At 33.8% G+C, this 60,948-nt stretch overlaps 4 protein-coding genes across 7 annotated transcripts; all 4 read right to left on the bottom strand.

Annotated features, from left to right (window-relative positions):
- Positions 1-5,472: 5,472 nt before the first annotated feature.
- Positions 5,473-8,758, bottom strand: LOC144569873 (eukaryotic initiation factor 4A-11). Its single transcript, XM_078320352.1, has 5 exons — positions 8,552-8,758; positions 7,643-7,713; positions 7,419-7,525; positions 6,646-7,076; positions 5,473-6,422 (listed from the first exon to the last, which is right to left on the bottom strand). Exons 2-5 carry the CDS (start codon positions 7,708-7,710, stop codon positions 5,787-5,789), a joined length of 1,242 nt encoding a protein of 413 aa, XP_078176478.1. The 5' UTR covers positions 7,711-7,713; positions 8,552-8,758; the 3' UTR covers positions 5,473-5,786.
- Positions 8,759-14,144: 5,386 nt separating this feature from the next.
- USP (UDP-sugar pyrophosphorylase) lies at positions 14,145-20,669 on the bottom strand. Of its 2 annotated transcripts, XM_078320350.1 has the most exons (17): positions 20,464-20,669; positions 19,577-19,681; positions 19,377-19,493; positions 18,895-19,035; positions 18,364-18,463; positions 17,979-18,106; positions 17,809-17,880; positions 17,656-17,720; positions 17,501-17,561; positions 17,262-17,379; positions 16,845-16,972; positions 16,481-16,557; positions 16,292-16,397; positions 16,141-16,200; positions 15,616-15,696; positions 15,237-15,476; positions 14,145-14,537 (listed from the first exon to the last, which is right to left on the bottom strand). In XM_078320350.1, exons 1-17 carry the CDS (start codon positions 20,536-20,538, stop codon positions 14,403-14,405), a joined length of 1,809 nt encoding a protein of 602 aa, XP_078176476.1. In that variant the 5' UTR covers positions 20,539-20,669; the 3' UTR covers positions 14,145-14,402. The 2 variants fall into 2 exon arrangements, with proteins under 2 accessions (XP_078176476.1, XP_078176477.1); XM_078320351.1 differs by lacking the exons at positions 19,377-19,493; positions 19,577-19,681; positions 20,464-20,669 and adding an exon at positions 19,099-19,179.
- Positions 20,670-28,333: 7,664 nt separating this feature from the next.
- On the bottom strand, positions 28,334-35,387 carry LOC144569104 (ABC1 family protein). 3 transcript variants are annotated; one of them, XM_078319292.1, is made up of 19 exons: positions 35,026-35,387; positions 34,286-34,409; positions 33,953-34,180; positions 33,678-33,764; positions 32,781-32,870; positions 32,564-32,690; positions 32,360-32,448; positions 32,111-32,279; positions 31,708-31,829; positions 31,479-31,607; positions 31,276-31,374; positions 31,065-31,122; positions 30,891-30,966; positions 30,675-30,804; positions 30,281-30,438; positions 30,103-30,175; positions 29,806-30,000; positions 29,620-29,713; positions 28,334-29,341 (listed from the first exon to the last, which is right to left on the bottom strand). In XM_078319292.1, exons 2-19 carry the CDS (start codon positions 34,358-34,360, stop codon positions 28,536-28,538), a joined length of 2,805 nt encoding a protein of 934 aa, XP_078175418.1. In that variant the 5' UTR covers positions 34,361-34,409; positions 35,026-35,387; the 3' UTR covers positions 28,334-28,535. The 3 variants fall into 3 exon arrangements, with proteins under 3 accessions (XP_078175418.1, XP_078175420.1, XP_078175419.1); XM_078319294.1 differs by having other exon boundaries at positions 32,360-32,467; positions 35,026-35,347; XM_078319293.1 differs by lacking the exon at positions 34,286-34,409 and having other exon boundaries at positions 35,026-35,138.
- Positions 35,388-56,367: 20,980 nt separating this feature from the next.
- Positions 56,368-58,504, bottom strand: LOC144569744 (cation transporter HKT2;2-like). Its single transcript, XM_078320219.1, has 3 exons — positions 57,298-58,504; positions 56,947-57,177; positions 56,368-56,630 (listed from the first exon to the last, which is right to left on the bottom strand). The coding sequence occupies exons 1-3, from the start codon at positions 58,446-58,448 to the stop codon at positions 56,423-56,425; spliced, it is 1,590 nt and encodes a 529-aa protein (XP_078176345.1). The 5' UTR covers positions 58,449-58,504; the 3' UTR covers positions 56,368-56,422.
- Between the last annotated feature and the right edge of the window lie 2,444 nt (positions 58,505-60,948).

Genomic DNA, 60,948 nt, shown 5'->3' with positions numbered 1-60,948 from the left:
AGGCTATCTGGACCCCATCATGAGTGCACAATGCTTTCCAGAGAGCATGCAGATCGGCCTAATGGGTTAGCTTTTGAATGAATTTGTAGGCAGCAGTGAAATTCAACTCAAAATTTTGGAATCAATCTTAGAATCTAGGGATCTATCCGATTTAGAATTAGAAGGCTGGATCAATATGACTAATAGACTAGAAACAATTTATGCAGAAGAGGAATTACATTGGCAACTTAGAGCCAAACAACATTGGTTAGCTGATGGGGACCGCAATACTAAGTACTTTCACACTGTTGCAACACATAGAACTAAAAAAAATAGGATTCATAAGTTGGACATAGGAGGTCAACTTACAAATAACACAAACATCATCAAAACACATATAGTAGATTACTTCACTGAGTTGTTAGGTACGTCAGGGGTTAAATATGCAACATTAGCGACTGACTTCTGGGACCCCAATGATAAACTTACCTACAGTGAGATCACTCACTTAGAACAACCTTTCACTGAGGCTGAAATTAAAAATGCTATCTTTGACTCTGCACCAAATGGAGCCCCGGGTCTCGATGGTTTTTCTTTTAAGTTCTACCAATTCTTTTGGGATACTATCAAAGCTGATATCCTACTCCTTGCTCAATCTTTTCATAACTCCACCCTCAATTTACACAAATTAAATAAATCATGCATTTGTCTTATCCCAAAAGAAAAAGAGGCTACACAGATTAGGAAATTTAGACCAATCAGTCTAGTTAACTGTAGCTTTAAATTACTCTCTAAAGTACTTTCTAATAGATTAGAAGGTATTATGTATGATTCTAGACATAATACTTTCTAATAGATTAGAAGGTATTATGTATGATTCTAGACATAATACTTTCTAATAGATTAGAAGGTATTATGTCTAGAATCATAGATGACAGCCAAGCGGCTTTTCTCAAAAATAGGTATATTTTGGATAATGTTGTTCTTAGTCAAGAAATTATTCACTCATGTCATTTGTCAAAACAACAAGGGGTAGTCATTAAAGTTGACTTTGAAAAGGCATACGACAAGATTAATTGGGACTATCTTTTGGAAGTTTTACAAAGTAGGGGTTTTGGCCAAACTTGGATCAATTGGATTCGAGCTTGGCTTTATAGTTCACAATCTTGTGTCATAGTTAATGGAGAATTGACCAATTACTTTTATTGTAAGCGAGGAGTGAGACAAGGTGATCCATTGTCTCCCTTTCTATATATATTAGCGGCTGATACCTTGAGCAAGATTTTTCATAAGGGTAATCAAGCCAATGTCATTCAAGGATTAGGACCTCCCTGTGTGCATGGCAAAGCTATTACCAATTGCCACTATGCGGATGATACCATCCTGTTTCTACAAGCTCAAGCCGACATTGTAGAGGCAGCGTGGTGGGCCATGATGGCATTTGAGACCCTTTCGGGGATTCAAATGAATTCAGAAAAAACTGAAATGTATCCTCTCCATCTTACATCTGATAGTACTTTAGATCAAATTTTTCAATGCAAATGGGGTACCTTTCCTATTCAGTACTTAGGGTTGCCCCTCTCTGATCAAAAACTACACAATTCTGATTGGCATTTCCTCTTAGATAAACTCAATGGTAAGTTACAACATTGGAAAAGTCAGCTTCTGTCCAGTGGAGGTAGAGCTACCCTTTTAAATTCTGTTCTCTCTTTTGTGCCTCTTTATACACTATCTATATTTCAAATTCCAAAAACAGTGTTAAAGAAAATAGATTGCATTAGAAGACAGTTCTTTTGGCAAGGAGCTGGCTCTTCTAAAAAGAAATATGCTTTAGTCAACTGGTACAAATTATGTTTAGCAAAAAAGTATGGTGGTTTAGGGATTTTAGATTTACAATTGATGAACATTTCCCTTTTGCTTAAGTGGTGGTGGAAGTTAAAAGATCCTAGTTATCGTGGTAGATGGAAAACTATCATTTTGTTTAAATATTATAGTTCTCACAACATTCCTCTCTCTCCGTTTTGGGCTAGTGCCACCAGATTAGAACATATTGGTCACATGAGCATTAGGTATGAACCTGGTCTACATTCCAATGTCTTGTTTTGGACCGACCTATGGCTGGATAATTGTACATTGGCCACTAGATTCCCTGAACTGTATAGATCCTGTCTTCACCACCATATTCCCCTCACTGCAGTCATCCAATCTCAAGGCACCTGTGTTAGGTTTAAAGATGTTCTCATAGGAGTAAAACAACAAGAATGGGGTGCCATCCTTCACATCATTAGCCAAATATCTTTTACACACTTGCATGATAAACTAGCTTGGAGATGGGAATCTACAGGGAAGTATTCAGTCACCTCTTTATATCAATTGCTCAATCATCCAGGTGTCATACCTCCATATCCTTTACTATGGTGGAGTCTACCAATTCCTCCAAAGATACAAATCTTTATGTGGTTACTAAGTGCCAATAAAATACTGACTAAGACTAGATTAACTCGCAAAGGATGGACAGGGGACTCCACATGTCATTTCTGCTCTAAAAAGGAAACTCGAAACCACTTATTCCTCAAATGCTCTTTGGCTCAACAGGTTTGGTTTTGGTTAGGAAGAAACCAAAATTATATGGTATATTGGACCACTTGTACTGATATTGTTCATTTTGCTCTCACTTTAAACCTAGATGACCAAATTAAAAGGCGTTCTTGATAATCTATAGTGCTTTATGTTGGACAATTTGGAAGCATAGGAATGAGATTTGCTTTAACAACAAACCTAAAAAAACAGCTAGAAAAATTATCTTACTCACAATTTCTCTTGTTTCTTATTGGACAGAATCTACTCCCAAGAAGATCAAGGATGGTGTCGCACTGTGGCTGCCAACTGATCTTGATGCAATTCCTCTTCAGGCCATGGAACCGGATGACCTGCCAGTTGAAGACCATCCTATCTTGTATCTGACAGGCCCTGAGGGCTCCAACGGGGATTGATCGTTTGACGATGTCGCTCCAGTCTCAGATTTTTGATTCCTTTAGTGTCCTTAGCCCGCTATGCCGAGGCTTAGCTTTACATTCTGTGTTCTGTATGCTGTTGATTTCCAACCTACCTTTAGTTGTTTTGGTTATTATATGTGCCTCCACGTGTTTGGCACATATGTGTTTTGTTTTGTTGGGAGACTGCTTTTAAAATTGTTGTTTGTAATTTAACTTTTGGTTTCATTAATATGAAACGGGCTCCATGCCTTTTTTTCAAAAAAAAAAAAAAGGCAGCAGTGAAATTGGATTCGATGGTGTTAATAAATGTTTCTGGGACCTCCGTGAGCAACTTTGACCAGATATAAGAGAATCCGTTGTAGAAGAACAGGAAACAAATTGACAAGGGGTTTGAAAATACTTGATCGTTGTTATTGTTCTTGACATTTCTCCCGACTCCTGTGCATCTCAAACCTGATAATGATAGGGTGGCTTTCTATGCTCACCAGAATATCTCGAAATTAGAAAAGAGAGGGAGCATGGCAAGAGCACATGTACTTCGATTCAGGACATTAAAACTGCCTTAAAAAATTTAGCTGTACAGGATTCGTGCAATGAAAATGCAAATTACAAGTCTTTATGACCAAAACTCTAAAAACGGATAACAGAATACTCAAATAATAAGCATTGTTAACATAACTAACTAAGAAATACAATACAACTATATATAAAAAAACATCGCGGAAAGTATAGTGAAATTATTGTACACAGATCGGAAAAAATGGCTCAGCGGAGCTGACTTCGTCACAGAACAACACGTGTCGGTTACGTGCCGTGACTCTCTGTACAGGATTCGTGCAATGAAAAAGCAAATTACAAATCTTTATGACCAAAACTCTAAAAACGGATAACAGAATACTCAAATAATAAGCATTGTTAACATAACTAACTAAGAAATACAATACAACTATATATAAAAAAAAAAAATCGCGGAAAGTATAGCGAAATTATTGTACATAGATCGGGAAAAATGGCTCAGCGGAGCCAGTTTCGTCACGGAACAATACGTGTCGGTTACGTACCGTGATTCGCGTATTCTGTGCCGTAATCATTTGTGTACCGTGATCATCTTTAAAAAATTTGGCATGGCACGGCAGGACATGCGAAAAATTTAGTCACATCATATAATGTAGTCACGTGAGTCACATGTAATTAGTACTGTTAGATCTTGATCAAATGGTGAATATTGAATAAACTAATTTAAATTATGATTAAATGGTCACGGCACGTTTAGGCACGGCGTGACTCACGTGACGTGACCATTCGAGTGCCATATCACCCCTTACCATTTTAGTCACAGCATGACACATGAAAAATTAACTTGATCACGATACAAAATCAAAGTCACAACTTACTAGCCACAACACATTTTTTTTCCACTCTAATTTGTACATAGAAATTTTTTTTTTCTTTTAAAAAGTTATATTTTATATTTTTACTTAATTATCAACATTATTAATATTGGTAAATTTAGTTAATTAAGTAACAACTAATCTAAGTCTATATTTTTCTTAATCATACAAATAAGAAGAAATTTTTTTTTTATGAAGTAACATTTTTTAATAATTCATTACATAATAGACGAAGAATGATTAATTCTAAAAGTGAAAACGAAATCAGTACCTATTTGATTATTCTACATATTATAATAATTAAAATTAACTTTTATAAGTGAATATTAAACAAAGAACAAATAAAAGAAATAATTAATATCTAAATATTATCCAATATAAAAGAAGAGACTGAATCGCAAATAAGAATAGAATTACATAATTCAGTTTAACATATCTATAGCATAATTGATTATGTAGCATCACAAATAAAAAATAAAAGCTCACAAGCACATCCAAATTAAAAAAAAAAAAAACTAAACTCATATCGCATATCAGTCAACAATTGCGCGCAGCGGTCCTAACTGAACTAGCGAATTGTTAACTTTTATAATCCAAAAAAACTAAAGAATTTAAAGCTTAAACAATAACTGAAAAAAAATGATATAATAAAAGAAAGAATGACAAACCCAAATCGAAAAGCACAATCCTGACAATAACGACTGCGACTACTGCTCAAAGAATTCTTACTTGTGTACAAAAGAAATGCCTAATTCCGAGTCCCATTATGAAAACTGTAAAACCAGTTACGAATACTTCTGACGCTCTAACTCGTACGGACATTAGTTGCAACTTCTTACAATAAATTGTCCATGCACCCGATAAATATTTTCAGGCAAGACAAATTCTGAAAACGAGATATGATAAACAATTGAAAGTTAAAAGAATTAAAAAATCAACAAAAAATAAATGGGAAACTTGCGTCAAAAAACGATGGTACCCTTACCAGTTACCATAAAGGCAGCAACACCAGACGAAGATTTCCAATTAATCAGCAACCACCCCTCATAGTTCCAAAATATGAAAAGACTAAGACAGTCCACATCAACCCTGACAAACAGTAGCTAGGCAAAATTTCTCGAAATATAGCAATACAAACAAAACTGCTTCCTTTGGTTCCACCATAAGACAACATTAATTTAAACATCCCTAGTAATAAACCTTAAACAACAGACACTAAAAGACAACAATACCTTAAGCCCGTTCCAAAAAAAAGCCAAAACAAAAACACAAACCTAAACAGAAGTAGCAGCTAGGTAGGTCAACAAACAGACCGACCAATAAAGACAACAATAATCTTAACAGTAATTATAAAAGTCAACCCTTGATTCGATTTTATAAGACTTCACCAACCAATCCAAGCCAAGCCAACCCACGCCACTTACAGAAGATCTGCCACGTTAGCCGGAAGCTCCTCAATCACCACGTTATAAAACCTCTGAATATCAAAAAGCATCCTCTCATCGTCACGGGTCACAAAGTTGATGGCCACACCCTTACGTCCAAACCGACCACTACGACCGATCCTGTGCAAGTAGTTCTCAGGCTGAGTCGGCAAGTCATAGTTAATAACAAGTGATACCTGTTGCACATCAATACCACGAGCAAGGAGATCAGTGGTAATTAAAACCCTTGAAGAACCAGATCTGAACTCGCGCATGATGATGTCACGAGTGTTCTGGTCCATGTCACCATGGGTGGCAGAGACAGTGTGGTCACGACTGCGCATCTTATCTGTGAGCCAGTCGACCTTGCGTCGGGTGTTGACGAAGATGACCGACTGGGTAATGGCCAAGGTCTCGTACAGGTCACACAGTGTGTCAAGCTTCCACTCTTCTTTCTCCACATTCACGTAGAATTGCTTAATACCTTCGAGGGTGAGCTCGTCACGCTTTACAAGGATACGCACAGGTTTGTTCATAAACTTGCGGGTAATTTCAAGGGCTTCAGGAGGCATTGTGGCTGAGAAAACTCCAACTTGTATCTTTGAGGGAAGGAGTTGGAAGATATCATAGATCTGAGAACATTGAAAATAAAAACATGATAATCAATTTAATTTAAAAGATAAAATGAAGCTATGCAAGTTATTCACCTTATTTCCCAAGCTAATATGAGCTATTCAGCAAGGAATTACCCGGAACCATCAAATTATGTTTGAAATTCAATATGTTTATTATACAAGTTTTCTATAAATTATATTGAGAGAAAGTTGGTATCAGATTTATATACAAATTCAATACCTGATCCTTGAAACCACGGGAAAGCATCTCATCAGCCTCATCGAGAACAAACATCTTGATGTTATCAGGCCTAAGAGAGTTCCTCCTGAGCATGTCAAACACTCTGCCAGGGGTCCCCACCACAACATGGACTCCACTCTGCAGAATTCTCTGATCTTCCCGGACACTGGTGCCACCAACACAGGCATGCACCTTGACACCCAAGTAGTCTCCCAGGGCACGCATGACCTTCTCGATTTGTTGTGCCAGCTCACGGGTCGGGGCAAGAACCAAGGCTTGGCACTCAACCAAGCTGTAGTCAAGCTGCTGAAGAATACCAGAGCAGAAGGTCGCAGTTTTACCAGTACCAGACTGAGCCTGCTGGATCACATCAAGTCCCTTGCAAAAGGGGACTATGCCTCTCTGCTGGATTGCAGATGGCTTCTCAAATCCTGTCATAGAATGGCTAAATCACTTAATGATGATTTCAATAATCTCTAAACGATCAAACATGAAGGTCGATTATTATGATAAGCACAAATTATTTTCTTCTTTTCTGTTTCGCTGGAATCCATTGAAGTAAAAAAAATCAAGAGATAGCAAGTCAGGTAAAGACGAGCCATAAAGACATGAGGATTCACATATTTGCTAGCCCCCAAAGGCACACATAATAGTAAGATGACATTATATCACATGCATTAAAAATTTCCAAGCAAATTATAGAATATAAAAAACTGGAAGCTGCCAGACTCAGGTAAAATATAGATAAGTAGATGTCTAGATTATATTTGTACCATAAGCATATATGCCTCTGAGAAGGTTCTCTTGGAGCCCCATATCATCAAAGCTCTCATGGACTTCGTCATATGATGTGAAGAACTCCTGGCCATCACCGCCAATCCTACATTACAACCAATGTAGAAATGAAAACAAGTTTTAGATAGATGACAATCACGTTGCAAAATAATAAATACAGATTAAATTTACAATAAATAAAGATTTAAAATAGGAATCCTACAGCTCAGTCATTTTCGCATCATACTGACGCTCATCGAATTGAGATCCTTGAGGTGCAATTCCAGCCATTTTCTGCACCAACAATTACAAACAAATTCAATAGAACTTCAAGAAGTATTGCTCTCCAAAAAAATAAAGAAAAATCATCAAACGTTAGATTGGTCTGATATTTACAGATCTTTAAAAAAATAAATTGCAGAGAAATAAAGCACTACACAAGTTTAGCCATGCACAAGTTTAAATGACAAAAATCACACGCAGATGGACTCATTATCAGTGATAGAAAATATGGATCACGACAATATAAAAACAAAGGACTCAATTTTGAAAAAATCAAAGCAACTTAGGCAGAGATTATATTTGAGCCATATTGAAGCCAATCGTCGGATCAATGAAGTCCACCCCAAGTGCAGATGCAGATTACATTTGTGCCAAATTGAAGATAAACAAATACGGAGGAAACTGAAAAGAAACATCGCTTTTAAAGCACTATGATTGAGTACCAAAAATATAGACGATTTTTTTTAACAAAAGGTGACGCAGACGCAAAGAAAAAGGAATCAACTTTTACTACTAAAACCTACTTTTTGTTATCCACAGAGAGGAGAAAAAAAAGTTTGAGAACTAACCAGAGTTGTTTTTTCAAAATCAAAATTAAGGAGTCCCAAGAACAAAATATTAGAAACAGATCGCTGTATTAGTGCCTATATAGTACAACAAATTTTACAATTTAAAACGACCTTAAATTAGACTAAGCTTAGAAAAGTATACAATTTATATACATGAAGAACAAAACCCACTAAACTTAGAAAAGCAAACTGCTAAACCCTAATCCTACAGTCGCACTTAAATTAATCCCAGATCTATAAAAGAGTAGCTGATCTAACTAAAAATAGCAAGAAATTCATACCGCAAGCTAATTAGGGGTTCGAGACGGAGGAAATCGAGTAAGATCAAGCGATCGATAGCGCGAAAAATAGATCGAGCGACGAAGAGTTGAATCCGAGGCAACAAGTCTCGAATTCAACGGCGAGAGAGGAGAGAGAAAGTAAAGTAGGGTTTGGCAAGGCGGCTTATAAGGGGGTTAATGCAAAGGCGGAGGTGTGTCCGTATGCTATCTTCTTTCTCGGGTAGGGTTTCTTATTGGGCCTTTATTGGGCTTGAAGTGTTCTCTTATGTCGGCTATTTGTTCCATAATCCGACCCGTTTCTTTGATGATTATATTAACGGAATATATAGCGTGTCGTAAATTCGTAATAACGATTAGTGCATTGCAAAATATTATCTTATTTTAAAGGTACCAGTATTTACGAAAAAAAATTACCAATTTATTTTTATTACTTTGCATAAGTTTTACTTCGATTTGTTGTTTTAAAAAATAATTCGATGTATTAATGGACAACATATTTTTGCTTTTTGTTACTTTAGTCTTAGATTCTATATTTATTCGTCAAATTGAGTGCCTTTCCATCTGCCAATTTGCAAGCGCGAACAAAATGGAAGGAGAGAGACATTTGGCCGAAATATTTATTCCCTTGTTTGAAATATTACATGTTATAATTTATTAGTTATATTTCCTTATATTGACAATCAAATAAAGCAATATCCTGCGTACACAACCAATGAGGTTTCCTATCGTCCGATCTGGATTTCAATGGCTGAGATATATACAGTTAAAGAGAACTTAGATCAGGCAAAATATGACCAAACTAAATAGTTTGTCAAGTAAATTTGTCATCCGAGTCCGACTAGAACCTGCTAAACTAAAATATTCTAAACACGGTACTATTTTCAGAGAATTTCTCTCTCTTTATACTCAATTTATCATTTTATAGTATTATTTTAATTATGATAGAAAGTTAATAAAAGATTGTGTCAAATATGTAAAAGAAAACTACTAAATATTATTGAAATAAACAATAATAGTTTGACCTATTGTCTTTTTTATTTTATATTTATAATTGCAATGCTATTTTGAAAGCTGAATGCTCAACTAAAAAAATATATATATGTTTATTTCAAATTTAGTTTTTACTACTTGCACATTCTTAAGGTTTATTTTTTGTAAAAGAAAAAATAGAAACAAAAGGTTATCAACATATGAATTTTTTTTGTTGATGTCAACAATAAGGAAATGCTTTATTTTATACTAGTATTGTGTCTGTACGTTGCAAATTGGGACAAATTATAAGATAATAAAAAATATTTTATAAAAATGACATTTCTTGTACAAAAATAGACTAAATAACAAATAACATTTTTTCAATATATGACATATCAAATGACATCTATTCATAAATAACATATTATATAACATATTAAATATTTTCATAAAAAAGATACTTATAATCAGAATATTTGATCTGAGGATTGATATTCAATTTGAAATTTCATCTTTCAATCAAAGCAAAGTTTATTTGTGTAGTACGTATTCAACTCTCAAAATAACAGTAAAATAAATATATATAAAAGCAACAAGACAAGTCATTCATGTATTCTCTCTCAATAGCATTTAATAGTTTTTTTTTGATGTCTTTAATATTTTTCATTTACGGTATGTGACACAAGTTTTAAGTTCTCATAATTAGAAGAATTCTTCTGTAGGAGCGTGAATTGAGTATGAAGAGAGATCTCTATGTACTTGATCATTTGTTGCTCTCAAAATAGCACCGCTCAAATTTAAATGATTTGAACCCAAATATATTCGAAACTTGAATAAATTGCTAATAACAAGCAATGCGCGAGTATAAAATTATCCCCATAAATACATAAACAAATATAAGTCTAATATCCGAATTACAATGTTAAATAGGAAAAAGGTCGAAACAGCATAAGATAATTATTATAATACCAGAACGATCTAGTGATAGTTATTTAAATCCCAAAGGACAAAAAATTAGATATAAATTAATTCTAAGCAATCTGAACCACATGCTTTATCTGAATATGAATTATATGTAACTCACTATAATCCAAACTGAAACAATTCGAATGCGACCTGGGTGTGTTGTCCAAAGTCGATAAATCTGAATCTGAACAATAGAAATTATATATAGTTATATCTATCAAAATGGGACAGTATTGTGAGGGATACTATTGTGAGAGATACTGTTAGTATACCCTCACAGTTGTTTCCGTCACCAATAAAAAAAATATATATATATTTCTATTGGTATATCTTTGCGAATAGTCACTTTTTACTTTCACGGATATTATCTCATTCTCGTAGTATATTGAAAAATCAAAAGTACTCCAAACTAGAAATAAGATGGTTCAGTTGAACTCGAGTCTGACACCTATTTAACCATAAAATAAATTCAAACCTAACTTGAACCGACTCCAGCATACTCGATCCGTTCAATTTGCCGTGTCTAAGAGAGTTGCCACAATGCTACAGATACTGTATCTAAAAGTTGTGCCCTCTATTTATTTTTTCCATTTCGGGATATTATACTTATACGGTTATACCCGGCCCCCTCACACACACAAAAAAAAACACCCTTCAACTATTTTTCGGCCAACTTATAGAAAAAATAATAAATAATGCAAGTGTGTATTGTAGAATAAGTGTGCATATTAGCAAATATAAATAAGGAGCCTAATAATTGTACCCCAGACAAAATCCCCGAGCGTGTCCCCCAAGTAGTTTAACAGAAAAAACTTTCAATGTTATCTAACTTTCATTTCCAGTGCTAATATTCAAACATTTAAAGCTCTGTTTATAACATTTTACAATGCTACTCGCAAGCATTTAAACCTCTGTCTGCAAGCATTAAAATTCTAAATCTGTATAGTTTTAACTCCTAACTACTTTTGTTTTCAAGCAAAAAACGAAAAGATTCATTTCACCCACTTTTTTTTATTTTTTCTTTGATCATTCTCATCCATTTTCTCGACAATCCGATGAATTTTGTGAATCTAAAAATATAAATGTTTTTTATCCGATTTTATCTTTCAAATGAGATACATGAATAATAACTTTCGAGTTATATTTGTGTCGTAATTTTTTTTTACCACTTTAAATCTTTGTGACTTTCAGTTTTTTTTTAATTTTGCTTCAAAATAATTTAAACCTCTATTTACAAGCATATAACCTCATTAATAACACTTTAAATCTCTAGAATAAAACATATAAACCTCATGTACAAAGAATTAAAACCTCAACAATAACATTTCAAAGCATATAAACCTCAACAATAACACTGCATTTACAAAGCATATAAACGTTATGTACAAATAATTAAAACCTTAACAATAACATTTCAAAGCATATAAACCTCATGTACAAAGAATTAAAACCTCAACAATAACATTTCAAAGCATATAAACCTCAACAATAACACTGCATTTATAAAGCATATAAACCTAATGTACAAAGAATTAAAACTTCAACAATAACATTTCAAAGCATATAAACCTCAACAATAACACTGCATTTACAAAACATATAAACCTTGTGTACAAAGCCTTCAAAATTTTAATGGTTGAAGACTGAGATTTAAAAACTTGAAAATTTAAAGTCTCATGAGTTTTACTTTAAAATTACTCAAAAATATTTCTTCATGGATCTTATTTGAAAGATAAAATCAAATAGAAAACGTTCATATTTTTAGATTCGTAAAATTCATCATGGATCGTCAGAAAAATAAATTATAATGATCAGAGAAAAAATAAAAAAGAGTGGGTGAAATTAATCTTTCCGTTTTTGACTTGAAGACAAAAATAGTTAGGAGTTAAAACTATGCAGATTTAGAATTTTAATGCTTTCAGATAGAGGTTTACATGCTTGCGAGTAGTATTGTAAAATGTTATAAACATAGTTTTAAATGTTTTGATATTAGCACTGGAAATGAAAGTTAGACAACATTGGAAGTTTTTTCTGTTAAACTACTTGGGGGATGCGCTCGGGCATAATGGCTCGGGGTACCAGAACATTTCTCTATAAATAATGTGCATGAAAGTTAAAACTAATTAATATGTATTTCACAATAAATGGTTATGCATTATGTAATAGGTAAGTGTGTATAGGGGTGGAACTAGAAAATCTTGATAAGGGTTTGGAATTCAAAATGCACAATATGTAATAGACGAGATTTGAATTCAAGTCTTCATCATCACAAAATATAATTCTAACACCATACTACAAGTAAATATTTAATACTTTATGAGGGAGACTAAACTATCTACAAAAAAATTAAATTAAATTTCAATATACATAATTAAAACTTTAAAATCATAGGGTGGCTTAGTTATCCTTGACTAAGTTTTAGATCCGACCCCAAGTGCATCGTAGATTATTAAAACACATTAACTTGGTTAAAATATAGAGTAAAGATATTATCCCCTAACTTCTGTCCTCTAACAGTCCCCCCTAACTAACTAACTATCTTCATTCATATAAAAAAAAATAACGCGTCTCTCTCATCCCACCTTACACTATCTTCTCTAATCTTGTTCTCTCACACATCACCGCTCCTTCGCTCATCCAGTTGCAATCGCCAACCATAGGAGAGCGTGGTGCACCGTCGAGATCTGACGAGGAGATCCAGCAATGAGAGCGTGGTACACCGTCAGAGGGGGTCCATGCTAGCCTAGCGAAGGTTGTCAGAGTGCAACATATGAATACTTCATTAGTTAGATATGCATACTTCATGTTGTTAGTTATGAATACTTCATATTTACATTAATTAGTTAAAATACTTCATTAATTAGACATGAATACTTCATTAGTTAGATATAAATACTTCATTTGTTAGATATGAACACAGTATACTTACTATAAAAAAAAAACTTTTTAAGTGAAACGAAGAGGTGTCTGATTTTGAATTGTATAAATTATTTCGTACATGTATGAATACTTCGTAATCTTCAGTATGAATATTGTTAGTGTCAGGTGTGAATACTTCCTGTATTACTAGGCTGTTGGGAATATTTCCTGGTCCCCAATCTGGGCAGGTGTGAATATTATTAGTGTCAAATGTGAATATTTGTTAGTATCATGTGTGAATATTTTATTAGTTAGATATGAATACTTCATTAGTTAGATATAAATACTTCATTGTATAGATTTGCTGTAGTGGTCCTCAATCTACCCGAGATTGCTCCTGCACATCTATTCCCCGGAATACACAGTTATTCCTAGACTTTCATATCCTCAAGTTCCCCAACTAATTTTGGATCGATATTAAATTATTTTACTGGCTATATGCAAATTAACTACCAAATTATATTGTCTTAGTGATTATTTTAAAATCTGTAGATTGTATAGACATTTGATCGATCTATGTTTGTGTTGGCTGTCCTGCCAGTTTATACATTTTGTTTGTGCTTTGTACCTGTAGTGCTGTCCTATCCTGTAATAACAACAATCAAAGATACAAGCAATTGAGCAACCAATAAAAAAACTGACAAGTTTAGAGCCTGCGTGTCCTAATATTGCAAATTGCAATCCTTAATTGCGACAGAGTATGTCATGCATATTATAAATAGATAACATCAAAACATGGTTAATAATCCAAAAAATTGACCAGTGCTTATTGATTATTCACAACTAATCAGTAATGGATAGTACTCTGAATCTTATTGACCAAAAAACTATCATGGGATCATAAAATAATGGACAAATGCGTCTTATTAAACAAAAAATGCTCCTCTACACAAGAAAAGAAATACATTGGATCATACAAATGGACAAATTCTCAACTCTTAAGCCAAGATTCTTGAAAAACTCATATGTTTATACTGTATGAGTGGGGTTTGGTTTAGTTGATCTCAAGCTGCTCGACTTTCTCTATCTTAAAACCACGGATTCTGATTTTTTCAGGAATAGTGTTGTCCTTGTAGTCAACAGGCTGGAGACTCCACCCTTTGTTGAGAACAACGCCACTAAGTTTAACCTGCCACAATAACCAAAATAATGTGTAGAGTGTCAAGCTGACCCTGGGGAACTAAAAATCATCATGTATATTTATCCAAAATAGAAATTATGTGTAATCATTCAAAAAAAATATAAAATGTCCTCCAAAACTATACAGAACATGAATAAACGTTCTCTATACCATTCCCAATACACATTTTGAAAGGTACTGATTTGAACTAAAGCCTCCGTTGTTTAAATCTTAATAGACAAGGAAGAATGGGCAAGTATCCTCTCAGGTATTGGACAGTGGGCCCACAACTTTATAGCTCAGATTAACTCCTAGCTAGGCCTAACTCAATCCGGTGCCTCTTTGACAGTATATTTTCTAGTTAAGGTGGGAGGGCAATGAGTGATAATCATCATGTTTCGAGGGGCATGCAAGGTATGCTATTTTCTTATGTTTTGTGGGGGCAAGCTTGAAACGAACACAAAAGAAATAAAAGCAATAACAATAATGATTATGATATATGATAATGATGGTGATGATGACAATAGCCATAATGATAGATCGATAGTAGGCATTTTGCTTACTAGTTCAAAAACAACAAAAAACAATAAAAAAAATAATAATTAGAACAACAATAATGAACAGCAACAAGAGCAGTATTAATAAAATTGACCATAGTAAACACGAAATAGTATAAATGAAAGGAGGGATTAAATTGAACAAAACTACCTCAGCACCATCAGTTACATTAATTATGAGAGTGCCATCCAAATTGAGGCCATCAAGGGATACTTTTTGTCCGTTGACAACCAAGGTTGATCTCTGGGTGATGGAGCATTTATTGTTAACCTTCTCCTTGACATCCTTGAAAATCAGGGCCCACTTAGGGCTCCAAGTTACACGTGGCCAAACCTCTACCTCTTGCCCGTTGAACACATCTTTCAGTGGCTCAGATATTGTCAGACCAGCCTGCCATTCATAAATAAAATTCTTCTCAAATCACAGGCATTAACAAACGAGCAAGAAAAGTCAGCAAACAAAAAAGTTTATAATAAACAGACCAACATGAATATTCAACAAAAAGAACAGAGCATAACAAACACAAAACCTTTCTAAGAATAAGGCTATTAGCTCTGTAAATTGCCATCTCTCCTGAGGTTGCACTGTGGTATGGATTTCCTTTTGGTACCTAGATGAAGAAAATTTGTGTAGTTTCTATTATTTTTCATGGTCCTTCAAGTGAACTTTCTCAACATTTGAAGTTTTAAACATACCGTCCTACTGTAATAACCTAAAAATGATCAGTCTGCATTTTGGGTTATTTCAAAGTAAATTTCTCTGACTTCTCCATTGGCTTATTATTCTAACAATTAGAAGGCCCACTCCTAAATCCTGTCATACCGCTTATTTTTTTTTATATACAGGATATAGTATTAGGTCTAAGACTTTTTAGCCGTTGCTTTCAAAAACACTAGGTTGAAAGTGATTTCTATTAAGACCAATACAAGTTTGTTCCAAGAAGGATTAGATGACTACTGGTATCAGAGTATTATCTATTATAAAAGAAGTTCCATGGATGCTATTATGCAAAGATTATAACATAGAAGTTTAGTATTTCCAGTGCATAACATACCTTAGCAGCATCTTCTGGATTGTTTTTCACGGGTGCATATGCAAGCCATGTATCCATCACCTGCATCCAAGGGAAAAAAAATATGTATTTCAATGTCCAAGTCTAAAAAGACTAAATTAAAATAAAAATTCATTCAGGAGATTGAACTTACAGTGAAACCAACTTTGGCTGAAGGAGGTAGTGTTTTTGGGTAGTCTTGCATCATACACTCCAACCGTGTAGATGACTTAAATGCTGTCTTTGTAGAATCTGTGTATCTTGTTCAAGATACTAATTATGTAACCACTAGCTAAATGACATAATTAAACTTTGGTTATTTTACAAAGATAAGGGAACATACTTGGGGTTGACAAATTCAGCAATGGCACCTTGTGTTTTCTTGAGTTCTTCAATGTATGATCCGAGCTCTAAAATTAACTGAAAATCCCATCAATAAAATTTATTATCACAAAGAAATAAAAAAACCACACTACAGAATTAAAGGGTGTACCCAGTGATGAAAGCTCCCACATGTTGTGGGGTCTGGGGAAGGGAATTTATAGTCTGCCTTCCCTTTGCATTTTTGCAAGGAGGCTGATTCGAACACACTACAGAATTTACCAAAGAATTTTCTTTTCTTGCATTACCCAAGATAGATAAAACATCTAAATACCTTATTAATTAGAGTAATGAGAAAGAAATAATTAAAATGAAAGAAATAATACCTGGTTAATGTTACCAGGATATGGAGAAAAACCGGTTTCAGGATCATTAACATCTCCATCAGAATGGCCCGTTGCTCTTAGTAGTGGATCCAGCTGATTATACTCCACATTTATTACCATTGTTCTTCCTGCATAGAATTTTCATGGAAAATCAACTCAAATCCAAAAATTACCCGTTTTAGCAACAAGTACTGATGCAGCACTGCTCAAGAAAGGGAGTCCGGACATACCATACTTAACACCTAACATATAAAATGTTACATTTTATTTTCCTACGTAAGCGTGTCTATGATTTCTAATTAGGCCCCTATTGTTTAAGCTACTTTTACCAAACTAAACAAAATGGAGTAAGAAAAAATGCAGTGTGAAATGTTATGCAATGGCCAACTGATTAACAAAAATGAGAGGGGGGGCTACCATCAGCATGAGTAAGTTTTGTGATGCCTCCAATGGCTTCCTTTGCTTTTCGAGGAACCGCAAGAGAATTTACATTGTATCCCTTTGTTGCACTCACACCTAATGATGCTGGTATTGCCTATAATAAAGTGAAATTAAAGCCAGGTACAACAAACGTAGTAAAATTAAAAGTCCATACAAATTGAAGTGATGCAATTGTCTACATTTGGGCAACTTTAAAGGAAATAAAAGTAAGAAACCTTAAAAAGCAGTCCATTTGTGTCCTGAAAGAAAAGCACCCACCTCCGACCAGTCTCCTTCCTGTAAAAACAAAATGGATATTAAGAATAAATAAATATCTGGAGAAAAAAAAAAGAAGCAATTTGCCAACTTATGAGAAAGATGGGAAATGTACCATTGTTCAAGCAAACCACTAGTATAAAGGAGTGAATGCACATCGCCATGCCCATGAGGCTTTGTCTGCCAATAGATTCATGTTAGGAAATAAAAGAGAGAAAAAAAATCTAGATATGGTTTGGTACTAACAATACATTAACCAATAACATACCTGAATCTTGTACTTGTCATTTGGGTCAAGTGCAAGCCTGGCATCATTGTCTGCTAGACAAGCCACTTTTTCCTGTAAAATTTGTTAGTATCACATATAGAAAATACGAGAAACAAATAGATGAATCTTTTTATGAAAAATAAATTGAAAGTCAACAAAAGAAATAACACCTGCTTTAGAAGCTTGACTTGTGAGAGCTCCATCCCAAAATAAGAGTTTGATTCTAAAAGCTCAACAGTACGTGCATGGGTGTCGTCAGATGTCATTATTACCAAAGGAATCTTAGCCAGAAGTTCAGCTGACAACATGATAACCATAATTCTAGCTCATAAGATTCAACTTCATCAATTGTTCAAACAAATTGCAATTCATAGGCAAGTAAAATCCTGATGCCAAAAGGTAAGTTTACAAACAATAAGAAGAAAAAAAAATTGCACAAGCCAATAGCAGAACCATGATTCAAATGCACAGAGGATGTCCTGGAGACTCGTAGGATGTACAAAAAAGAGGTCTCCAGAAATAAAAACAGAGATTTTGTGGGATTGAAGGGAATACCCTGTGCAAACTCAGCACTAGCCTCCTGTAAAGCAAGAATAGACTCGATGTAGTGCTGAAGGAAGCATTTTCCTGTGGTTGTCTCTACCGGAAGTGCCAACTGCCATACAAATCAATCAGATTGGTTAACAATTTACTATATACAAATTTATCAGGTGATGAAGATTATGTACACATGATTATAAGACCTGAAAAGTACCATAAGTATCAGACACATCCTTCTCTCTTAACAACCTTAAAATACCCAAACTACCCTCTTACTGATATTTAGTTTGGGGCACAGAAAAACTATGAAGACGATAGAATACTCAGGTTATCTTTCAACTTTAAATGGGAGGAAATATTGCAGGGACCCTTTTTGTTCCTCCTTTTGTGATTGTGTGTCTGTGTATAGTAAACACATACATAAAATTTCCTCTCTTCAAAGGGGGATCACAATCTTTTTTATAGACGTACAAGAACACAATTTACCCATTATAAAATTAACATCTTTATACATTGGTCCAAATAGATAAAATAAATTCATTTTACCTTTATGCCCTTGTAACCAAGACGTTCACCAAGGCCACCAGCGACAAGAACAAAAATGGCATTACGAGCTTCTTTAACACCAGCCTCTTCCAACTTCATGAAGTTTTCATCCCCAAATGTCAACACCTCCCCTGCCGGCACCTACATTCATGTTTTCCCAGATAACAACTCTTGTCAGTAGTACTTTTCTTGGACAAATTTTACCTAACAATATCCTCAATGTGAAGTATTCCTCAACTTTTAGCCTCAGCACAAGATCAATTTCCAGTTCCTTGAACTATTCATCTTACACAGAAAGCATGCCAACAAAGGGGGCTCAATTTTAGTCTAAAGGCTTACTCTAACTGGTACAGAACTGTACCTTACCTCAATCAGAAAATCACAAGTTATATTTATGGTAATCCTCAGTGCCCCTTTTGCGAGATTTTTAGGTCAGGTGAAAGGCATAGACTATATTTTAATTAAAATTGATACAGACTTACAGATGGTGTAAAGCCATCGTAAGGATTTTTACCAGCCTTCGAATCAGCCAATAGCTGTCTTGCATTTTCAATATAGGATGATAAACCACCAGGATAGCTTGAATCAAGCAGAGCCACCTGCATTAGTTATGAATTTTAGTACCTCAAAAGTATAAAAAATTATGAGATTAAAATTGTCATTTGCAAGTAAAATCCCAAACTTGATCGAAGAAAGCCTTCTTTTTTTCGACATCAAGATCAGCATCAGACCATTCATCAAAAATATGTTTTTGCCCCTCTTTCAGGAGCATCTTTGCAAGCTCAATCTGGTAAAGAAAACAACCATTTCAAATGTTCAATAAACAACTTCAGAGCACGAGAAACGTAATTAGTAATTTTGTTCCAGCCAATTTATCTAATACTCTACCTTATCCACCATAAAAAAGGCTATATACAAGCATTAGATGATCAATAATGAATGCATGCAGTTTATAAAATTATATCGAGTACTGTTCATCCAAAACTAATATCTAATCTAGACAAATGTTGGGTAAACAAAAATTTCATGATGAAAACCAGAACTAAATCTCAATGCCTTACCAATTAGGACTAAGGCATTATGCATAAGTACTACTGCTGGTACCGAATGGTACATAACTTGCTTTTGTTTGACAACGAGGTAATTTCTACCTTTGGCTTATATAAGCCCTATATTGTACTTCCTTTTTTTATGGTCTATATTGTACTTCCTTGGATTAAATTGAGCTATATAATTGCTTAACTGATGGACTCCTACTGTAGCAGTCAAACCCAAACAAAAGTCTTAATGTTACATGTGCTAGATTAAATATGGCAGGACAAATTGTATTGAATGTTAATATTATACAGTGAATTATTGTAAATGCAACGAATCACTCATGAATTTACAATTTGATTTGACACTGCTATGTTAAGCAGATAAGGGTGCGGTGCTTCCAACTAAGATATGATACTCCAGAAAGGATGCAGTAGAAAAGTTACCACTAGGCGTTTGTATTTTGTAATCAATTTCTTACAATTGGTTTCAAGGAGAGAGACAGAGAGAAAGTGAGAGATAAAATAACGTTACCTGTTGAGGAGATAGAAGAGAAAGGTTTTTGAGGAGAGCGGGGCAAGAGGAGGCCCATCCTTCATCCGCCGCCATATCCTCTGCACCGGAATCAGTTAAGTTCGCCGGAGGAAGAAGAAGAGAGAAGCAGATTAAGGATACGAGGAGTAGAGATCTAAAATTCCGACAAAGTTCACGGAAGAACGGGAGAAGAAACGCGGAGGGGAAGAGAAACGACTCTCTGTTGAAAAGCTTTTTCGAAGGTTTGAGAAAAAAGCGCTAATTATAGAGTTTTGCTAAGAGTCCCCCCGCCCTTGACATTTATTTCATTAGCGTGGATATAATTTAGAGAATAAATTGCCTTTTACACAGAATTATACAAAGTTATGAATTTTAGAAAATATATATGGATATAACTATTAATCTTAACAAATATTCATAATTTAACAGTGATGTTGTTTAACATATTCCATATAGCAAAACATTACAATATAATGATATCCAAAAATAATAATAAAGATAGAGTGAGTCTATGGTACTATGCATATCACGGGTTGTTACTGTGTTACGACTCTATATTCGAGTTTTCAAATCCTAACAGTCAATCCAAACCATTCATCTTGTTCTCCATATTACTATGTGTTTGGAGACCAAATTTTACATTTTTTAAAAAAAAATTACAATTTTTTTAGATATTTAGAAAATCACTTGATCTGAAAATTCTGGACCATCCAAAAACAGTGATTTTCAATAAATCTAAAAAAATAGTAAAAAAATTTCAAAAAATGTAAAATTTGGTCTCCAAACACATATTAATATTGAGAACAAGATGAACGGTTCGGATCGACCGTTAGGATTTGAAAACTCGAATATAGAGCCGTAACACAATAACAAATCGTAATATGCATAGTACCATAGACTCACTCATAAAGATATATAATACTTTGCAAAATCGTCCCTACTTACTAAAAGTATCAATATAATTTGGTTATAATATTACTATACAATGTCAATAGTGTCAATAGTAATTATTTAGATACTACTAAAGTGGGAGGAACAACTAAATAATAATTTTATTTTTACGATGATGATAAATGCAGTTAATAAATAAAAATACAGTTTGAAATATTAAAAACATACTAACAAAATTTTGTGCAATTTGAATATTGTTTAGCGATGCATTTAAAATTGTTGATTTTATATAGTTGAAAATTAACATTGTTTGATGAACAATAAAATATACATCAAATCTCATTATCTTTTACGAACATGAATAAGTAGACAACAAATTAATTTTAAAATATAAAGTTTCAAACTTAAATTTCATTTAATCTATAGTTAAATTAAATAGTTGCCATGTGATATCTCTCAATAATAATACAATTAGATCGAATAAGCATTTAAGTGTGCAACTCATGTTAACATATGAAACAATTTCTATGACTCACGGATAGTTGGCGCGTAGCGGCGCTATGAGCCCATGACAAAGCGTGTATGCAGTGGTGGTGGGAAAAGATAGTGGGTCCGACTCCGAGAGGCGTTGTAAAGCTTTGTCTTTATTCCATGGGAAATTGGATGTACATCAAATCCAATAATGCTCTAAGCACAATTATTATCACCTTCTTTTTTTTTCTTTTTTTCTTTTTTTAAAGAAACAACCTGTAGGTAAATTAGTATCACCTGTTGCTCATCCGTCTGGCTCGTATGCATTTTAAAATACTTTTATAATAGTCCTGCAAAACTATAAAATAGAGTTTTAACTAGACTACAGTTAAATATATGTCAAATATTTAAAAGTAGCTAGACTATATAAAAAATAAAAAAAAGATAAAATTTAATTAAAATTTTATACGTATAATTAAAATTTTAAAATAATAGGGATACTTAGCCACCTTTGATTGAGTCTTAGATCTGTTCCTGGAACTCGGTCTGAACTCGAAATAAATCATCCCTAATATAATGATCTGATCCGAGCCGTCCATTGAGTTGAATCGCGCACCGTCTCCTTCCTCTTCGTTTCCATTTTAGAGCAACAATAATATGTAGTTCCAAAAAATATTCGGTTAAATTATGAGTGCAGTTACGCAAATGATACTTTTATGTCATGTTTAAAGCCTATCTAGATCCGATTCAATTAACAGGTAAATTATAGTTTTAGACTTTTAGTCCACCTATCATTAATGTATTAAGTTTACAATTATAACATTCGTAAAAAATAACTTATAATTTTAAAATCCAACATTGGTCGTTGCAATTTAAAATCTGCAATGATTTAAATTTAACAAGCTTTCATGCAATATTAAAAAAAAAACACTAAAATTACATAACAACTTGATACAAAATTCTATTATTTGTCCACTTTGTATCTATTATTTGGATCGAATGAAAAAAAAATATAGTTTATGAATCCTACAAGGCCCGTAGTATAACAGCTGAGGCTGTAAATATAAGAAATATTTATTCATTTTGTACCCACATTATCCGTAAATATACTATTCATATTTATATCCGTTACGTATATATAAAAATGATACGGATATGAATATAAATTTGAATTTAAATTGTCAAACTAAAAGCGAATGCTATAACTTCAACGGTGTTAAATTGTCAAAATGTTCTATGTATGCTTATCAATTTCTTAATTTTCCCTCTTTCATTTTTGTCGAAATCCGAATCCAAAATAAAAGAGAATGCTATAACTTTCAACGGTGTTAAATTGTCAAAATTTCTATTTACGCTTCTCAATTCCTCATTATCATAAACATCAACAAATATATACATTATATATGTGCATATTTGTTAATAATATCTCGTAATTATCCATTTCATATTAATATACAAATCCATTGTCATTTATCCGCAACTTATCCTAACCCGTTTAAGATAAATTTAGTTTTGAATTTTGACATCCATTATACTTATACATTTTCGCTTAATGAAATATTAATTAGAATGTAATTTTAGCAGTATCCACTTTCAAATCTATTTCATTTACGTCCCTAATAAGTAATAACAGTTGTGGATGTAGTTGAAACTCTCATTTCTGCTTGACTTGTCAGATGCAGCAAGCTCCCATGCAGCAAAACCACAAGCGCTTCCCAAATTTGTAACGAATTCAGATCCAGTGAAGTAACTCAATTTTTAGATTTTAGATCGGGATAGTCTGATTCAAATATGTGACAATTCATCTTGAAATGGAACGTACATATCCTGAGCGACGGATTTGAATCAAACGTTCCCGATCCAAAAACCCAAAACCCAAAAATTGGGTTACTTTAGGGGGATCCAGACCCATTTATAACTAGGAATCAAGAAAATAACCGAGTAGATGTACTGGACATGAACCTCCTCTAAAACTACTTGTACTGCATCGATCAACTGCATATATACAGGGTTAGATGTGGGATTTTCATCAGGATAAGGCAAACAAATATCGAATCAGATTTAAATGGCTAATTGAATTCAAATCCATTAGAGAGAGAGCGCACATCGTAGTGTTTTATTTTTGTTTTTGAATCAACAAATTGGATTTGGATTGTTGGAGTGTGCTTTATATCTATTTAATTTGTTGGGATATGCTTTAGATTAAATTGGACTCCGCTTATAAAATCTATCTAAAATATGTTGGATTGTTATTGTCACATCACAGGCCAGGCCACTAGAGTAGGGCAAAGGTCTAAAATCCAATCACTCTAAATTGATTTTGAATTTCCAGCATAGCACTTCCCTATATTGAACTCCATCCCTACAGGATTCAATTCCTCTCGAAAACTGCAGAGGATGAGCCTCGCTTTGCGGTTTGAGATTCGTGCCAGTTAAAAAGAACGGTCCAGATCTATTAATTGTAAAAGATTTCCTTGTACAATATTGGAGAGGATGTGAATTCGTCCATGCGTGCATATAGATTCCTAACATCCTCGCCACATTATGCTACCCTTTGGCTTATGGGGGTCTAGGTATTCCGAATTTGAATCTCAGGAACACGGTATTGCTTTTAAGGTGGTAGTGGAAGTTACATAATGACAAGGATTGTCTTTGGTCTGATGTTGTAAGGAAATTGAAGGGTTTGAATACAAGCAGTTTAGACCCCTCGGTTTGAATGTGTAATGGCTCATTCTTTTGGAACCAACTGGTAAGAATCAACTCATTATTTCAATGGAATGTTCTTTGGTCAGTGGGTGATGGCCGGTCGGTTTCATAGTGGTACGATTCCTAGGGAGGGCTCCCGATTAGACAGATGAAAACTTCGGGTCTAAGGCCTAGGCAACAAATTATCTCTTTAAGGGACATGATTGCAAAATGGCCAGTGGTAATACCAGTACTGGTACACCAAATATCGGAGTTTACTGAACTACAAGATATCCTAGTTTGGAGATGGAGCACCGATGGAATATACTCTGCTGCTTCGTTCTATAAATTGCAGTCGGTAGCTGGTAAGGTGCGATGGCAGTACAGTGAATTGTGGTGTACTTTTGCTCCTCTAAAGGTCAAGTTTTTTGTCTTCCTTTTACTACATAACCGATTGCTAACACATGACAATATGCTCACAAGAGGTATGCATGTTGAAGCTGAGTGTGCTATGTGTTCTGAGTGCTCAGTGGAGACAATATTCCATGTTTTTATCCGCTGTCAGTATGCGAGTCAAGTTTGGGATTGTATGGGGCATCTCATTTACAAATCTGATTCGATGCTGGAAACTTGGGATAGGTCCTGGTTACAATACAGGCTCTACTCGCAAGAAAATAAGAGGATATGGGGAACTCGGTTCATGAGTGTGCTATGGGGAATTTGGAAGCAGCAAAATGATCATATCTTTCGAGGGAAAAGAATGCCACCACAGCTACTAGCAAGGAAAATCAAAGAAGAAACAGAGCTTTGGCTTCAATGCTGCAATGAGAGTAGAGTTGTAAGTGGAGAAGTGATGAGAAGAAATTCAATTTCTATTGTAATGTGAGTTTGGTTGATTTGTAGAAGTTGTAAACTATTTTAATGTTTCTGTTTAGCTTGGTAGCAGTACCAGGTTTTTTAAAAAAAAAAGACATAATATTCACCTGATTAATGCTGGGAAACAAGGTTCTTGCGATTCAAAATTTTATTAAAAAAAAGATTGGTAATTGCCATATGTTATCTCTGCCGTCGGGTGCTGATTCAGTGCAACACCTCTTTTATTAATAAACTTTTTAACAGACAAGTTCGAAATTATTGGTGCAAAAAGGACAGAGACATCCCTTAATTCCCTAAGTGGCCTGGCCTGTGACATCCCTTAGTTCGAAACTTATCTTCAAATAGGACCGCTCCAGTCTGCTGACTGGCACACTTACACACACCTAGTGCACATCTCCCGTATTCTGGCATCTAATGCACGCTATAAATGCATCTCCATTTCAAGAGACGAGAACATACTGGCCCATAACCTGGATAATTTGGCACGGACCGCGTAATTTTCATATACTGGTTTCGCATATCCACTTTGCTCGTTTGTTTAAACCTCAGCTTGCTTTTGTTGTCACAGTTAGAGGTGGCAAAAGAATTCGTAGTTCGTGATTCAATTTTAGTTTGATTCGAAATTAGTTCGTTTTGAAACAAATTAAATTCAATTCGGTTTGAATCTTATTCAAATCAAACTCAAACTGGATATAATTCGTTCGAAATTGATTCGTTAACTATTTAAGTTCGAATCTCAAATAATACAACTAATGGATTCAACCATTAATTTTAATAATGCAGAACCAAACTTATATCACAGCTCAAAATTGTTAATATAATGATAACTTATAATAGGAAAATATTTCAGCAGAGTAACAAATTAACAATGGAATAAGTTTCATTTGATTAGGTTTATGCCATGATTTTAATCAATCTAACAGCGTAAAAGGTAATGAAATCTTGAACTAGCTCATAATCCATTAATGTGAATTTGTGAAAGGTAAAAGGAAACTGTATAAATTTTTGTCCTGCGAGAAGAAATCTCAGGCTTCTAAATAGCTAGCTATAGCGGCGCTATAGCTAGCTATAGCGGCGCTATAGCTTTTCCGGACCATAAACGCTAAGCTATGAGATAAAATTGTGCTAACTCAGCTACGACCGCTATAGCTATAATAGCTGACCGCTATTACCGCTATATGAGACCCGCTATAGCTACCGCTATGCTACATGGTTTTTTTTTTGCAATTTATATGAACTTCTGTACTTCTATTCTTATTTCTAATGCTACATGGTCTTCTACGATAAGTATACTAAACCAAACTATATGCTTCTATTTTTATTTGTGATTTATTCTATCATTCTATATCGAGAAATATTCAAATACTAATTATTCATTTTGATTACTCTTTTTATAGTATTCGTTTGTAAAATTATTATCGTTCGTTTCAATTGAAAGCTGATTTTGATTATTATTATAATTATAAAATGTTTAAATATATATATTGACTTCATTTACCTTATAAAATTAATTGCTCTTTGTCTATTATAATATGTAATACCATGAAGTATAAACTATTAAATAATGTTACTTTTTAGATTTTTTTTTCATTCTTATTTGCGTAATTGATAAAAAATATAGACATAAATTAGTTGTCATTTAGTTGTTACATCAATTCTCTAATATTGATTATGTTGATAATTAGTAGAAATATAGAATATAAAGTTTGAAAAGGAAAAATCGCTATGTGTGATAGCTTCCGCTATAGCTACGCTATTCGCAATAGCTTTTTTTTTTTGTCTCCCCGCTATGCCGCTATAATCGCTATTTAGAACCTTGAGAAATCTAATGCATAATCTACTAGTATAACTAGGATTGCCAAAAAAATTTGTAGTTCGTAATTCGATTGACTTCGATTCGAAAAATGTGTAGTTCGCAATTAATTCGATTCGAAACAAATCAAACCCAGTTCGGTTTGAATCTTATTCAAACTCAAAGTCAAACTAGAATAAATTCGATTCGGTTTGATTGGTTGCCACCCCTAGTCACAGTGCTGAGTTTTCTCTCAATTCTTCTTGCTTGTATTAATTAGATGTCTACACTTGCTTGTATTATATTTTATGATGAAATGAATATGCCTACTAGGGCTGCACAAAAAATTCGTAGTTCATGATTCGATTTGAGTTTGATTCGAAAAAGTTCGTAAAAATTTCGATTCAAAATAGTTCGAAATTAATTCAAACCAAATTCAAACTGGACCTGGTTCGTTCGAAATAGGTTCGTGAACAATTCTAGTTCGAAATTCAAAGTAACGTGAACCGCTGATTTTTGCTGATGACTTATGTTCGCTGATGACTTAAAAGTTAAAACATAAGGTTGCCCAGCAATAAGTCATAACTCATAAGTCGTAACTCTCGCTCTCAGTTCTAAAACCCTAGACGACTTTCACCTCTCGTTTTTGACGACTACAATCACTCTTTCTTGTTGTAAAAAAGTCCGTAAAAGATTCGAAATTGGATTTGTAAAAAAATCCAATTCAAAATTAATTCAAACCAAACTCAAACTAACTTAAGTTCGATTCGATTGGTTTGCAGCCCTAATGCCTCCGGACTTCAAATAAAATAAAATAACATATCTCAAGAATTTGGCAACCAGAGTTTCAGGGAGAGTCATTAGGAATCAATACTTTTTTGGAAAGATTGGTAATTGCCAAACATATGTTGTCACTGTCATCGGATACTGAGTCAGTGCAACACCTCTTTTATCAATAATTTTTTAATAGACAAGTTCGAAATTTATTGGTGCAAAGAGGACAGAGTCCATAGCACAATAGTTACTTCCCTTAATTCCCAAAGCATTTTAATGAAAGCGATGCCTCAAATTAAGAGGTACAACCAAATGGAACCACAGTCCGCGCTAATTTAGTTGTATGCAATCACCTACTATTGGCAAAAGAGATTAAATACCGGGGAAATTTGTAATAAATTCTATTATCTATGTATAATATATAAGTATATACCAATGTAAATGCTATCTAGCAAACAGTGCAAGCTTATGAATTTTATCATCATCATATATTGGAGCGCAACAAACTACCACCTACTATCAAACCAATTACAAAGGGGCAAAAAGAGCAATAGCTAAATCAAGGATTCAGATATCTTGCCATTCAACTTGGTCCAAGGGTGAGCTGCATATCGGGCCCCTTCTCGCCAGAGCTAGAGAACTCGTCAGGCAATGGGATTCCGAGATCAGCACAAACCATTTGAACCACACTTCTAGTGACTCCACCGAGTGACATTTTATTAACTGTCACTGCCATAGAAAAATTGTTCTCCACATCACAAAAGCCAGTTGATCCGCCCAGACCTGAGTGCCCAAAGCTCGTCAGCTTTCCATCTGGATTTCTGTACCTCCTAAACCCTAACCCAAATTTCCCATCTGGGTATGTCAGTACTGAAAAATCACCCATGCCCATAATGGCATCATGGATTTTTTGGTTTTCAAAAATTCTAGTCACTTTTTGCTGAATAGCATCATCACTGTCATCATGCTCATGCTGGTTAGAATGGGTGCTAACAAGAGTATACCCTTTACTTTTAGATTTTGGATCACTGGCGGTACTCTTTGTGCCTTTTTTCTTCTTTGGAACTGCAATAGAGGGAGGTTTTGGGATATGTTTGTGGCTACCAAGGGGAGGCTTGGAATAGGAGGAGTGAGGTGGAGGGATCTGACCCGCTGCAGCCAGGGCCGCATAGTACCTTGCCAGTGCACGAGCTGAGCAGTGGCCGTTTGCAGCTGGGATGATGGCACGACGAACGTTTAGTGTATTAAACATGACGGGCAAACCCGCGACAATCTGAGCTAGGTCACTTCTCGTCAGATTGGCAGGCATGTCAGCATTTTGCCTTTGCTGCATGACCTTCTCTATGTCATCCATGTCAACTGTGAGTGTAGCCAATCGGGATTCAATACCTAGTTAAAAAAAAATAAGATAAAAGGTACAAAAAATTAGGGAGCATATACAGTTATCTACTAGGACCAAAACTACCTAGTACACCATGAGGATCTGAGAATCTGCAAACACGGATCTAAATAAGCAAAACTACTATGAATATGAAATAAAGCCAAAATATCCAGTACTTGAATGGTAATACCTACCATGTGATACTTACCTATTCGTGCAGATATCTCAGATTTCTTTTTCGTATTTATTTTAAAAAGCAGCATAACTCATTATACAATGTATATACCTGGGGGAATGCCGACATACATCTCTCCTTCTATATTAAGAGGATGAATTATGGCTTCTTCTAACACTTGCTGAAATTTTTTCCCTGATGCATGCTGTCATCGACAAATTTTCATGAATAGGATTAATCAATCTAACTACAGCAATGATTAGTATCAAATAAGATAATAGGGTCAGTAAAACTTACCTCTATAATACCCCCACAGAGCCAACCAAAAGACAAATAATGGTAAAACTGGAGGGATCCAGGCTCAGTATCAGGGGTAGATTTGGAAATCCTATTTAAAGACTCTTCCCAATCGCACATTAACAAAGGATCATCCTTCATCACATCTCCCATTGCATTCTGCAACCCTGCTGTGTGATTAAGCACGTGATTCACCTCCATAAAAAAATAGTCCAAAGGAGAAGAATTTTAGTTGTAATGCAATTAGATAAATTTTGACATGAACATGAAAACCTGATATGAGATAGTCCATAGTACCTGTATTGAGTCTTTCTTATTGTTACCAAAATTTGGCCATATATTAGCAATTGTCTCATCAAACCTTAGTTTCCTAAAGGCAAAGAGGAAATTTCTTTTATAGTTGTCTACAGTTTTTACTTTTTCACATCACAAAAATAGGAAAGATGAAAAATCATAACAACAGTAGATAACTTACCCCTTGTCAACGAGCCAATGTACAAGACCAGCAGTAATACCTTTGGTCACAGAGAAAACAGGAAAAACGCTATCGGGTTCAACAGCTCTAGGATCATATTTCCCTAGCACACCTGCCGCCGTATCTATAATCACCTTTCCATCCTTATACACACAAACCTGAAGAATGTTGCCAAATAAGAATCAACAAAGTTTAAGGTTCTTTACCATTCTTTTTTATTTTGCAGAAACTTCAACCAATAATTTGCACAGGGACAATATTTTTCAAAATGTTAAAAGTTGGGAACCAAAAAGTATAAATTTACAAAAGGATGACGTACTAATTTTTAGAAGGGTTTTATTGGAGTATTTGTACTGTGAATGCATGTGATGGTGCTAATATAATATTAACATACCTGAATTCCAAGTATTTTGTCAGTACCAATGTCAAGTAGAAGTTTACGTAATTTAGCCTCCACATTTGAGTTTACTGGTGAACTGTAAATCCACTGTGAGCTGGTCGCAGGCCCATGCAACATCATGGTACTGATACATTCATTTAACAACTAATTATAAAAGGACTAACAGGTCAAATTATTCCAATGTAGAATATTTAATGTAAAATGCAATACCCCTGCAGAGCAGACTCAGCAAATGGTCTCATTATCTCAAGATACACTATCCGAACATTTAGCGTAGATGAAAGACCTATTAAAGAGGCAGAAAAAAGAAGTAAATCATTATCTTTCTTACAAAGACAAATTTTCATTTCCATTCTATTTGAGAAATTTGGTTAAGAAAAAAACCTCGAAGAAGATTTAGCACTCTTGTGAATATAATTGCATCTCCAGGAAAAGCATCAATCTGAAGAAAATATAATCTATGTTATTTTACATAAGTTAATTACTTAACTAAATTAAAGTTCAACCACATTTAAGATAGACTTCCAATAATCATTTCTACACTCAATTAATGCCTTCTTAATTTGGACAAAGAAGACATTGAATTCAAACTTACAGGGTTGAAACGCTGGGCTTCCTTTTCATTTAACTTGGTCTTTTCTCTTAGAGCCTTCATATTTCTCTCCCTTTGATTTTGCAGTGTTTTTATGTTCTCCTGAAGAAGAGGAACAATTTTAATTAGAACCTCAAGACTTCACTAGCGTTTAAAAGTACTATAGCATAATTGAAATGCTGTCTTGTTTTCTTAAATCTACTTACAGCTGCTTCATTTGCTGGGGTAGAATTGCGAAAGAAGATCTTGGCAACTTCTAGAGCTTGTTGAGGCATATCTACACGTAGTATAAGCCCCATTTGTGAGAAAGCTGCCAGAAGTGCCACATGGTCCCCCTTGAAGGACAAAATTATCCAAGTTCAATGTTAATATTTTAAATTGCTGACATTTTTAAAATAAAAGACGTGTATAGACAGTAGAAGGAAAGTAACTAACCTCCGCACAAGACAAAAACATCTTAGCCAAAGCCTGCTTCATGGAACTAGATATTGATTTTGTCAGCCCAAAATCAAGCAAAATGGGGTAATGTGGTGGGACCTTGCTCACCAAGAAATTTCCTAAGATAAAATCACTTATTAATAGATATCATACCATAAACAACCTCTAAGAAATAGTTAAATGAAAGAAACGAAACACGATCCAGCATCATTTTCTTTATTCTTTCTCTGCACTAGATATAAATTTTATACATACTACTGTCTTCTGCTGATATGGTAACTCACAGGCACAAAGACCAGCTGTGATAGGGCAGTGCCTTAGCCACTTGCATTAGCAGTGGTGGCGAATATAAACAATTACAATTACTAAAAATACTAATAATAAGTCAGTAAGGAAGTACCAGGATGTGGGTCCCCATTGAAGAAGCCATCAATATAGATTTGATGTGCATATGCACGAGTAATTTCTTCAACAAGCTTTTGCTTATCGACTCCATATGCTTCTAGTGAATCTTTATCATTTAGCCGAATGCCATCCATGTATTCCATTATTAGCACTTTCTCTGTTGACTGCTTGTTATTTAATATGTCAAGAGAAATTAAAACATTTAAGGAAAACAAATTGATAAGTAGACTTGTGAAATTTGTACCTGAATAACTTCTGGAATAAGTACATGAACAGAGTTAGGGTCAGAACTGTTGCTATGGCTTAGGTTTCTTGCTACTGTTCTAGTATTCTCTGAAAAAAAAAAAGATAACTTTACCAGCCAAAGAATAAAAAATCATAAATACGAGCCTTCAAACTATTAGGCAGTACACACAAACCAACAGTTTACATAAAAATATATAACTACCTGCTTCATGATTGAAATCAAGCTCGTTAGGGGCCTCTTTGCACCACTCATCTATCATTTGATTAAAATCATATTGGGGCTCAGCCCATGCTATCCAATCAACTATTGACTTGGCATTCTTCAAGTCCTGTTAAGAAAAAAGAGCAAAAAATGTAAATACACAAAACATAATATTGCTTAACAAAATTCACAAAAAACTACCAAGGAGAAGTGAAACCTCAAGAATGATTTCTTTGATCCCATCATGCTGGACTTTAACAACCACCTCTCTACCGTCTAGCATTGTTGCCTGATGTACTTGTGCTATCTATTTTATTTTCATTCAACAATCAGAGATATTTAGTACTATTTGTAAAGGGTTAAGATCCATCAAAATTATTTAACTTGACAATTTTAAAAATAATAAAATATAAAGTTTAAGTATGAAATCCAACATTTTGGGCATAATACACATGGTGTGCAGGTGCACGCACATGTCCATGTGTTTATCATGCCTATAAAAATGAGACAACTTGATGCATATTTTTCCATAATTAAAATAAGAGTGATGCTTCTATGGATATAAGGATCTATTTGTAAAATGAACATATTTTTATTTTCAAAGTTCAAACAGTCGATCCGAACCATTCATCTTGTTCTCCATATTAATATGTGCTTGGAGACCAAAGCTTACATTTTTCTGAATTTTTTTTTACTATTTATTAAGATGGGTACAAAATTCAATGGTCTGAATTTGATATTTTTTGTACCCATCTTAATAAATAGTAAAAAAATTCAGAAAAATGTAAAATTTGGTCTCCAAGCACATATTAATATGGAGAACAAGATGAACGGTTCGGATCGACTGTTTGAACTTTGAAAATAAAAATATGTTCATTTTACAAATAGGTCATTATGTCCATAGAAGCCTTTGCCTTAAAATAATATCAATTTCTCTTTTTTTTTTAAAAAAAAAAATTATAGTCTGAATTTTAAAAAGTCCAATATTTTTTATATTTTTTAATTAATATAAAAGTATTGTCAAGATTGTCAAATAATTCCTTTTTCAAATGATCTCATCCAATGAATAAATATAAATTTGTTTATTTTTATATCAAGTTCAGACTGAGCTTACAGATGCAGTTGCAAGTGGTGTGTTAACAAAGCCGGAGAAGAGATATTTCATGGACTTTCCAAGCTCTCTCTCTATTGTTCTGCGTACCTATTCATTAAAAAAGGGTCCAATAAAGAAAAAAAAAACTGAGAACAATATTGGCCATAACAAGGAGGGCTACTAAAAATACTCAGATGCAAACTAGAGAAATGTTGGATACTTTGTGAACTAAATACAACAATGGGTGTGAATGTAATTAACAAAATATTCTTGGAGGAGAGAAAGGAAAGTGGTACCTCTTTCAGGGAGCGGGGAGGTAAGGAGTCCTGCAACTGCTTTAGCACAGAAATATAGGCCTCAGGAAGCACATCCGCCCGTGTAGACAGATATTGTCCCAACTTGACCCACAAGCCCTCCAGTTCCATCATTAAATTGAGAACACGCCTTGCGTTTCTCTCGTGCGTTTTCTCCCATATTGTGTTCTTTTTGCTCCCATTGGCCCACTGCACTCTCTTTTGCATTGCCTATATAAAATTAGATGTCCAAATAGTTAAGCAAAAATCACATCATTCTGATTTCAAAAAACATGTTTATTTTTAAGAGGGAACATGGGGAGAAGTATGTTCCACCTTATAGTCAACATAGACAATGATAGCAATGGCGAACACCTTCAGACGGCGGGCGATGATATTTCCCCATCCCATCACAAGTCAGATATTCGAGTTGAGATGTATATAAACTAGACCAATTTATCTGGACAACAGAAACAAAAAAAGAATAAACATCCACACCATGACTTATCTTAGATTATCCACAATATGATCAAAAAGGAATACTTTGTTTGCTTTTCCAACAAGTGTTCTACCCACACAGAACCCAGCAAAACCTTATCCACCTTTTGTTTGAATACTGATAAGAAGAATTTTAACGGTTCCAAATACTGACAAGTCTTTGCCGAGCACTATAATAACCCAATGGGTATCAGAATAACAAATAGCTAATCCAATATAGTGAACTAAGCTCCTTGAGAAATCCAATTCCAATCAGAATACCAGTAAAATTAGTTTTACAAATTTCTCAGTCATTCAGTCCTGACCAATGTAATCATATTTTTAGTTTACTTTTTCACTGCCAGTATAACTCTCCCCAATTTATTTTGATGATTTCCCCAATGAAATTGATTTCCTTTTGGGGCCACACTTAGGATAGACAATTGCAGTATTGCACCTGATCACATAACCTACTTTGCGAAAACAATTGGGGTTAAAAAGCCAAGCGATATCCAGCAGAGAGCTCGATTCTTGAACAAACCAAAATATTGAACAACAAAAACCCCCCAAAAAATAGTTCACAAGAGAAGAGTACTGACCTCAATTACGAAGCCACTGAACGATTTCGACCACGGTGATAGTTCAGATTTCCACGAAGCTACCGTGAATAGAATAATTCATAAAAAGTTAGCGCCTCAAAATATGGAAACGAAGAAAAAATGCGAATAGGGGGCAATTTAAAGCTGCCAAGTGCCGCACGATGGATTCAAGAAACGGGCAAGACTTTAGTTCGAATAATCCACTTGACAATTACCTTCAAACTTAAAAGTAAAATAAAATGAACTTGGTGTAGACCAGACATAAAATATCTCAAGCAAACTCGTAATTAAATAGGAGCAAGTGACATTAGCTACGTTTCGTACGGAATAATCCGTATGTAAACAAAAGAACAAGTGAATCTAGGCTTACCTTCTTATCGGATCGTTGAACTGATGCGGAGACTGTTTGATCTTTCCATCTACAGGTCAAAGATACCCCATGGTCGATGTCATTTTTCTTCAGGCTCACGCGCTGTTTCAATTAATTTTATTTAACTTTTTGTTTTTGTGGTCGGTTCGGATTGGGTTTGTCACTGTTGTGCACGCAAGCGTCTCTTTCTTGTTGTCGGGTTTGGACCGGAAACATGTAGGAACAAAAATCTTCATTTTTTACTAGTCCAAATTCATTTTTTTCTTTCGAAATTCCAACAGTATTTATTAAGCATTTATATTTATATCATTAGAATAGGAGGGTTTTACTGTCTCTATTTTTTTTTTCTCCATCATACTTCTATTTTTTAATTTTCAATTTATATTATTTTCTTTACATGATCACTTTTTAGTTTATTTTTATATGAATCAATAAGTTAAAAAATTAACATCCATAATTTTTCTATACTAATATATTTTTGCAAGTTCTTGATATAAATTAAAACAAAATAAAAATGTCATAATCTTTTATATTTATATAAAGAAAATAATATTAACAAATCTAACAATTTTATTTTAATATTTAAATTGTAAATTTTAAGTTATTAATTTTTAAAAATTAGAGACATGTGAATCCTCATCTTTTTATAAATACCGGGAACATGTGAACCTTATTCTTTTTTGTTTTGTATTAAGAGTGTAAACCTAGGAGGAAATGGAATTTTTTTTTAGCAAATAAAAAATTATATATCAACAAAAGGGATTGATTGTTTTTCTTTTCTTACAAATTTAGCAAGTACCGGATCGGGTGAACCAAAAAATTTGATTCAGTACACCTCAGTTTTTGTTTTCACAGCATATAGGCCACGGAAAATCCTAAAAAAAAGGATGATCGAATCAATTTTCAGTCCACCATTCTGGATTGAAAATTCGACTCCGTCACGCTTTTTTCTTTTGGGTTTAATATATATAATAAAAAATAGGGGGAATTTCATGTATCCCCCTCAAAAACTTCAATATTACGTATTTCCTTTCAAAATTTTATAATATCATATTTACCCTTCAAAAGTTTAGAAACTCACATATTTACTCAATTCATTAATATTTTCATTAATTTTAAATTATTCAACCTTTTAAATTCATAATTCCCATTATACCCTTATAAGAACTAAAAGAAATTGATGTGCTCCCTAATATCAAAGTCTCTATGGTCGGTCTAGTAAAAACACAAGTGAGAGACCAACTAAGAAATTAGCGTACTCCTTTCATCCTTCAATCCGTACCAATAAAAACATTTGAGAAACCATTCCTATCCAAACTGAGAAATAGAACTGAAGTTTAACATCTATGGTTATTGGAGTTCCAAATACATGGTAATTCTGGAGAAAGCTGGACTCCCAACTTATGTTTTCTCATAAAGCAATTTAGAGGTTTGGAGATAAATTGGAAGAGTCAAAAATTGAAAGATAAGGTCCAATTGCTTTTCAAAATTGGATCATTTTTAAAAAATAAAATATTTTAGGAAGCTAGAATCAACTTAAATTTATAACTGGACTGGCTAGTTTATAAATTTTTTTATAAAATATATATATGACAAAGAAGAAATTAGTAAAATTAATTGGCCACAAGTGTTAGACCATTCTTATCCCAATCCATTCCTATCCCAATCGTACCAGTAAAGGCATTTAAGAATCCTTCAAACCGTACAAGTGAAGTACCAGTGAAGACTTACGTCTCAGGGATGCCATCGGATACGATTGGATTGAACTTTATTATGTTGTTTTGAGTCCTAGTAATTTATCAGTTTCAAATATATGAAACGGGCTCTTGCCTTTTTAAAAAAAAAAAGTACTAGTGAAGTCATATGAGAACTTATTCAAATCGTACAAGTAAACAATATACAAAATATACAAATAACAGTTTCTATTCAATATATACAAGTTGAAACAACCAATTTCACATATACTATATTTTAATAGATTTTATATAACCAGCAAATTACCATAAGCTACTTCATTTTTTCACTGACAGAAACTGTCAGTTTGATTATAGAAAATTACATCTTTAAACAGAAAGACAGAAAAATTAAATTAAATAACTTGAAAATAAATATAATATCTCCTAGCAATATGTACTCCACAGAAACTCCATCCTCTTATATACATGATTTGAACACTCAAATGAAACTTCATCCTTGTCCAAACTTGTTTTGGCAAAGGACACAAGAAGAAGGTATGCTGGCCGATTCTATTACCTCCGGATTACAAGTTTTACAATATAGATCACAATCAAAACCTCTTCGTTGCATTACCTCATGCGTTATCTACCATAAGCTATTTCAAAGTAGCAAAAAGTAAAATAGCATAAAAATATCTACTACTATGTTCCAAGATCGCCATTGTAGTACCGATTAAGTCCACAGAATCACACTGTGCGGAGCAAACAAAGAGGGACGATTCAAGTTCGATGCCATATCGGAGAGGCACCAAACAAACAAATATAGGGACGACTATGCCATGTGCGAGATAAGTGAGGTGCCATAATTTCTTTGGAGAAGAAATTTTCGCAAGAGAGGAGAAAAAATTTATAGAGAGCAGTACTCAAGCGATTTGGTGCCAAGTTTTGAGCGATATTCTTTTTAGCGCCAACGAATTTTTTGGAGCGGGCACACAGAGAGAAAGGAGGAGAGAAGGGAGGAAGGGGTATAATGGTCATTCTTTAATAATTAGTATTGTTTAGTAAATTTAGAGTGTTAAATATTATTATTTTTTTGATATTGGGTAAATATGTGAGTTTCTAAACTTTTGAAGGGTAAATATGATATTATAAATTTTTGAGGAGGAAATACGTAATATTGAAGTTTTTGAGGGGGATACATGAAATTCCCCCTAAAAAATAATATTAATAAAAATGATTAATTTTATTTTTATTTCTGTTTTAGTATTAGTATTGTTAATAATTTGAATATTATTTGTATATGTATATATGTGTATTAGTATTATTAATAATTCAAATAAACTTGTACTCAATTTTTGAGGCATCAGATAATGTATTTTTTTTAACTCTTTGAACTGAGGTCGAACGTTGAAATCAGAGTTTTCTATTAAAAGTTATGGCCGTTTAAAGTTAGAATTTTCATTTATATTTTTGTTGGATTTCTTTGCAAATTAATTTATATTGATAAATTACATATAATAATTGCCAATAAATTAGGTAATTGTTACAAATTAATCAAATAACAAAGAGATGGGCTATGGTGCATTGCAATGCATAGACCATGGTGTGCATTGGACCATAAATCACCGATTCAAAGTCCAAATGACCGATCCAAATCGTTCATCTTGTTCTCCATATTAATATGTGCTTGGAGACCAAATTTTATATTTTTTGGAATTTTTTTACTATTTATTAAGCCACTTTGAAAATCGCTGATCCAACGGTGACTGTTTGGAACAGTAAAATCAGAAGCCACTGTTGGATCAGCGATTTTCAAAGTGGCTTAATAAATAGTAAAAAAATTTCAAAAAATATAAAATTTGGTCTCCAAGCACATATTAATATGGAGAACAAGATGAACGGTTTGGATCGGTCATTTGGACTTTGAATCGGTGATTTATGGTCCAATGCACACCATGGCCTATGCATTGCAATGCACCATAGCCCATCTCAATAACAAAAACATATATGAAGTAATTAATCATATAACAAACAATTATAAGAATTATTAAAACAATAAGAAGAATTGGGTGTACCGAATCAAATGGGTGATCGAAAATTTGATTCGGTTGTTATACTAAATGCATCGTTAATCACTCAAAAGCTGAAAATAAATGCAATTGAAAGTAAAATATATGAGTTTAGAGAAATTTGACACGCGGGATGTTAACGGAGTTCAGCAAAACAAAGGCCTACGTTTCGGGGCTTCACAACCTCTTCTAGGTGCGCTTTTATATTACCCAATACGAAATGATTACAACTTGTGAACCGTTGAACCCTTACAATCCAAGCGGAAAGTCAACCGGCCAACTAGAGATGAGAACAATGTCTCAAAGTTTTAAGCTACTCAAGAGAAACACTAAAAAAATCACTCTAACCTAATCTAACTCAAGATTAGTGAAGTGGGTTTGAGGTTGTTTGAGAGATTTTGAGAGATTTTGAAGTTTTAAGCTCTTACAACAACGGAGTAAGCTAAGCTCTCAGAAAATTGCGTTTTAGAAGTTTAGGGTCGGCTAACATTTCTTTGGGAAGAAAGCCCAAAGCCCTATTTATAGAGACAGCTCAAAAATGAGTTGTTTGACTTAAAACGTTATCAACGTTTTATAAAATGTTACAACGTTTTAGTTCAAAATGCAATTTAGGGTTTCAATTTTCTGACAGCTCAGTAAAACGTTACAATGATTGTAAAACGTTATGTAACATTTTATACTGTAAAATCTTGATAAAATAGGAATTTCTAAAGCTCAAATTTAATTAAAACGTTACAACTTCTGTCAAACGTTACAACGCTGATTTAATTAAATCGTTGTAACGATTAACAAACGTTACCAACATTTGTAATTCAATTTTGAATTTGATTTAGCTGTACTTCAGCATTTCTGACATTCTCAAATTGTTATAACGTTTTATAAATGTTACAACGTTTTCAATTACTTCTGAGTTTGATCAAGCTGTTACTTCAGAATTTCTGACAGGCTGAAAACGTTACAACATTTTACAAACGTTACCAACGTTTGTTCCCTGTTTAAACAACCTCGAAGTTACTTTACCAAATTTATGATTTTACAATTTGTATTCTTGATAAGTGTCTTCATGATTTCTTCAGTTCAAATATTTCATATTGTCATTTCATTTGACTTGAACTTGCATATCTTAAAAAAAAAAAAAAAGAAATCGTAAAATTCAATAATTATATGTTTTAGCAAATTAGTCAAATAGGCAAAAAAGATTATTACTAGAACAATATCGGTACGTTCCCGTACCGTGTAGTCTCTTGAGTAGATCCAGTCGTCGGAGTGCGACGGCGGTTGGAAGAGCGAATCCAGTCGTGGAGCGAGATGAAGATTAAGGTATTAGGGTGATTATGAGTGTAAATAAGTAGGATTAGAAGAGTAGATCTAAGAATTTAGAAGGTGATTAAGGGCGATTGGAGTAATTTAGAGAATTTTTTGAGAATAAAGGAGTAGATTTAGGAATTAGAGTCGTTTGACTTATTGTAAATATGTTTTTTATCAATGGAATTATTAGTAGGTATTTAAAGCCGCTAATATTAAAAGAAGAACTAATTGTTAGTACACCCTCAGTAATTGTTATTTTTGGAAGGAAAAAATCTCTTTTTATTAAAATATAATTTTTTATTTGCTAAAAAGGAAAAAATCGAGGAAATGAGAACTATATGATACTTCAGCATATGAGAGTATGTTTGATTGGATTGAGAATAAGTTATTTTTGAAGTTAGACTATTCGAAATAGCATATTCAGTATTTAATTGGATTATAATAGCTAGAATAGAAAATTCAAATTTTTTATCTATTCTACTTTTTTTTTATTGTTGCGCAATCTACTACGAACAGATAGCCCACTTGAAAAAGTGAGTTGATTTATCTGGAGATAATACTCGCATATTTGTTCCATTCAGGAATTATTCTTCAGCCACTTTAAAAGAAACATATGCTCCTGGATTGTTTCTCTGGTATTACGATATATACCATCCCTGCAATTCAGGAATATATACTCCTGGATTGTTTCTCTGGGATTAGGATATATACCATCCCTGCAATTCTTCTTCTGTTCACTAAATTGACACAGCTCAGATTGTAAATTTTGAATTTGTTGTTGACTAATCTGGTGCTTAAGTTTCAGAATTGAAAAGTCGATTAGTTGTATCAATGAAACACCCCCAAGTCAGCAAACCCCAACGACTGGGTTGAGCACGTAATACAAGCATATATTTCTTTCTTTGGTTTCTGTCATATGTAACCAGACACGAGTAGAAAAGACTATGATTCGGCCAAGACAGTCGAAGAATATAAGCAATCATTTTTTTTATTTTTTATTCTGTGATAGAAAAGACTATGATTCGGCCAAGAGAGTCGAAGAATATAAGCTTCCAGAGACTTAACAATTAACACTGAAATTCACTGTTTACTCGATAACATATATCATTAAAATGTTTATATTTTTTCTCTTATCTTTTTGTTTTAGTTTAGTTTATATTTTTTTTGTATATATGTTCAATACAGTATTGAATGTCTAGTTGTTCAACACAATATTAAATTTATGTTCCTATGGATTCATGACAGAGGTTTCAAATCAAAGTTCAAAATTAGATTCAAACACTGGCCTAGTCTTTGTCCACTTAAATTTGCATCAATATATTTAGACTGCAATACTTGTACCAATTGATTGTGTTATATTCCAAAATTTTAAAACATGATTTAAATTTCTAAATCAATCATTTCACTTAAATAAATTTTTAATTAACTTAACGATCGTTCAGAAAATTTTTTGACCGATTAAAAACAAATCTAAAATTTTGAAAAATAAATGAAGTATGAAATTATGTATATTAAAAATTTAGAGATTTAAAAATAAAATAAAATAAAATACAACACTAGGAATAAAATTATAATCATTCGATAAATTAGCAACTTAGAAAATCCGTTACAATTCCTTTGAATTTTTAGGAAAGAAGAAATTGATTTAATTAGATTCGTGGGAATAAATAAGTAATTGAAGTCCAAATAAGAGTATAATTATACGAAATTACTCATACAAATAAGTTATATAAATTATAAAACTCGTTCATTTAGAATTTTTAGAGAACTAATTGAATATATATAATTATATAAAAGGAGATCGAATTATTCGAATCTTAAATTGAGAAATAAATATACAAATTATATGTACAAATATAATTACAAAAATTTATGAACTTTCGATTTGAATTTATGAAAGAAATGGAATTTAAACCAATTAAATGAGACCATATTGAAATTTTGAATTGTTTGAACCCTTGGATTAAAATCTGAGCAGAGAACACAGCCAAGCACAGGTCAGATCAGAAAGCACGGCAACATAGCCTCGTGCATTAGCTTACCGGGAAAATCAACAACCCGAGCAAGCCGTAAAATTCAATATTTCGCAGCACCATCAAAGAAAAAGGTAAGGGCTAAACTTACCCGATTAGAGCAAGCACAGAATGGAGAGAGCAAAAAGGAGACCAACACCAGACTAGCAACAACAAATCACCAGCACAGCACCAGCCAGTCTCAACCCTAATTTCTAGGGTTTCTGAATTTTCATTCAAAACAGAAATCAAAGGCAACGAGAGAGAGAGCAGAGATTTTCTCAACACATGAGAGAAAGGAAGGGAGAAAAACCACAAACAAGAGAGATAAACAAAAGGGGTCTTATAATACCGGAATCACACAAGGCAGCAAGGCGGGGAGGGGGTAACTCCCTGACAGCCGTACTGTCAGTGGCTTCACCCTCGCAGGCAAAACGACGGGAGATATCGGCTCTAAAAAATTGCCCGAACTGCTGAATATTTCATTCTGAGTCCAACTTTGCACATCTAGTTAACATAGAAAAACACCTTCAAAAATCGTGAAAATTGACCGACATGCATTCTTGACATAGTAGAACAGGACTGTGAAGTTTCATACAAAATTTCCTAACAGGTCGTGAGATATCGGCTCTAAAAAATTGCCCGAACTGCTGAATATTTCATTCTGAGCCCAACTTTGCACATCTAGTTAACATAGCAAAACACCTTCAAAAATCATAAAATTTGACTGATATGCAGTTTTGACATCGTACAACAGGACTGTGAAGTTTCACACAAAATCTCCGAACAAGTCGTATGATATCCGCTCTCAAAAATTTTCCGAACTGCTGAATATTTTATTATGAGCCCAACTTTGCACATCTGGTTAACATAGCAAAACACCTTCAAAAATCGTGAAAATCAACCGACATGCAGTCTTGACATCATACAACAGGATTTTTGAATGTGTTTTGCTATGTTAACTAGATGTGCAAAGTTGGGCTCATAATAAAATATTCAGCAGTTCGGAAAATTTTTGAGAGCGGATATCATACTACTTGTTCGGAGATTTTGTGTGAAACTTCACAGTCCTGTTGTACGATGTCAAAACTGCGTGTCAGTCAAATTTTATGATTTTTGAAGGTGTTTTGCTATGTTAACTAGATGTGCAAAGTTGGGCTCAGAATGAAATATTCAGTAGTTCGGGCAATATTTTAGAGCCGATATCTCACGACCTGTTAGGAAATTTTGTATGAAACTTCACAGTCCTGTTCTACTATGTCAATAATACATGTCGTTCAATTTTCACGATTTTTGAAGGTGTTTTTATATGTTAACTAGATGTGCAAAGTTGGGCTCAGAATGAAATATTCAGCAGTTCGGGCAATTTTTTAAAGCCGATATCTCACGACCTGTTCGGAGATTTTGTAAGAAACTTTACAGTCTTGTTCTACGATGTCAAGAATGCATGTCGGTCAATTTTCACGATTTTTGAAGGTGTTTTGCTATGTTAACTAGATGTGCAAAGTTGGGTTCAGAATGAAATATTCAGCAGTTCGGGCAATTTTTTAGAGCCGATATCTCATGACCTGTTTGGAGATTTTCTGTGAAACTTCACAGTCTTGTTCTACGATCTCAAGACTGCATGTCGGTCAATTTTCACGATTTTTAAAGGTGTTTTTCTATGTTAACCAGATATGCAAATTTGATTTGCAAAAAAAAAAAAAAAATCTCGGACCGCCTGGGAAATAGGCAGTTCGGAATAAAAATTCCGGACCGCTCAAAAAATAGGCGGTTTGGGCATTTTTAAAAATTTGATTAGACCCTGGTTATTTTTAATAATTTTTTTTTTTTGAATATTTTTAAAAATTTCGGCTACAATCTCTATGCCACTGGAGACCTCATTTTTTCCTCAGATTCTTTCATTTATGTTTGTAATTGATGTTATGGATGTTGTCTATTATGGTAATTATTGGAGTACACAATTTTTGCATTATGTGAATAATTTGTTGACTCTGCCACTGTACGTAAACTATGCACTCGGATCAATGAGAGATTGAGAGCAGATTGTGAATTATATTATTCAGAACTTATTAGATATTATCATATACATCAGCACGCCTTAAAGACTATACAGTTAGATTAGGCTTTTCTTAAATTCGATTATACTTAGAAAGGTATAGAGAATGATATTTAATTAAAGTTTTAAACTGCAATATAATACAAGAGCTGAATTAATAATATAATTAAAAAAAAATAAAAATAGATATAATAGCCGTATTATATTCTAAATTTTTAAAAATTATTGTATTGTTGTATTCGTATTGTATTTGAACATAGGTGGCTAGAGTTTTGAGAAAAATGGTGGGGCAATCCGGTGGATCCATCTCCTCCCAGGTACCTGACTCAACACAAATGAAACGGACTCAGATTTACTCTCAGCCAGTCGGGATTCGGGATGACAGGGGGAGCATGATTATTTGTTCTTTGAGATGCGTGCCCATCCATTTTTGGACCGTCGGATTCAATTCTACTCAGTCAGGTAACCAGACACCCTGTTTGGATGGAGAGTAGAGGAAGGAAGGGGAGGTGAATAATAGAAGGGAATGGAATGGAATAAAAAGGAAGATTAACATATTTAACTTCTTCGTGTTTGGATAATTAATGAGAGAAAATAAATTTAACTTTCATTTCCGTCTGATTTCTTGTTTGGTTGATTAAAATTTAGAAGGTTAATGAGAAATTTGGTGGCTGTTGTAGATTTGTGACAAAAAAATTTGTATAAAAATTATATTAGTAAGATAAAGGATTGGATATTTGTGTTATTTTTAAAAAAAATATTTGCAACAAATTTTCTTTCCATCCGTTACACTCCAAATTGAGTGAGAAACAGATTCTATTGATTATAATGATACAAGGTTAAACCTTTCACCTCTTGTACCCTTCACCTCCGACATAATTTTATAAACCAAATGCGATTCAATGAAAAGTTTTTTTTTTCTTTCCATTCCCTCCCTTCCTCTACTCTCCATCCAAACAAGGTGAGGGTACTAATTTTTGTGCTGTGTTGGATTTATTAAACCGATGGGAAGGAAGGAGACGGCGGTTGGTGGGCCCGAATGGATAGGACAGGCCCATTTAAGAAGGAGACCAATTAACTTCGTCCTAATTGGATTATTGATTGATAACAAGGCCCATTTCGTTACTAAGGGCTTAACCCAAGATTATAGAAGCCGACACTTCTTTATGGTTAACATGTTTAATCAAAATCTAGTTCAGAAAAAAGGCTGTATTTATTTGTGTTTTACAATCCCATGGGGTGATTTGAATGAGCGATCCAATTGGGCCTCGTGTCACGGAATCAGGAAACACGTCACGACAAAACTTATCAATCTGTTATAAATGATGCTATTTTAGTGGCATAATAGTATCAGGTGTCCACCATTCAATTATTGTCCTTTTTGTCAAAGAGGGTCTGGCGTGAGATCAAGTCTGTACAATGGAATTGCTCATTAACAGATACATTGAACTTGGCATTGGATATCAATAGGAAGTCTTAGTCATATACTGATTCAAATAGAACTGCCATTTCGAATCCAAATCAATATGATGCACATTTCTTTGTAAAATTTAAATTTATTCCTACTATGTATATATATAGTCAGCGTTTTACAAAACTAGAATTATAACTCACTATACTCATATAATGCGAATTACAATTTTTATGGACCTGCTGAGAAAATGCATGCGCATACGTACTATAAATTCGCAACACCAGATTGAAAAAGTCTTGATATAATGATAAATTTCCGTTATTTTTTAATATACGCAGAAGGCCCCTATATACAGCACAATGGCCACCATTTGTCATTGCGGTCCTGACGGGTTGTTATTGCGGTCCTGGTAAATATGGAATTCCGAATATTTTGAAGTATTTTTGTTTATTTATTTTTGGCCAAGGTCATTTTTCAGATACTGACGAGACACCACTCTCCAGGCGAGATAGAGAGTTCAGGGTCAAGAAGGCGAGGAAATTATTTAGTCCATACCCGTAGGCATTTAATTTATAGTTTATTATATGTTTTATCAGTTATCGTGACTTATTTATTTTTATCGGACATTAGATATTTTTGTTTTATCTCGACAAACTCTGGTTGTTTATTTATTTAATTATTTATTTATTTGCTTTGTTATTTATTTTTTTGTTGATTATATCATTATTTTTTCGTATACAAATGACATTTCAAACGAACGATATTTTAGTAATAAACGACAGATTCAGGATTTTGATCCGACAAACAAATAATATTTTAAAAATAAATGACATATGCAATGAACAACATTTAAAACAAAATAACAATTAAACATAATAACTAAAATATATATGAAAAAAAAAAAACAAACAATTCTGTTAAAAAAAAATGGGACCGCAATGACAAATGCGGCTTCAAAGAATGAATCTGTCATTTGTCGTTGTGGTCTGGATAAATATGAAATTTTGGAGATTTTGTGGTTTTTTTTTTTTTTTTGGCAAATATTCGTAAAATATGAGCGTGAAGTAAAATAATCGCTTTATTTCGCAACTCACCGTAACCCATCTGTAGCCCATCTGTCACCTGATGCATTTCGATTATATATAACAAGAATGAAAATTATATTTCAAAGTCAATGTTACAACTTGAAATTAAAGACAATCTATGTTGCATAATGACTGCGATATGTCCTTGTGAAAAACTATCCAGGGAAGTAATTTGCATTTTTTTTTTTTTTAATAGAATCATACCTAGAAAAGTTACCGCCTCACATATAAAAAAATATGGAATTGAAATCTGATTTTGACTGAGGTATAAAATAAAATAGAGGAGGTAAGGTCGCCCTTTACTCGTAAAATTTGCAACTTCTAAAACAGGTTGTGGCTGGCATTTGTTCTAGAAAATGAAAACCCTAGCTAGCTAGCTAGGAACCTACCTCTCTTGGGTCGACATTAACAAAGCCAATAGATAGAATACAAATGGCGTTCACATCATGATATTTTAATCATGGGACCTTTTAACTTCAATGCTCCATTATTAATCTTTGTTTATTGCCAATAATTGAGAATTTTAATACTATGTTTACTTGGCAAACATATTTAGTATTCTAATAACCTTGAAGTTCACCCCTTAATTAATATTGAATGGTTCCACAAAACTGTAGTGCTTTCTGCAGACAACTTAAAAAAAATGGTTTTACAATTTGGACTATATCAATTATCAAATCACATCTAATTAACTATATTATTCACAGTAACTAGATTATTAGCAAAAGCATACACGAAATTCCATAAGTATTTATCGTCCTATGGATTGTTAATTAAGGGAAAATTTCGTGCCACTAATTTTTGTACTTTAAGGATAATGGCTTTAAATACTTACTAACGATTTTATTGATAAAAAAACGTAATTACAATGAGTCGTACCCTCAATTCTAGATCTAAACTTCTTTGTTCTCATAGATTCATCTAAACTACTCTAGTCATCTAATTCTATTTATCTACACTTTTAAACACTTTATTATCTCATTTCTCATTTCTCATTGTAGGGAATTCAGGTATAGGTTATATGTGCAACAATTCGATTCAGTTTATAATTTGTTTATTACTCGAAAATCAGAATCCATATATAAAATTAATTTCAAGACATATGTAGAGTTTATCACTAGACACGCAACTGATATTTTTGTCTAGTCGTAGGAGCAGTCACCCTCTTATGTTCCTTTTCCGTGTCACACCAGCCACAACAATTGTCCTCTTATGTTCCTTCTATGTGTTAGATATACGCACCAGCCACAATAGTTGTGTTTCTACCAGCATCCACACAAACAGGTTGACAAACACCTATCAAATATCGGTATGCTAGTACCAAATAGATAGCCCCTTCCGATTCTCTTCTTTTCTCTCTCAGTTTCTAAGTGGTGCGAACAGACAGTCAGATTTTCGGTCTAACTGAAAATCATGTTTCTCTATTTTTAGTTTTCTTTTATGCTTTGTTTGTAATTTCGAATAACAATAGAACCATCGGAATCTGAACCGTTGTACATATATTTATAATTAGTATGCACTAGTTCATTTGAGTATGTTCAATGGCACTAGTTCATTTGCACCTAATTAGAAACAATTATCCATATGATCAGATCAGATCATGTTAGAGAGAGCAGATATTTCGGGCCCATATTATGATGCAGTCCAATAAGACTTAACCCATATTTAATTATTTAAATTAACTATTAATTTAGACCCAAAATATTCTGGCTCATTAGTACATTTCTAACACTCATCTCTCTTTATGTCCGGATCCACTTTCGTCCAATAACCGCCGCTCTCCGACAACTAGATCTGTTCATCGTTACGTTACGATTGAGATATAGTAAAATTAAACTTTACACTCTGTGCTCCGACGATATCGCGTTAATTTTTAACTGTGCTCGGTTCGACTCCCTCTCTTCTTCCTCATTTTCCTCTCCGCTTAAGTAGATAGAGATGAGAAAGAGGAGGGAATATTGTTATATTGATGGTAAAGCTTAAAATGAGTGAGAGGTAGAATGGGGGGTGAAAGAGGAGAGAGGGAGGCACTGAGGCGGCTCTTTAATTACCATTTTTTTCTCTCTCTTTATATTACATGTAAATTATTCTTCATTTATTACTTAAGAAAGCGAGTTTAAATTCTCCTGAGTTCATTTTTTTTTTTCACATTGGCACCAAATAGGTTTTCCCTTCAGATTTCTCTGTTTGAATTTTGGATAGCAACCAAACTTCTAATTTTTGTTAGTCACACCTTCAGCTTATTTTGATGGAGGTTCTCATAATCACATTTAATTTGACAGAAAACGATTACATACAATAGCCCTACTTCTTATTTTTCTATATCCATCCATCCTATTAGTTTTTTTAAGTACATTTCAATTTACCAAACTTCATCTTCACAAAGATAGAATTGTGTGCATATTTCTCAACGGTTTGAAAATGTTTTTTTTTTTCCTTTGCTAAAGAATAGGTTCATCATGCAAGAAAGAAAATCTTTTGCCGTTTTCTTTTTCCTAACACCCTAAAAAATCAGAATTAAATGAATATCATCCGAATAATCAAATTTCAGATTCTGCCACGTTCGCACCGTGGATCTGCGGACGAATCACCAACCCGTTCGCGGAATGGATCTGAGGACTGACCCGCTCGCTCCCTGACCCGCTCGCGTGACACGTTCGCACTGTGGATCTGTGCACCGACCCGTGGATCTGTGCACTGACACGCTCGCTTTGACCTGCTCACGCCATGACCCGCTCGAGTGACCCGTTCGCACCGTGGATCTGCACACCGACCCGTTCGCACTGTAGATCTGCGAACGGGTTGGCGATCCGTCCGCAGATCCACGGTGCGAACGTGGCGGAATCTGAATTCTGATTTTCCGAGTGGTATTCATTTAATTCTGATTTTTGAGGGTGGAAGGAAAAAAAAAAACGGAATCTTTTGAGTAGTTCATTTTTTCTAATTAAAATATAAAAAATATCAGAGAATGTAGAAATAGTGGTATGATCACTTATAATTTTCGGACTTTTGAACAAAAAGGAGGCGCCTAAAATAATTGTCAAGTTAAAATAAATTTAAATTGAAGGGCGTGCTCGTATAAATGCTAACAATAATAGAATAGACTGCAATCACGTGGGCAATTTGACCATCGCTATGACCGACCCATCAATAATTGATTATTTTATTAACGGTTTGGTGCCAATAATGTACTAAAATATTAAACTTTGGATGGATCTTAGAATACGTACACTAATGATCTCAGAATACAATAATATTTTATAAAGGATAAACGATTATTGTATTCTGAGATCATTAGTGTACGTATTCTAAGATCCATCCAAAGTTTAATATTTTAGTACATTATTGGCACCAAACCGTTACTCGTTCTTTTTATCAGATGGTATTTTTGGTAAACAGACTTCATTTTATTTTTTTTTGGCATTTTTTTAAATAACATGTATATATAATTATAATTATTGAGATCCACTACAGTTTCTTACCCTAAGAGAACATAGTAATATGATTTCTTTACGATTTTTTAACTCTTACATTTTATCTGTTTAACATTTCTTTCTAATTAATTAAAGAGACAATAACAACGCAATACAACACATCAGAGTTGCGTTGCTGGTCACTAATGCCAAAACCGGTCGCTGAAGGCCTTGTCACTGATGCTCGCTGAATGACGGCCATCTCGGTCGCTGATGACTATTCAGTGACCGATTTTTTTTATTGTCGTTGATTTTTACTGACGTCATGTAAAGGCACCGGTTGCTGATACCCAAAAAACCGTTTCCAGAAAGAGAGAGAGAATTGCCTTGACTAACTGAGTTCCACAGAGAGAGATAGAGTACCACCGGAGTGGAGAAGAGGGAACGACATGGTCATCAGCTGAAGTCGCGCCACCGAGCGAGAGAAAAAGGAGGCATGAGGAAGATCAAAGTGCAGAGGCGGGAAGGGTTGTGGTCTAGAGGTGAGCGGAGAGGAGAGGCGCGGAGGCGGGAGGCAGGGAGGCGGGAGGATTTGGGGGTCTAGCGCGTGATTTGGAGCAGATCTAGCGCTAAATTCCTATTTTTTACCAAGACTTTCAGCGATCGGCGACTGCACCGGTCACTGATACCGGTCGCTAGCTGATGCAATTGATCGCCTAATTTTGGTGATTTATTTATTTATTTTTTTTGGAAAGAAAATGGGTATCAGCGACTGCATCGGTCACTGATACCGGTCGCTGATGCCTTTTTTTGCTGTAGGGACGCTAAGGTCCTTTTAATTTTAAAATTTTAATGGATTAATTTTTGGAATGAAATTAAAAGAACCTTAGAAATTGACAATTATTTTGTATATTTTTATAATTCCTTCAGAAAAAAAATTTATTAAAGAAGAAATAATTTTTCAAATTCTTTTGGAGACGAGGTTCTCATTAATTAATTTGAAAGAGGTAAATAACTAAGTTTTGTCCTCTTATAATGTTACAGAAGAAAATGCGTACAAATACATATATTTGATCTACTAGTTCAAAGATGCTTCAAGCATATACATTATAAGATGAAATCAGCACGTAATTGTTTGTCTAACTTTGTGGGCGACGTGACAGGGAGAGAGTTTTATCTTCTATTGACATCGATCTTATGGAAATCTTGTTGTTTTCCTGTTTGACAAAACTAAATTTAAAGTTCCAATTCGATATGAAATTAAAGTCTATGGTATAAAAAAATTGTAGATTTGTGCATGTAGGTTCAGCTTGTGTGTCTCTTTCATTTAGCTAGCCTAAACTGAAGCCATTTCGCAAGTCCGAAATTTTTATTTCTAACATTTTCTTAAAAAAATAAAAAAATAAAAAAACTCTAAAAAATTTAATTTCTACCACAGCTGCAGAATACCAGTGGATCCGCGCACTATGCCGCCCCTTTTTTTCCAGAAGAATTTAACTTTCAAATGAGATTGATATAACAACGGGATTGATATATATCAGAGGATGCGAATTCCAAGATCTGCTCAGAGGATGATATATAGGATTTTTTTTGATAAACCATAATTAAAAAAATGTTTTTTTACTGATCTAGCATGATTGCATTTTTTTTTTCAAAAACTAGAAGGACCGGAGGAGCCCTCCGGTCTTAAAATTTTTCTTTACTGAAGACCGGAGGAGCCCTCCGGTCTCCCAAAATTTTAATCGGTATTATCCATTACAATTGCATGTGTCACAGAAGATCGAAAAAGTTTTAAACAAATCAAGACCGGATGGCCGGTCCGGTCTCTCCAAAAATTAATAACCAAGACCGGATGGCCGGTCCGGTCTTAACTATTTTTTTAGATGTCACAGTAACTGGAATGCATGTTTTTTGTTTTTCTCGAGATAAATGTTGAAATCACAGCTGTCAGAGTGGTCTGATAATATTATTATTATTTTGTATTGAGCAACTTATTGAGGATTTATGCACTGCTCTTCATGCCTAAAAATCAAGGTCAATTATTAGAAGGTTATCTATAATTAATCTGAACCATTCAAAAATCAATCAAAATTATTTTATCAAAATCAGATGATCAGGGTAATGTAGTAGATAATATATTGAGCAACTGTTTTCATAGTTAAGCAATGGGTTAATTAATGTAATTTTTAGAATTTTTATTTTTTTTACAGTCACGACCAATAAAATAATTATCATAATTTTAAAAAATCATAAATATGTTCTACAATATATATACATTATATATTAAATATAAAAGCTCAGCTACTGTGACATTTACGGTATTTTGTCACCAACTCCAAAACTTATCGGACAAACGACTAATTCAAACCGTTCAAACCAGTACACTTTACAAGGGATGTGTTTACATACAAAATTTATAATTTTTTGAATCATTTTAGTACCAAATTAAGCAGTAAAAAAATGAAGAAAAATTAATGCATTAAAATTAATTTAAAAACTCCCACATTTGACCACTTGACTTGTTTTAAATAAATTTGAAAATTTATAAATTTTGTATTTAAACACAACATGTTTTTTGAGACCGGAGGGCTCCTCCGGTCCTTTTGTTTTTTGGTGAGAAAAAAAAAGTGAAAAAAAGAAAAAAAAAATGAGTCGTTGCACGATCCGCCGCACCACCATCAATCAAAAAGGTGAGAAAATATGAAAAAATGTTAAGACCGGAGGGCTCCTCCGGTCTTGAGAAAAGGCAAAATTTGGGACCGGAGGGCTCCTCCGGTCCTTCTGGTTTTTGAAAAAAAAAAAAGTAATCATGCTGAATCAGTAAAAAACATTTTCTTAATTATGGTTTATCAAAAAAATCCTGATATATATATATATATATATATAGGATGCGAATTCTAAGGTCTGGTTAGAGGATGAAATAAAAATTCCAAGGATGCGAATTCCAACGGGAATTATATATATATATATATATATATATATATATATATATATATATATATATATATATATATAGAGGAGGGTTCAAATGCACCCAAATTTTTGTGCACCCAAATGCACCCTATTCTTTTTCTCCGTTTTCAAAGTCCGAATAGTCAATCCGAACCGTTAGATGCGATCTATATATTAAGATGTGCTTGGAGACCAAATTTTACATTTTTTGGAATTTTTTTACTATTTATTAAGCCACTTTGAAAATCACTGATCCAATGGTCCAGAAAATGTAAAATCAGCCATTTTCAAAGTGGCTTAATAAATAATAAAAAAATTCCAAAAAATGTAAAATTTGGTCTCCAAGCACATCTTAATATATAGATCGCATCTAACGGTTCGGATTGACTATTCGGACTTTAAAAACGGAGAAAATGATTTAAAAAATAGGATGCATTTGGGTGCACAAAAATTTGGGTGCATTTGAACCCTCCTCATATATATATATATATATATATATATATATCAGAGGATGCGAATTTCAAGGAACATCAACATATTTTTTTAAACAAAGAAAAAAAAAAAATGGGGTTGCAGAACACCGATGCAACTTCAGATCTGAAATTGCATCGGCATAGTGCGGACCTCAGTCTTTGAGTCCGCATCGGTATTATGCAGCCGTGGTAGAAATTAAATTCTCCAGAAATCAAAGTTTTTTAGTTTATTTTATTTTTTCAGAAAATGATACAAATAAAAATTTCGGTTTTGCAAGTACTTGTATTTCTAGCCTCCTAGACTCTCTTTTGTTGAAACTAATTTAAAAAACTCAAAATTTATTTTTTTTGTTAATTTTAATAGCTTAGTATATATATTTCACTCCGAAATATATTTGCTAATTTTCTAATGACCAGTTTTATATATTTTATATTTATTAATGATAATTTTACTGTTAGAATACAATGTTTAATTTGTTAAAAGTTATTACCAAGACATGCAGGTAGCTACTATCATGCTTCGATCTCAACCAAAAAAGTACCAACTAAGGCTCTTAATATGCTTCCATTTTTATTCCTCTACTTTCTATATTCTAATAACAAAAATTGTAAATATATATGTTAAAATAAAATCGGTAAATATGATCTATATTTATTAATTTCTTTACATAACACACAAAATTATTTTCTCTTTCATACTTCTATCCGGACAAATAATTAAAGGAAATTTTTGATTTGATTTTTTCTTTCATCTTAATTAATAATTCTCCAATTAATAAATTGTTAGATAGTAGTTATTGTCAGTTGTTTCTATGATCGTGCTCTAAGGAAGATGACTATCTGGAATTATCTTGATGACGATTTCAAATTTTGCACGCATAAACAGAATACACATAAAAACAATCACATGTTCTAGAAAATATTGTTTCAACTTAATTTTATCTTTTTACTATTGGAATTTGCTGAAAATTAATTACCCAAACATTTTTAACTATCTCCGTTACGTTACGTTTGCTTTTGTTGAATAAATTAAGCTTGTAACTTCCGTTGCTTGACCTATACATAACTTCAATTTTCTAAGCATAAAACTAAAGAAATTGGCTAACAAAATTAAATAAGATGGTTAATTTTACTAAGCATCCCAGGCTCAGTATGTGGCTAATTTCTGACCAACTTACCTTTTAAAATTAATCTATCTTTTGTCTTTACGGCCATTATTTCTCGACATGTCAGAGCTTTTAATTTGTACATTTTATTAGCACATAACATTCTCGCTAACATGAATTATCACTGATGAGAAAGGGAAGGTAGCAAAGTTGACTAGAAAAAAGTCTTAGAGCTGTTGTACTTAAAGATCGAGAGTTCAATTCTTTCTCACGACTTCGCAGCTTCTGCATGCGAGGTTTAAAAAAAATGAATTATCACTGCCTGCTATCTTTATATTTCTTTCAGTGACATAAAGTGCACGGTTAAGGAACTCAACTTATCAAATTAAGATCGTTGAGGAGTGGAAATAATGACATATATATATATATGAAAGCACCTTTAATTAGTTCGCAGAATTAATACATGCAGCTGGTTGAGGAAGACTTCATGATTCTCCTTTTATTTCCTTTCACAGGATCAACTATATTTAGCTAAGTGTATTTTATTTTCGACTGAGATATACATCTCATGTAACTCTATCGTTTAATCAAATGAGGGCATGACCTTATTTTTTCTCAAACAGTCACTTTCAATGCCCAAATAGTCACTCTTTGTAGTTATGGGAATAGTGTGTTTCCACTTCATTCATTGGTTGAGGAAGATTTTGTCACTATATATGCATGACTAAGAGATATCCAATTAATGCAACGTATGTACGTATATGATAACAATGAATCTATAATATCCATCAATTTAATTATCTAACTAACTATTGTACGTAGTGAAACAATAATTCTTATTTTTTATTGTAACCCAAGACACTATTGGTACATGTTACATAATATAACTCTATCGGATAACATAATCTATAAATTAGTCACAGGGATCTAAATGACCATTTGCCAAATTTAGGAAAGAAATGAACTTCCTTTATCATGTCCTAACTAAGGCATTTTTTTTACATTATTTTTAAATTTAAATTAATTAATGAACAAACTAATACTTAGGCTAAACAAAGGATGAGCATTATTTGTCGCGCATCAATATTATTAGTAATACAACCAATCAATGCAAATTACAAATTGTTTGCAAAACTAACATAGATATTAAATTTTTTGATGCCAGATTTCCTTTTTTATTTTGGGAAAGGTAGGCAAATTAATGCCAAATTCCAAATTAAAAAAAAAATAGCAAGCATTTTGGATATAACATCAATTCAGTAAAATATTAATTACAATGGATTCTTTAATCCTCAGAGCACACGTAAGGGTTATACACAATTTTTGAACAAACAAACTTAAAAGCTTCTCTTTATTGAGTATTCTCTCAAATTGTGAGTTTCTCTTCTTCTTTTTGTTAAAAAAAAATTCTTCGCAGAAGTTGCAAATTTTGAGTTTCTCATAGAAACAATTAGTCAATATTAACCTCTCAATGTCCAAGCCTTGCCATTTCTCTGACTGAATCCCTTTAGCCTTCCATAAAGCATCATAACTACTAACAGGAGTTTTCCTTCATCACTCCACCAACCAGAAAAACTATATGGCTGGTCTACGCAGCTCATCTCTGGGTGCAACTTTTGCAGTCTTGAACAGGAGTACCCCATTGATAGCCCGACATTTCCATATGCACTACATATGAGAAAAGGAAGGATTGAATTTAATTTATATTTTGCAGTATTAATTATATCATACTTGTATTTTTCACTTAGAACAAATAGAAAATGATATGCGAAGTAATATTTGCTGTGTAGAGGCAGACTGCTGGTAATTTCTGGTGGCTTGTAACACACAGTCTAGCTTAAAACCGGCACTGGTTATAGATTATAGTGCTTAATTTTGCTGGTTCTTTTATCCCTTTTAAATGCATCTCTCTCTCACCTCCTGTTTGATTTAAAATAAAGAAAGCCAAGGAAATTACAAAAAAAATTTAGAGAAAATTATATACCTGACCACCTCAAACATGACAGTAAGAGGGGAGAAGTTCAGCGGGTCTAATACTAGCCTTCTTCTTTCTATTATGCATGCCACAATTACAAACAAAATTACGAATAGAACTTGGGGCAACAATAGCATCTTTAAAATGGTTGCAGTTCCCCAAAGATTTTTCTTTTCGCTAACGTATGTCTTCTCCTCATCCTCCTTTAAAGGCATGAAAGTAGCCGAAGAAGGCAAATACCTATAAAAAATGTGTCAAATAAAAGTTTTTAAGTGTTAGCCATCAGGTTCCATACAATATTATTGATAACGGGAACTGACAAGAAAACAAATGAATTTAAGCCAGTAAGAAAGAACTTACATCATAAATATAATAAATAGTAGCACTGCTGGGGAGATAAGAGAGCTATCAACCGAGTTCTCTCCAGCATGTCTCGCATTGACGGCCATGAACAGAGCATTGACGACTTTCTGGTACGAATTGAGGCCAGCAAACACTGGATGTCTCCAGTCCATGGCACAAAAGAGCGTTATCACGAAGGCTATCATACCAAGCACCGTGCTCGACCGAAAGAACGTACCCAAATTGGTCAACAGATGGTTGAACTTTATCTCTTTTGGACTCTTCAACATCCATTCAATATCTTCATTTTTAGTGAAACACCTTAATGTCCCAATAGTCCCTCTTAGGAATAGTGGGAATAGTGTGTTTCCAGCTAGAACTAGCACAACGCAAAATAACAGAAGACCTGAATTCTTTGAGAAAATAGCCATGTTCTCATTTGTGGCTATTAAACCACCATTTGCAAAGGAAGACACGGTAGTAGCAAAAGCAAAGAGACCCAAGTTGATACCTTTTCCTCTTAATACCTCTTTTGAACTCGAGATTATAGATACATATACTAGACAGGCTATAAAACCGGCCACATGAAAGAAAACCCAATATGCAAGGATAACTAAACCCAAGTACTTGAGACAACTTTGGCTCGAATCCTTAACACTTATATCCGTACCAGATTCAATTCGGTCAATCGTACTGACTGAATCAATGGTTTCAAGTTCAATACGAACCGAAGTGACCCGGCTCACAGTAAGCTCTGCTGCGCTGGGCTGACTGGTACGACAGAAAACACTGAGCATTGATACAAAGACTTCCCCACCTACAAGCATCAAAAGGGTAGTGACTACAACTTGGGAGCTAGACAATCTCTCCATTGATACAGTGGCTAGACCCGAAACAGTTAGGGACGAGGTGGACAGGAAAAGCATGTCTAGATAGCGGGGTTTAAAATCAGGATCGGTCGGGTTTAAAACCATTAAGAGAAGAGAACCAAAAAAATCAAGGATTATAAAGTAGAAGAATTGGATCCAAAATGGATGCACATGGCTTGAGATGAAGTGGTACATGAACACGATTACTTGCGACACATACCGACTTGCACGGGAAAAACTCTGAATTCTGATTAGTATAATTGCATTGTACCAACTTCTAAAGTCGAAAGAGAGAGCCATCAGTTGCTTGAAGACGAGAGAGAGAGAGAGAGAGAGAGTTTTCTCAAAAGGAGAGAGAGATGGTTTATTATGGTTTAATGAAACTTGAGGTGCTTGGCATATTTATAGGTCCATTGCGCACTGGAGGTGCATATCTGGCATGGGCAAATATTAAAATTTAGGTTGATATATATATTATTGGTCTACACTAAAGACAGAAGAAGGAGAATGGAAAGCAGAATTGTAAATATCACTTCATGACCCCCATGTAGGGGTGAAAACGGAGCGGATACGGAGCGGATAATGCTAATACCATATCCGCATCCGTCGGATAATGAGCGGATACGAATACGGATACGGATAGTAAACGGATATCAAAATTCAAAACCAAATCCGCCTTAAACGGATACGGATACGGAACGGATAGTCCACGGATACGGATTCGAATACGGATATAAAACGAATAATGGTCGGATAATTAAGATATATGAACTTCTAAAATACAAATATTAATTAAAACATTAAATATAAATATTAATGAACTTATAAGAGATGAAAGATAATCTATTCATATAATATATATATATCAAATAAGTGTATGGTAACAAAAGATGTTGTGGTGTAGTGGTTTGAAGCTTAGTCTTAAGGCATTGAGATGGGAGGACATGGGTTCAAATCCCACCTATAGCAAATATTTATTCCTCTTTTACATGGGTTTGGCCAAACTATCCGAATCCGGATAATCCGGATATCCGCTCCGTTTAGGACTCCGTATCCGAATCCGTATCCGTATCCGGATCTTTTATGGATTTTCAAAAATTATCCGAATCCGTATCCGGGAATTATCCGAATCCGGATTATCCGGATTCGGATTATATCCGGATACGGAGCGGATATCCGCCGGATAATCCGGCTCCGTTTTCACCCCTACCCCCATGTCTTATATATTGTTTATATAAAATCAGTAAGATAAATGGATGTAACTGTATATATAGCTAGGGCAACCCGTATTATACAGTACATTAATCTTCTTAATGTTCCTATTATGGATATGAGACCACGGAGACATGCATGAATTCGTATCCCCTCAGGTTACCTGACTGAGTAGAATTGAATCCGATGGTCCGAAAATAGATTGGCACGTATCTCAAAGCACAAATAATCCTGCCCCCTCTGTCATCCCGAATCCCGACTGGCTGAGAGTAAATCTGAGCCGTCCTTTTCAATTGTGTTGAGTCAGGTACCTGGGAGGATACGGATCCGACATGCATGGTGCTCATGATACAACTTTAAATTAATGGTTATAGCAATATAACAAAAAAAAAAATACATTATTAGAAGATTGAATTATAGTTTAGTCAGGATTGTAAGTAGGGACATTAGCTATTTTAATATTATAATTATTCCTTTTCCAATAATTTGCAGAGGAACTGAATTAATTATACATTTAATTTCCAATTAATATATGTATAACAAAAAATATATATAGTTCATACGAGGAACATTAGAAAGCACCAATTAGGTCATCCAGGGATCTAGAAGAGAATTAGATTATTTTTTGTACTTTGACAAATTCGGACCCTTATATTGCTAAATTATTTAGATTCCGATAAAGAAGCAACATAGTTCTCACACCCAACCCTAGTTGTAAATGATTACCTTATCTTAATTATAGAGAGAGAGAGAGAGAGACTTACTTAGTACAGCCACGGGCTCTCCTAACTCACTGATGTTACATAAATGCATCTGCTTTTATATATGAAGGTTTAGTTAAAAAAATATATGTTGGGAGCAGGTAAGTACCCACCTAAACCCCATCCCTGAAAATAACCGAGAAAATATTTTAGCAGAGCAGTTTTAGCTTCATGCATGCCGTGCACGTACAGACTATAGAATCAAAATAATGCATATATGGTTGGTTCGCTAGCTCCATGAGGCCAAAACTGTTCTGTTAAAATATTTACCCTAAATACCCATAGCAGCTTCATATTAATTTATTAATTTATTCCAAAATATACGAGCTCAATGAATCAACACTCCTTATTTGAAAAACTGAACCAAAACGTGAGAAGAAAAAATTAGGAAGTGAGAATACTGAAGATAATTATAATATTTGTTTTCTTGAAGCTAGCTAGATCAGTAAAGATTCTAGACATGCAAGATGCTGTGACACAACAATCTTTATCTGATCGCCAATTTGAGTCTTTGAGACATATATCGCAAGTGCCAAGTGTGTGGTGTTATTTTGCTAGTGGTTGGAGAGCTGTTGTCGTATCGTTTGATGTATGGTTTCCCGATTTCTTTAGTTGTTTGGGCATCCTGAGTTTAATTCGGAGCTCTTTGTTTTGGGTTGAATTTAATTACTCATGAAACTATATTTTTTATGAAGTTAAAATAAAGCATTCAAAATAATATAGTAAATATCTAATGTATTTTGAATATTTAATCAAGTGTCTGTATTTTGAGAAAAATACTAATTAACATTTAACAAGTCACAAATCATTAATATTTCATACTTAAA

The sequence above is a fragment of the Carex rostrata genome, chromosome 18 (genome assembly GCF_964058835.1).
Source record: "Carex rostrata chromosome 18, lpCarRost1.2, whole genome shotgun sequence".
Classification (NCBI taxonomy): Eukaryota; Viridiplantae; Streptophyta; class Magnoliopsida; order Poales; family Cyperaceae; genus Carex; species Carex rostrata.
Note: the sequence above shows the minus strand (reverse complement) of the source record. Positions and strands in the feature narration are given on the sequence as shown.

Coding starts and splice junctions, on each gene's coding strand:
- LOC144569873 (XM_078320352.1), bottom strand. CDS start 7,710: ATGGCTGGAATTGCACCTCAAGGATCTCAATTCGATGAGCGTCAGTAT. Junction 7,526..7,642: donor GATGCGAAAATGACTGAGCT/GTAGGATTCCTA, acceptor GTTGTAATGTAG/GATTGGCGGTGATGGCCAGG. Junction 7,077..7,418: donor CAGAGGCATATATGCTTATG/GTACAAATATAA, acceptor ATTCTATGACAG/GATTTGAGAAGCCATCTGCA.
- USP (XM_078320350.1), bottom strand. CDS start 20,538: ATGGCGGCGGATGAAGGATGGGCCTCCTCTTGCCCCGCTCTCCTCAAA. Junction 17,881..17,978: donor AAGTCAAGCTTCTAAAGCAG/GTGTTATTTCTT, acceptor CAAATTTTACAG/GAAAAAGTGGCTTGTCTAGC. Junction 14,538..15,236: donor ATGTAACTGATGGTGCTGAG/GTAGTTTTGTTC, acceptor TTATTGTGGCAG/GTTAAACTTAGTGGCGTTGT.
- LOC144569104 (XM_078319292.1), bottom strand. CDS start 34,360: ATGGGATGGGGAAATATCATCGCCCGCCGTCTGAAGGTGTTCGCCATT. Junction 30,805..30,890: donor GCTGAGTCTGCTCTGCAGGG/GTATTGCATTTT, acceptor TGAATGTATCAG/TACCATGATGTTGCATGGGC. Junction 29,342..29,619: donor GTATGTCGGCATTCCCCCAG/GTATATACATTG, acceptor TTTTTTAACTAG/GTATTGAATCCCGATTGGCT.
- LOC144569744 (XM_078320219.1), bottom strand. CDS start 58,448: ATGGCTCTCTCTTTCGACTTTAGAAGTTGGTACAATGCAATTATACTA. Junction 57,178..57,297: donor CTATTTATTATATTTATGAT/GTAAGTTCTTTC, acceptor CATTTTTTATAG/GTATTTGCCTTCTTCGGCTA. Junction 56,631..56,946: donor GTCATGTTTGAGGTGGTCAG/GTATATAATTTT, acceptor TCTCATATGTAG/TGCATATGGAAATGTCGGGC.